This window comes from Capricornis sumatraensis, chromosome 19 (genome assembly GCF_032405125.1).
Source record: "Capricornis sumatraensis isolate serow.1 chromosome 19, serow.2, whole genome shotgun sequence".
Taxonomy (NCBI): Eukaryota; Metazoa; Chordata; class Mammalia; order Artiodactyla; family Bovidae; genus Capricornis; species Capricornis sumatraensis.
Window position 1 is genome coordinate 74,348,207 of NC_091087.1, and position 52,091 is coordinate 74,400,297.

General features: G+C 50.6%; 1 protein-coding gene across 1 annotated transcript; it reads left to right on the forward strand.

The window, feature by feature from the left end:
• Positions 1 to 1,449: 1,449 nt before the first annotated feature.
• Positions 1,450 to 50,566, forward strand: TRAF3 (TNF receptor associated factor 3). Its single transcript, XM_068991150.1, has 11 exons — positions 1,450 to 1,547; positions 24,164 to 24,409; positions 26,021 to 26,072; positions 29,027 to 29,131; positions 29,737 to 29,904; positions 34,571 to 34,651; positions 37,131 to 37,205; positions 38,941 to 39,033; positions 43,692 to 43,832; positions 49,146 to 49,320; positions 49,891 to 50,566. The coding sequence occupies exons 2-11, from the start codon at positions 24,165 to 24,167 to the stop codon at positions 50,460 to 50,462; spliced, it is 1,707 nt and encodes a 568-aa protein (XP_068847251.1). The 5' UTR covers positions 1,450 to 1,547; position 24,164; the 3' UTR covers positions 50,463 to 50,566.
• The last annotated feature ends 1,525 nt before the right edge of the window (positions 50,567 to 52,091 follow it).

A 52,091-nucleotide genomic window follows, 5' to 3' on the forward strand; every position in this document is an offset into this window, starting at 1 on the left:
CTCGGGCAGGGCAGGGTACAGCTGGGTCCGTCCCCTGGTGTCTTCCTCCTTATTTGCTCTGTCCTCAAAGAGCCTCTTGACGCCCATGTGCTCAAATTCAAGTTCTTCAGGAAAGAGGGAGAATCTCTGTAAGTCCCAGAGGAGGAAGGAAAGACTTGATTCATTTTGATTTGGGTTTTGTGTGCTCACAGAGATGAACGAGCTCTGACCAGGAATAGGATGCTCTTACTGGCCAGCCACACACACACACACACCCATACACACACACACACACCATCCCCTTGTGCCTGGGATTTGTAACCAGTGTCTCTGGAAGCTGGTGGACCAAGAGTGTGAGGTTTCAACTGGTCAGAAATTGGAGTGTGGTAACACCTGGAAAAGTGCACGAGTGTTTGGTTTCAAAATTCTCTCTCGCAGCAGCTGTCAGATGTAAAATCTCATGAGTTTTTCGTCAAAATAATTATAAAATTCTATACAATAAGAATTCTTAGGACCCCAGGACATAGCCATCCAGTTACCAAGAATGAACAAGTCTGACAAGTTCTGAAAACGTTGCGCAGTGGAAACTCTCCTCCCCTTCTTGCAGTCGTGTGAGTCACTACAGCTGCTGTGGGAAGAGTCTGTTTAGCTTTATGTAGTGGAGCTGAATATACGCTGACCTCACAGTCTAGCGGTCACTCTCGCATGTATATATGCACTAGGCGTATTTACCCCCAAATGCTTAAGAGATCTGTGCCAGAAAGATCTTAGGAGTGCTTGTGTTGGCTCCAAAGCAGAAGCCGAATGGTAAGTAGACGATGGTGTGTTGCACAGTGGAATAATATGCAGCAGTGAAGATAAACAGCAGGGCCAGCAACAACAAGGGGGCAAAACCAAAGCAAGACGAGGGAACATACACTGTGTGATCATGTCTGCGTAGGAGTCAGGAGCTGGCGAAAATAAACGACCAGAGCTACCAGCCTAGGGGTGAGCTAGAGAAAAGCAGAGGAAGGATCACAGGAAGTTAGGGTGGTTGGTACTTACAGGGGAAGGAAAGGGTTAGGGGTCAGAGGGAGGCACCCAGCCTTTTGAGGATCCCAGCAGTGCCCCGCTCTGTGGCCTGGGTGGTAGTTGGGGTTTTGTTTAATAACCTGATGAACCTGCACATACATGTTTCTTGTGCTTGACTATGTACATACATTTCATGATAAAAGTGATTTTTAAAAAAGTTATCTGAAGTTACCCAGCCTTTGTAATTTATGTTCACCTCAAAAAATGCAGAAAATCCAAAGCATACGTTTATATAGAATGATTAAAAATGTTTTCTCTCGAGCTTCTTACTTTATCATGTTTTAGAAATTTCCGTTTTTGAAATTCAGTTTTTTCAAAGCTTTAAAAAATTTTCCGCATGTGAGTTAACCACGTGTCATTCTTACTTCCTAGGTGAGGGACTCCACTACAGTATCTGAAGAAGGATAAAGTTGACTCTGCTTTGCTTCTTTCTTTATTGAAGTTTCTTCCTGCCTGGTCAAGCTCAGATAAATCCTCTTGCAGCATACAACATACAGGTATGTCACTAGAAATTTCCATTTGCGTAGGTTTTTCTCCAGCTGTTCCCAGTGTGTCTTTGCATGACAGTGAAGTAATTAAATTCAGAAACATCCTGAACTTACCCATTTTCGGCGTTAGCAGTCTCGTTCTGTAACAGGTGTATCTGAGTGTCTTCCGGATCTGCGGTAGCATATTTGGGTGTGTGTTTCTGACTTCTTTTCTCTCCTTTTAAACCAGCGTTAAACTCTGTGAGTAATAGACATTGCCCCTGAGGGCTTAGTGACAGTTAATGAGGTTGGAAACCCGAGTTGGCGGCGTGCTCCTGCCCGGGGAGGGCGCCGCCGCGGTAGAGGTGCCAGAGCTGCGCGTGGAGGCCTGCCCAGCCGAGGCTTGCATCTGATACAGGAACTGCTTACTCCTTCACTGTCTTTCTCTGGGAGTTTGAAAGGAAACAAAACACCCTGTGTTTTAATCTCTTAATTTGTGATTGAGTGGCATTTTATTCTTGAAATTAAGAACTCTTTCATATCTTAGAACATTAGCGTGAATATAAAATAGGTTTGAAATGTTTGCATCCAAAGTGAGATTTAATACACAGCTATTTTTGATAACATTCAGAAGCATCAAGAAAACTGGTATTTAATTTTATTCATAATCACAGTACCATTCAGTTTTCCCCAATAGTCTCAGTTTTTTTTAGTTTGAAACAGGGTCCAAACAGTTGCGTTTAGCTGCTCTGCCTCTGTCAGTCAGCTGATTGCTCCGCCCCGTCCCTTTTCTTCCTGGCATTTTCTGTGTCAGCTGTTCTGTGGTCAGGGGTGTCCCCATTTACATGGAACGCGTTCTTCTCTCCTTTTATTTCCTGGGAGATGGGAGGTGGATCTAGAGCTTCGAGCGGCTCAGCCTTTGAGCTCAGCGCTTGGAGGTGGCGGTACGTGCATCTGCTCTGGTCCTCGTGGCGCTCGGCACCTGGACCCATGGTCGTTAGGGATTGCAAATGATGATGGTGAAAGTCTCATCCTTTACTTTGCCTTGATTCACTGAAATCCTATTTGGTTACCCTAAGGAGATCAGTCCTGGGTGTTCATTGAAAGGACTGATGCTAAAGCTGAAACTCTAATATTTTGGCCACCTCATGCGAAAAGTTGACTCTGGAAAAGACTCTGATGCTGGGAGGGATTGGGGGCAGGAGGAGAAGGGGACGACCGAGGATGAGATGGCTGGATGGCATCGCCGACTCGATGGACATGAGTTTGAGTGAACTCCAGGAGTTGGTGATGGACAGGGAGGCCTGGTGTGCTGCGATTCATGGAGTCGCAAAGAGTCAGACACAACTGGGCGACTGAACTGAACTGAACTGAACTGAAGGGACAGTTCAGATGGAAGCAGTAGGATGAATGCCTGATTCTTTCTCTTTATGGATTCTCGAAACAATGAGACGGTCTCATAGCCGCTTCTCAAGTGACCAGGGAAGAAGTGTCAGTATAAACTCGTGAATTTAAACGTATGTGACGTGCTGTGAGACACGGCAGCTGTTGCTCCCGTAGATGGGAGGATTGCTCCACGTGTGCGGTGGTGCCTCTCTCCGTTGCCTCCTTGCCCTTCGCTCTCTAAAGTGGGGAGAGTCTGTAGATTCGTGTGTGCTGTTTCACCCCAGACCTGGAGCCGGCTGTTTCTCTAAGCAGCTCCGGGTCCCTCTTATAGAGCATGGTGTCTCGTGACCACAACCTGTACATCGTTGCTGCAGGGCCGGTTACTGTCCTGGACCTTTTTGGTGGACAGCCAAAGTATTTTCAGAAATCTAGCTCTCTTTTCTGATCTTTATAGCCTGTTTCTTCTCTCTTCCCCAGGTAACATTTTTAACGTTTTTTATTTTTCTACTGTAATATGGACTTCCCTTGTAGCTCAGTCAGTAAAGAATCTGCCTGTGCTGCAGGAGACCCAGGTTCGAGCCCTGGGTTGGGAATATCCCCTGGAGAAGGAAATGGTAATCCACTCTAGTATTCTTGCCTGGAAAATCTCACGTACAGAGGAGCCTGGTAGGCTGCAGTCCATGGGGTTGCAAAGAGTTGGGCACGACTAAGCGACTAACACTCACTTAATATAATATAAATACTTGTGTGTGTCTGTGCCCACAGCCCTCTTTCTTTAAAAATAGTAGTGTACAAGCTTTTCTCCATATTTTAAAACAGTTAACAACATATCATGAGCTTGCGGCATAGCCATATACAGGGATTCTCCTCATCCATTTTAACAGCTGTTTAGCGTTCCACAATGTTGGTTGTTACATTATAGAGGAAGACTAACTTAGAAATATGTTGGCATTATTCAGTATGTGTTTCTCCTGCATATAAAAGTCATCAATTTGTCCAGCTGCAGATTCCCTAGTAATTTTGGGACCTGGCAAGTACATTCCCAACCGTGGCCCGGTTTTCCTTATGGTTAAACTCAAAGACTTGGGCTAGAAACTCAGGGTGAGCTATGTTAGCTGAAAGAGACTGCAGATGAGGACACTGTACCTGAGAGCGTCTCCCTGGCCACGGAGTGAGCACCCTATAAGCAGGGTCGTGACGGTGCCATGGAATCGGCAGGTATTATTGAGTGATTGTGTGTCAGAATCAGGGAGACGAGGGCAGGTCTGCCGTGGGCAGCTAGCCGGGTGACAGCGTCATTCCCCGAGATGAGAGCGGGTCTCTGAGCAGGTCGAGGCCTGCCCAACAGCCATGGGAAGTGCCGAAGACAGCAGATTCCGTCTGGGCTGCACTGACCATGGGGCTCCCGTGCAGCTGAGGGGGAGCGGGTTGTCCAGGAGCTCCGCGAGCGTGGGGCTCGGAGCGGGGGCTCCTCTGTGCAGGTCGATTACCCAGCAGGACAGAGAAGGGGCCTGGATCAGCACCTGAACAGCTCCCGCATGTGCACCACCGGTGGCAGAGGGGAAGCTGGCGAAAGAGAGCGGTCAGGAGCTCAGAGCTCAGAGCCGCTGACTTTTGGCATCTCCTGCCTGTATTCTCCAAGTGATTTAAATGCTGTAATCCACTCCTGAATGGCGCCATGCTTCTTGCTTTCACTCTGATTTCCTAGTCAAGTCGGTGCTTCAGGAAAGCGCACCTTCTCACAGCCTGCAGCCCCAGAGCCTCCAGGCCAGGCTTGACTCAGGGCAGCCTCTCTGGGAAAGGTGCTGCCCGCCCTGAGTCGCTGTCAGGCGGACGGAGCCCTCAGCTCCTTCCTGTCCAGATGGCTGGGCTCTGGCCCTGGTCCAGGAGCAGCCAGAGTTGAATGAACCCTTGTTTAACATCCTAAGTCATTTGAACTGAGCAATATTGGCAGTGCTGGGTCTCAGGCAGCTATTGTTTTCCTGAAGAATTTGAGACCAAGTTTCATATCATGGTTTAATCAGGTTCCTTTCCAGCCGTCTGCCTGCGTCAGTCTCTCTCTCCCCCTCCCTCTCTCCTATGCGGGGCTTTTTCCTGTGCGATGAGGAGCGGCCTGTTTGTCTGGGTGAGAGTCCAGGCCCCTCTGTGCTTTCCCAGTGAGTTAGCCACAGGCGGCTCCCTGAGCAGAGCGTCTGGCATCAGGTGTCCTGAGCAGTCAGTGTGCTGAAATGTCTGCATAACTGTGGATTGCCAGAGCGCTTTCTTATCAACAGGGCACACCTGTCTGCCTGTGGCGTTCTCCTTTCCTTGGCCTCACATGGATGCTGTTTTAATCTCCCTCCTGGGCTTGACGTGGAGCTGGTTTTCCTGCATCTCTGTTGTTTAGCACTTTCTTGCTGGCAGGAGCCATTTTCTTTGTTTATCTGATGCTTCCCTTTTTTGGTTTTCCCCGGGCTTTCCAACCCTTGGAGCACCCTTCTGTCAGCAGATGTGCGTTTGTTTCCAGTTTCTAATCTCCAAGTGTGGCTCAACTTAAACCACCAAAGCAAGGGACATAAAATAAATCATCAGCGTAATGGAGATGCAGAGCAAAGTGAAGGGAACCCAGTCCGGCTCTTCACTGTGTTTCTGAGTCCAGGTACGCCTCAGCTTTGCCAGCAAAGGTCTGTCTAGTCAGAGCTATGGTTTTTCCAGTAGTCGTGTAAAGATGTGAGAGTTGGATCATAAGGGAAGCTGAGCACTGAAGAATTGATGCTTTTGAACTGTGGTGTTGGAGAAAACTCTTGAGAGTCCCTTGGACTGCAAGGAGATCAAACCAGTCCATCCTAAAGGAAATCAGTCCTGAATATTCATATGGAAGGACTGGTGCTGAAGGTGAAACTCCGATACTTTGGCCACCTAATGCCGAGAGCTGACTCACTGGAAAAGACCCTGATGCTGGGAAAGACTGAAGGCGGGAGGAGAAGAGGACGACAGAGAATGAGATGGTTGGATGGCATCATCGACCCAATGGACATGAGTTTGAGTAAGCTCCAGGAGTTGGTGATGGACAGGGAGGCCTGGTGTGCTGCAGTCAATGGGGTCGCAAAGAGTCAGACACGACTGAGCAGCTGAACTGACTGAGTGACTGATGCCTCAATTGAGTGAGAAGCTGGTTAGAAGCTAAAACTTTATGAAACCGATGTCTCAAATAAAGACTTTTTTTCATTTGGATAAAATGTGGCCTCAAAATACGTTAAATTCATACCTAGACACGTAGCAAGCAGTAAACACGTAGTAACAGAGCAGTAATCCTGCTCCGTTGGAAGCTGCAGCATCGGAGTTCTCGCCCTGTGAACGCCAGGCCCCGCCTTCCCTGCCCGCCTCCCCGCGGTGTGGGCCCGGCATGCCCGCCCAGGCCGCTGCTTCCTGGGGCTCCGGTCCCGCCTCCTGTCGGAGTCCTCCTAGCGCACCGACGTAGGGGGCCGTTCTCGAGCCCACACTTGCCCTTCACGGTCACTCCCTTTGTGCTGTCTCCACCTGGCGTGTCTGCCACTCCTGTTGGGCAGAACGTTTCTCTGTGTGTGGAAGCAGATATCCTCTTTCCAGACCTAATGCTGGGATGAGGCTGGGAAGGTGAAGCCATGACTGGGGCCAGGGTTCCCATCTCCGCATGACCCCGTGTGTTCACCGGAGCCATGTGCTTCCCGTCTGTGGGTGTTGCAACCCCTGAGCCTCTTCCCCAGATCAGGCTGTTCAGCACCAGTCTGCAGGTCCCTGAAAGCTGCCTCCACCATCTCCTTAAGGCCATTGACTGAATTTGCATCATTTTTCTTCATTAGCATAATCATTATTTTAAGCATAAGTTTTGTTAACCTGTAATTGCCACATCTAAACTTTAGGATTAAGGGAAATTTTAACTATTTTATACCCACATAAAAGTAAGTGAAATAAAGGTATTTATTTTAAATCAAGAAATCTAGTCAAAGGTTGCCACAAGTCCCCCATTTTAGAAGCTTCCAGAGATGGGACTTTGCTTACTCACCGATGCTTCGGGTGGTCAGCCTCCGCGAGGGGCACACGTGGGCTTCCTGGCCACCCCCAGGTGGGCGTGAATGAACAGATACACTTGTAGGTGAGAAATGACCATCACAGGTATTTTAGGTATCTGTTTGTTTTAGAGAATTGTAATGAGAACCAAGGAGCTTTTTTTCACCGGTGGCTTTTAGTTGGGGGTCTCTGAGCACAGTGTCAGTTCTTGCTGCTGCACTTACAGCAGGCATTGTTCCAGCCGAAGATCCAGCTGGGGTTCTGCTATTGTTTTGCCAGGGTTGGTGTGGAGTGGTTATCAAGCTCAGTGATGAAGAAAGAAATCAGAGTGTCTAAGCTCTGTAGACCCCACTGTTTTTATTAAAACTTTATTTATTTATTTTTTTTACAAAAAATGTCATTTAAACCATTCAAAATGTACAGTTCAGTGGGTTTTATTTCGTATATTCACAGTGTTGTATAGCCATCATTGCTGCCTATTTCTAGGACATTTTCATCCCAAGAAGAAACTCCGTTCAGTCTCTCTGTTAGTCTCCTCTCACCTGAGCCCCTGTCAACCACGACTCTGCGTTCCGTCTGCATGGATCTGCTTGTTCTGGACGTGACACAGAGATGGAGTCGTGCGACGCGCGGCCTTCTCTTTCTGGCTCCCGTTACTCTAGCGAAACGTTTTCACGGTTTTCCCATGTTGTACCGTGTGTCAGCGCTTTATTTTTTTATGGTTAATAACAGCACATTATATAGACACATGTAAGCGTTGTGTATCCAGCCCTCTCTTGACAGACCTCTGGGCTGAATGGCCCTGTCCTGAATATTGCTGCCATGAACATGCGTGTGCAAGTAACCGTGTAAACGCCTTTCTCCACTCCTTTTGGGTGTGTGCACAAGAGTAGGGGTGCTGGGCCACACGGTAACTCTGCTAACTGTTTTGAGGAACTGCCAAATTGTTTTCTACAGTGATGATGAACCATTTTATATTCAGCAATGTACGAGGGTTCCAATTTCTTCATATTCCTCACCAACACTTGAAGTTTTCCATCTTTTTAAATTACAGCCACCCTAATAGCTGTGAAGTAGTATCTTGTGATGGTTTATTTTTTTTAAAAGGTAGTTTTTTAAAATTGGCATGACAGAACATAAAATTAACCGTTTTAAAGTGAGCAATTCAGTGGTATATAGTACATTCACAGGTTGTAACCACACCCTCCCTCTGGTCCCAGACATTCTCATTACCTCAAAAGGAAACCCTGGACCCACGAAGCAGGTAACCATCGCTGTCCTTCTCCTCATCTCCTAGGCTACCACTCTGCTCTCTGCCTCTGGATTTGCCTGTTCTGTATGTTTCATATAGATGGAATCGTGCACTGTGTGGCCTTTTGTTCTTGGCGTCTTTCACTTAGCGTGGTATTTTCCAGGTTCGTCCATGTTGTGGCCTGTATCATCATCACTCCATTTCTTTTTATGCCTGAGTAATATTTACACCCCCCCCCATTTTGTTTATTCGTTTATCTGTTGATGCTCATTTGGGTTGTTTCTGCCTTTTGAGTACTGTGAGTGATGCTGCTATAAACCTGTCTGTACATAAGTTGATTTGAGTCCCTGTTTTCAGTTCTTTTGGGTATACACCTAAGAGCGCAATTGCTGGGTCGTATTGGTAATTCTGTGTTTAACTTTTTGAGAAACTGAAAATGTTTTCCACAAAAAACGAATCCATTTTGTTTCCACCAGCAATATATGAAGGTTTCAGTTTCTCTGCGTCGTCAACAATACTTGTTGTTTTACCTTGTTAAAAAAAAAAAAATCATAGCCATCCTGGTGGGTGTGAAGTGATAACTCACTGTGGTTTTGATTTGTAATTCCCTGGTGACTGATGGTGTTGAAGATCTTTTCATATGCTCATTGGCTGTTTCTGTGTTTTTCTTGGAGCAATGTTTATTCACCTCCTTTGCCCATTTTTTGGTTGAGTTGTTTGTCTTGTGGTTGAGCTGTAAGAGTCCTGTGTTGTTCTGGATGTTACACTCTTACCAGGTCACGGTTTGCAGATTTTGTTGTTGTTTGTTGTTTAGTCGCTAAGTCGTGTCTGACTGTTTGCAGCCCCACGGACTGCAGTCCCCCAGGCTTCCCTGTCCTTCACTGTCTCCCAGAGTTTGCTCAAACTCGTGTCCATTGAGTCAGTGATGCCATCCAACTATCTCATCCTCTGTCATCCCCTTCTCTTCCAGCCCGAAATCGTTCCCAGCATTAGCGTCCTTTTCAATGAGTTGGCTCTTTGCATCAGGTGGCCAAAGTGTTTGAGTTTCAACTTCAGCATCAGTCCTTCTGATGAATATTCAGGGTTGATTTCCTTTAGGATAGAGTGGTTTGCTCTCCTTACTGTCCAAGGGACTCTCATGAGTCTTCTCCAGCACTATAGTTTGGAAAGCGTCTGTACTTCTGTGCTCAGCCTTGCTTAAGGTCCAACTCTCACATCTGTACATGACTACTGGAAGAAACAGCTTTGACTATACGAATCTTTGTTGGCAAAGTGATGTCTCTGCTTTTTAATAACGCCATCTAGGTTTCCTAGTTTTCTTCCGAGGCGCAAGCCTCTTTAAATTTCATGGCTATAGTCCCCATCCTTAGAGATTTTGAAGCCCAAGAAAATAAATAGCTCTCCCATTTTTTTGTCTTTTCACATTCTTGATAGTGTCCTTTTATATACAAAAGTTTTCAAATTTTGTGAGACCAATTTCCCTTATTTTTCTTCGTTGCTTGTGCTTTTAGGGTCATATCTAAGAATCCTTTGCCAGATTCAGCAACATGAAAACCTGTCCCTGTGTTTTCTTCTAAACCTTATGGTGTTGCATGCATGCTGAGTCACTTCAGTCGTGTCCGACTCTTTGCGACCATATGGACTGTAGCCCAGGAGGCTACACTGTCCGTGGAATTCTCCAGGCAAGAATGCCAGAGTGGGTTCCATGACCTCCTCCAGTTGACCTTTCTGACCCAGGGATCAAACCTGCATCTCTTGCCTCTCCTGCATTGGCAGGTGGGTCTTTTGCACTGGCACCACCTGGGAAGCCCTTTATGGTGTGAGTTCTTATATTTTAGTTGCTCGTCCATTTAAGTCAGTTTGCGTGTATAGAGTGAGGCAGGGGTCTAAGTTCGTTCATCTCCCTGGATACCCAGTTGTTTCAGAGACTTCTTTTTTCCAACTAAATAGTATTGACATCCTTGTCAAAAATCGTTTGACTGTAGACGTATGAATTTGTTTCTGGACTCCCAGTTCTGTTTTCTACATGCCTGTCCTTAGGTTAGTATTTCATTATTTTGATTACTGTCATTTTGTAGGAAGGTTTGAAGTAGTAAGCTTGATAAGTCTTTCACCTTCCTTTTTCTTTTTCGATACTGTTTTGACTCTTGCAATTCCATGTGAATTTTTTAAATTTATTTTTTAATTGAAGGATAATTGCTTTACAGAATTTTAGAATCAGATTTCTCACTTCTGTAAAAGGCCACTGGAATTTTGATAGAGATTGCATTGAATCTGTAGATTGCTTCGGGTAGTATGTTTGTTATGGTTCTCTAGAGAAAGAGAACCAATAAGGTGTGTGTGTGTAAAGAGATAGTTATTCTAAGGAATTGGGGCTCACACAGCTATGGAGGCAGGACAGTCCCAAGATCTGCAGTGTAAGTTGGCAACTATAAGAGCCAGTGGCTTAGTTCCAGTCTAAGTCAAAAGGCCTGAAAATCAAGAGGGCTAATGGCGTAGTTCGGTTCAGTTCACACACTCAGTCATGTCTGACTCTTTGCAACCCCATGGACTGCAGCACACCAGGCTTCCCTGTCCATCACCAACTCCCAAAGCCTGCTCAAACTCATGTCCATCAAGTTGGTGATGCCATCCAACCATCTCATCCTCTGTCATCCCCTTCTTCTCCTGTCTTCAGTCTTTCCCAGAATCAGGGTCTTTTCCAATGAGTCAGTTCTTCCCATCTGATGGCCAGAGTCTTGGAGCTTCAGCTTCAGCATCAGTCCTTCCAGTGAGCATTCAGGACTGATTTCCTTTAGGATTGACTGTTTTGATCTTTTTGCAAAGATCAAGAGTCTTTTCCAACACCACAGTTCAAAAGCATCAATTCTTCAGCATTCAGCTTTCTTTATGGTCCAACTCTCACATCCATACATGACTACTGGAAAAACCAGTAGTTTGGGCTTTGACTAGACGGACCTTTACAGGCAAAGTAATATCTCTGCTTTTTAATACACTATCTAGGTTGGTCATAAGTTTTCTTCCATGGAGAAAGCATCTTTTAATTTCATGGTTGCAGTCACCATCTACATTGATTTTGGAGCCAAAAAAATAAAGTCTGTCACTATTTCTGTCGTTTCCCCATCTATTTCCCATGAAGTGATGGGACCGGATGCCATGATCTTAGTTTTCTGAATGTTGAGCTTTAAGCCAACTTTTTCACTCTCCTCTTTCACTTTCATCAAGAGGCTCTTCAGTTCCTCTTCGCTTTCTGCCATAAGGGTGGTGTCATCTGCATATCTGAGGTTATTGATATTTCTCCCAGCAATCTTGATTCCAGCTTGTGCTTCATTCAGCCTGGCATTTTGCATGATGTACTCTGCATTTAAGTTAAATAAGCAGGGTGACAATATACAGCCTTGATGTACTCCTTTCCTGATTTGGAACCAGTCCATTGTTCCATGTCCAGTTCTAACTGTTGCTTATTGTCCTGCATACAGACTTCTCAGGAGGCAGGTCAAGTGTCTCTTGAAGAATTTTCTGCACTGTGATCCACACAGTCAAAGGCTTTGGCATAATCAATAAAGCAGAAGTAGATGTTTTTCTGGAACTCTGTTGTTTTTCTGTGGTCCAGCAGATGTAGACAATCTGATCTCTGGTTCCTTTGCCTTTTCTAAGTCCAACTGGAACATCTGGAAGTCCACGGTTCATGTTCTGCTGAAGCCTGGCTTGGAGAATTTGAGCATTACTTTGCTAGCGTGTGAGATGAGTGCAGTTGTATGGTGGTTTGAACATTCTTTGGCATTGCCTTTCTTTGAGATTGGAATGAAAACTGATCTTTTCCAGTCCTGTTGCCACTGCTGAGTTTTCCAAATTTGCTGGCATATTGAGTGTAGCACTTTCACAGCATCATCTTAATTTAGGATTTGAAATGCTGAACTGGGATTCCATCACCTCCACTAGCTTTGTTCATAGTGATGCTTGCTAAGGGCCATTTGACTTTGCATTCCAGGATGTCTGGCTCTAGGTGAGTGATCTCAGCATCGTGGTTGTCTGGGTCATGAAGATCTTTTTTGTACAGTTCTTCTGTGTATTCTTGCCACCTCTTCTTAGTACCTTCTGCTTCTGTTAGGTCCATACTGTTTCTGCCTTTATTGTGCCCATCTTTGCATGAAACATTCCCTTTCATCAAGAGGGACAGGAAGGATGTGGTTTCTATCCAAAACCCAGGCTTCAGATCCAGGAAGAGCCAATATTTCTGTTTTAGTTTGAAGGCAGGAAAAAAAGCCAGTGTGTCATTTTGAAGACAGGCACAAAGACTCCTCCTTGCCTGGGGAAAGGGCAGACCTTTTTGTTCTGTTTAGGCATTTGACTGAGTGAGGCTCACCCACATTAGGGAGGGCGGTCTGCTTTATTCAGTCTACCTATTTAAATGTTAAACTCATCCAACACCCTCACAGGAACACCTAGAATAATGTTTGATCAGATATCTAGGCACCTTGTGACCCCAACAAGTTGACACATAAAATTAACCATCAGAAGTAGTATTGCCATCATAATATTGTCTTCCAGTCCATGTACATAGATTTGTTTTGGAGCACACAAATATCTTACTGTTCAATGATGTGTTCTTTCTTTCAGCGATTGTGAGCAGATCCTTCACGTATTGGTTAAATTTATTCCTGGGTAATTGATTCTTCTGGATGCTATTATAAATGGAGTTACTTTCTAATTCAGTTTGTTTGTTGCTGTTGTATAGAAACAGAAATGATGTTTCTTTGTCGGCATTTGTTTCCTGAAACTTTGGTGGATTCTTTTATTAGTTCTAGTTACTTTCTTCTGAAGTCTTTGAGGTTTTCTATACATAGGATGATATCATCTGTGAATAGAGCTGGTTTGATTTCTTTCTTTCTAATTTGGATGCCTTTCATTTCTTTTTCTTGCCTAATTGCTCTGGGTAGAATTTCCGTGTAATATTGAGTAACAGTGGTGAAAGCTTGCATCCTTCCCTTCTTCCTGATCTTTCACCATTAAATGTGGGTTTTTCACAAATACCTTTTATCCTTTATCATGTAAAGGAAAAGTGAAGATGAAAGTGTTGGTTGCTCAGTCATTTCCGACTCTTTGTGGCCCCATGAACTGTAGCCTTGGAGAAGGCAGTGGCACCCCACTCCAGCACTCTTGCTGGAAAATCCCATGGACGGAGGAGCCTGGTGGGCTGCAGTCCATGGGGTTGCTGAGGGTCGGGCACGACTGAGCGACTTCACTTTCACTTTTCACTTTCATGCATGGAGAAGGAAATGGCAACCCACTCCAGTGTTCTTGCCTGAGAATCCCAGGGATGGGGGAGCCTGGTGGGCTGCCGTCTATGGGGCCGCACAGAGTCGGACACGACTAAAGCGACTTAGCAGCAGCAGCAGCAGCAGCAGCAGCAGAACGTAGCCTGCCAGGCTCCTCTGTCCATGGAATTCTCTAGCCATTCCGTTCTCCAGGGTATCTTCCTGACTCAGGGATTGAAACCGGGTCTCCTGCATTGCAGGTGGATTCTTTTACCATCTGAGCCACCAGGGAAGCCCCATACCAAGGAAGTTCCCTCTTATTCCTAGTTTCTAAGGATCTTTTTAAAATGAAAGGGTGTTTAATTTTGTCCACTTGGTTTTCTGCACCAGTTGAGGTGACCATGTGTACTTCACCCTTGTGCTGTTACTGTGGTATATTACAGTGATTGATTTTCTTATGCTGAACCACTCTTACCTTCCTGGGACAAATTCCACTTGATCGTGGTGTAGAATATGTTTAATGTGCTTTAGGGCTTAGTTTTCTAGTATTTTGTCGAGTCTTCATTTTTGAAACATGGTATTTTTGCGGAGGGGGGCCAGGGACAGAGGATTCTTAGTTGATATTTTTTTCTTTCAGCCATTCAAAAATATTATCCCATTGTCTTCTGCCCTCCATTGTTTCTGATGAGAGGTCAACTGTTAATCTTATTGAGGAAATGCTTTTATGTAAGGAATCACTTCTCTTGCTGCTTTCGAAATTTTCCTTCTTTCCTCCAGCAGTTCAATGATAATGTGTATTAGTATAGATCTCTTTGAGTTTAACCCACATAGAGTTTGTTGTTTCCTGAATGTGCGAATTAATACTTTTCATCAAAAATAGGAAATTCTTGTCCATTATATTTTAAAATATTCTTTTCACCTTTTTTTCTCCCTCCTCTTCTTTCTAGGACTCCCAGGATAATGTATATGTTGGTATGACTGATAGTGTCCCATAGGTCTCTAAGCTCTTTGCATTTTTCTTTATTATTTTTTCCTTCTGTTACTTAGACTGGATAAGCTCAATTGTCTTATCTTCAAATCTCAATTGACCTATCTTCAAGTTCTCTAATTCTTTCTTCTGTCTATTCAGCTCTCCTGTTGAGCCCCTTTATTGAATTTTTCTTTTCCATTATTGTGCTTTTTAACTCCAGGATCTCCATTTGGTTCCTTTTAAACTTTATTGATTTTTATTGATATTTTCTATTTCATGAGACATTGTTCAGATGGTTTCTTTCACTTTTTTGGACACAGTTCCCTTTATCTCTTTGAACTCATGGACAGTTGTAAGTGTAATGTCTGGGTTTCCTCCTAGACAGTTTCTATTACTTGCTTTTTTTTTCTTCCTGTATATGGGCCATGCTTCCTTATTTCTTGCCTGACTTACAATTTTTTGTTGAAAATGGACATTTTGAATATTATAATATGGCAAAGATGGAAACGAGATTCTTGAACCCCAGTATTTCTTGCTGCTTGTTTTAGTTAACTGTTTACATAATGAGTTTTTTGAGCTGATTTTGTAAAGTCCACATGCTTTATCATGCGTAGTCACTGAAGTCTCTGTTCCACCAGTGTAGTAGTCAGCTAAGAATCAGAAGAGATTTTCTGTAAGTGCCTGGAACCAAAATTATCTCCAGATCTCTTCCCACAGGGTGTATGTGTGCATCAGGGTGTGTTTTCAGCACCCCGCCAGGCAGTTGACAGGTTTGCCTTAGCATCACTTCCTGCTTGTACAGAACCTGAAGGTCAGCCGGAGGTGAGAGTTCAGGGTCTTGCATCTCTCCTGAGCGTGCACACAGCCCTGAGCATGTGCGTGGCCTTCTGGGGTCCTGGTAGCACGTTGGAGCTCTTCAGAGCCCTCGTTTCCCAGTATTTCCTGTCAACCTTTTGGTTTGTCTCTCGTCGTCTTCTACCGTTACTGGTTGGCCCAGGCAGCAGCGACTCATCTGTTTGCCTCTGAGTGTTTTTAGGACAGCCCGCCAGCCCCCGTGGCTGCCTCAGCGCTGGGAGAGTCCTGGGTCTGATGGGGCCAAGCCGTTTTGAGCAGGCCTTCCGGGGAGCCACCAGATAGGCCGTAACTCCGCCCGAAACTCTTTGCACATGAGTGTGTCCCGCTCCACCGGCCCCCAGCCTCCAGCCAGTCTCCGTGCTGGGATTACAGGCTTCTGTCTTCCAGGCCACTGCCTCCTGGGGAGGGGCCGGGGCTCGGGAAAGCGCCGCGGAGCTCACTGTCCTCACTGAGGTGCAGCAGGTTTCTGTTGATTAAGCATCCCTCTGATTGCTGTAAGCTTTCTGTTTAGTTTTTAGAGTTCCACACAGGTTGTTTCTGACAGATCTTGCCATCTTTTTTCTTGCTTTTTTTGAAGGATGAACCTTTGGAGTTACATACTCAGCTGTCTTCACTGCCATCGCTCACGTCTGTTCTTAACCTGGCGACCAATTTTGAATTTGCCTCATTTATGTCCACCCCACCTGATTTCAGAAAGGAGTTAAGTTGGCTTACAGTGGTGAACAGTATGAGAGATAAATTAATCTTCGTGTCCTCCCTTGTTGCTTTTGAAAACTTTGGTCTTGCAGATAGACATTTTATTTCCTTTGATGATCTTGAGGTTTTCACCCTCCCTGCCATGCAGATGGGCGGGCACCTGAAGCAGGTTCACTCTGGCGGTTCTCCTGCCTAACCTTGTGTGTGGTCTTAGGACACACCCACCGGTGGCCAGCTTTAGCAGCGCTCACTCTCACTACCGTCTGCCTCTGGGCTGGTTGTGGAAAATTCGCCTCCAGTGATGGTCTTCCTAAATCCAAAACTTCCTTTTCTTCAGGACACAGTCAGTGGATAATTGTCTTAAGACTTAAAGATATCATCGAATTGTCTTAGTTGTTTTAGGGGGTGATTAGGTGACTTGTATGCTTTCAATTAGAACTGGCTTCTTACAGTGACCTTGATCGTCAGTGGAGTCTGGGATCATGGGTAAACCTGAGCGAATTCATTCATCCACCTGTCCGGGCACCAGGAGGACTGTGGGCCAGCTGAGGCCCACATCCACTGTCTCACCAACAGAGCAGGGCGGCTTGCACCCTGGGCCCTGCTCGGGGTCCATGTAATTTCTTTCTTAAGCTCTTGTTTAGGTAGAATATTTCCCTTGAGTAATGTGAGTCTATTTGACATAGTTGGTGGCTCATTACCTGAGCAGAACATCCTTCTTTTGGAAATGATTCTGTGATAGAGATAGAACTGCCTTCAGTTTGGTTCCCTGTATATTAGGTTGTCCTTTTTCATCAGCATCACCCATAAGCTAATCTGAATCTTTTTAAAAGGCCAAGAGGTACAGATAAAGATATCCTTTAAAAGGATACATTTGACTACATTAAAATTAAGAACTTCACTTCATTAAAATACAGAAAGGTAAAGTGAAGCCACAGCCTAAGGGGAAAACATATACATATAACTAACAAGAGATTAGCAGTCAGGACATATGAATCACCTCTACAAATCAATATTTTAAAAGACCAATAACCCAATTAAAAAATTCAGACACAGGCATTTCAACAGAAGGAAAAGCACAAATGGCCAGTGAGCATATGAAAATATGCTAAACCTATTTAATTATCAGAGTAAAGAAGAAAAGGGACCCTCGTGCCTGCTAGATTGGTGGAAATTAAGCTGTCTAATGGTGCCCAGCATTGGTGAGAGGGTAGGGTTAGCAAAGCTTGTGAGCTGGCCACGCCTACACCCTGCAAACCAGCCGTTCCTGTGAACTCTAGATGTGGAGTTCAGGGCAGGAGTTGGCAAATTCTTCTCTAAAGGGCGAAGTGGTAAATATTCCAGGCTTTGTGGGTAATGTATACGGTCTTGTCACATAGTTGCCTTTGTTTCGTTTGTTTGTTTGACTCTTTAAAAATGTAAAAAGCGTTTTAAGCTTGAGAGCCTAACAGAAACAGGCGACTGACCACATATGACCGCAGGTCACAGTTTAACACTAGTCCCGTAATCTAGAGTGTGTGCCCTAGAGAAAGCTCCCCAGGACAGATGCCCCAGAATGTTCAGAACAGAGTGTCCATGCCAGCAGAAAATGGAAGCAGTGCGATAAAAAGATAGGTGGGTGCACTGACCAGTATTTTGCTGAGTAAAAAGTGAATGAGGCCTGTCAGCTGCACACAGCACACGTGGCGTAACATTGGCATAACAACACTGATGGCAGAGGGCTGCGTGTGGTATATCATTTTTATGAGGTTAAAAAGAGACAAAAATGTTTTAAGAAGAAAAATGTGTAACAGTACGAGAACTGTAAGTGCAAAGTTGAGGCTGACGCTGACTTGGAGCGAGGCAGGGGGCTGCTGAGGTGGGGCGCACGGGGCGACGGTGACTGTCACGTGGGTGCCGGGTGCTGGGGTTTTGTTGTTGCTGTATTCTTACTCTCACCTTCCATGGACATCGCCCAGAATCGTTTTTATGTGTCTGGAAAAGGCAGAGGAACCAGAGATCAAATTGCCAACATCCACTGGATCATCGAAAAAGCAAGGGAGTTTCAGAAAAACATCTATTTCTGCTTTATTGACTATGCCAAAGCCTTTGACTGTGTGGATCACAGTAAACTGTGGAAAATTCTGAAAGAGATGGAAATACCAGACCACCTGACCTGCCTCTTGAGAAACCTATATGCAGGTCAGGAAGCAACAGTTTAGAACTGGACATGGAACAACAGACTGGTTCCAAATAGAAAAAGGAGAACATCAAGGCTGTATATTGTCACCCTGCTTATTTAACTTACGTGCAGAGTACATCATGAGAAACGCTGGACTGGAAGAAGCACAAGCTGGAATCAAGATTGCCAGGAGAAATATCAATAACCTCAGATATGCAGATGATACCACCCTTATGGGAGAAAGTGAAGAGGAACTAAAAAGCCTCTTGATGAAAGTGAAAGACGAGAGTGAGAAAGTTGGCTTAAAGCTCAACGTTCAGAAAACGAAGATCATGGCATCGGATCCCATTACTTCATGGGAAATAGATGGGGAAACAGTGGAAACAGTGTCTGACTTTCTTTTTTTGGGCTCCAAAATCACTGCAGATGGTGACTGCAGCCATGAAATGAAAAGACGCTTACTCCTTGGAAGGAAAGTTATGACCAACCTAGATAGCATATTGAAAAACAGAGACGTTACTTTGCCAACAAAGGTCCGTCTAGTCAAGGCTATGGTTTTTCCTGTGGTCATGTATGGATGTGAGAGTTGGACTGTGAAGAAGGCTGAGCCCCAAAGAATTGATGCTTTTGAACTGTGGTGTTGGAGAAGACTCTTGAGAGTCCCTTGGACTGCAAGGAGATCCAACCAGTCCATTCTGAAGGAGATCAGTCCTGAATATTCATTGGAAGGACTGATGCTAAAGCTAAAACTCCAATACTTTGGCCACCTCATGCAAAGAGTTGACTCATTGGAAAAGACCCTGATGCTGGGAGGGATTGCGGGCAGGAGGAGAAGGGGACGACAGAGGACGAGATGGCTGGATGGCATCACCGACTCGATGGACGTGAGTTTGAGTGAACTCCGGGAGCTGGTGATGGACAGGGAGGCCTGGCATGCTGCGGTTCATGGGGTTGCAAAGAGTCGGACATGACTGAGCAACTGAACTGACTGAACTGAACTGAACACACAGTACATTTTCTTGAAAGGCAGAGGATATCAGCCAGGGAGGACTTAGAGCCCACCCCGCTATTCTCCGTGAAGTGCACTTTCTGTACTAGAGTTGAACTGAGTTGCCCACCTGGGAATGAGGATGCAGGTATCCCGCAGGTGTTGGACGGTGGCTGCCAGCACGACCTACTGGAGCCGTGAAGACACGCGCGGGGCACAGCCCGCTCCGCTCTGTGGCGGCCGTGAGCTGGCCGGCCCGAGCACACCCTGCCCCTTCCCCAGCGACAGGCTCTGTGCCCTTGTTGGAAACCAGCTGGCCATAAACGTGAGCGTTTCTGTCTGTACTCTTGGTTCTGCTTCATTGACTGTCTGTCTGTCCTTCTTACCAGTAATACAGTGTCCTGATTCATCTGTAGTAAGTTTTGATATAAGGAAGTGTGAGTCTTCCGACTTTGTTCTTCTTTTTCAGGATTTTTTGTTTATTCTGAGTCCCTCATATTTCAATGTGAATTTTAGGTTCAGCTTATTAATCTCTGCAAGAAAAAAACCCCAGCTAGGATTCAGGTCTGGGTGTAGATGGGTCTGTAGGTCAGGCTGAGTAGCGGTGCCACCTCAGCAATGCTAAGCATTCCCGTCTGTGAGCACGGGGTAGCTTTCCACCTAGCATAAAAAACAATGTTTTATCATTTTCAGAATATATTTTATTCTTTTTGATACTCATAATTGGATTGCTTTCTCAATTTTATTTCTGAATTGTTCACTGCTAGTTTATAGAAATGCAGCTGGACTTTATATGTTGATATCAAGCTCCGGGAGATGGTGATGGACAGGGAGGCCTGGCGTGCTGCAGGCCGTGGGGGTCTCAAAGAGTCAGACACGACTGACTGACTGAACTATTATATCCTGCAGCTTTACTGAACAAGTTTATTAGTTCAGCTTGTTTTTAGTTGATTCGTGAGTATGTTCTATGCACAAGATTATGTCATCTGAAAATGGAAATCGTTTTACTTCTTCTTTCCAGTCTGGAAGCTGTTTATTTCTTATTTCTCTTGCCTAATTGCTGAGCAAGGGCTTTTTGACAAGGCTGTAAGCTGTCCAGAGTGGGGAAGCAGCTGACCCCCGTGGACTTCCCGACCCAGCGGGAGGAGAGTGTCTTCTGGGTGTAGTGCTGCGGTTTGCAGAGGGACCCTGCATGTAATGCCTCAGTGATCCCCGAAAACACAAGAGTCAGGGGCGCCATCTGCTTTCCATGGGAGAAGAAGAACTGAGGATAGAAGCTGTGCCCGAGGACTTGCCTCAGGGCAGGAGCGCCAGGCCTGTCTTCCCACCCAGGCCACTTGCAGCCGGACGCCAGGCCTGTCTGACCCGCCCCCCCCCCCCCCGGGGCCCCCAGGACCTGGCCACCTGCCCCACCCACCCAGCCGTGCTGCGTCTGTGTGTGTCTGCCTTGCCCTCCACTAGAGCTGGGATCATTCTGCTCCAAGTCCCCCTTGGGAAGCCCCGTCTCCCCAGCATGGGGTGCAAGCCTCCCAGTCTGAGGACCTGCAGCCTCTGCAAGTTCTCACGGGGTGCTTCCCGCTCCTGCTGCCATTACCCCTGCTGACCCTGGAGTGCCCCCCTTTCTCACGACTCCCGCAGAGCTCCCGAGGGGCGGGGACAGTCTCTCTCACCTCCTTTCCCTGACAAGCAAGGCACAGTGCCATGTGTGCTGGAGGTACCTGGCTACCTGCTGAAATGGAATGTGAATGGTTCGGCAACCCCTGCAGAGCCACTCACCTGAGAAGGCCTCTCCCGCCTGGTGGGAGGCCAGTGGGTGTGCCCTCCCACATTGCACAGCCGTGCTGACCGGCGGCTCTTCAGGAGATGAGAACCCACGGGAGAACTTGAGACTTGCTCACGCATGGCCAGCAGTGCCCTCCAGAAAACACGGCTGAGGCCAAAACAAAGTCAGAGCTTCAGCATTGGAGCAAAACTGGCTATTGTCCTTTAAAGCAATGTTTAACAGTTTACTAACCATTGGAGGAAGTATGCAATGGACAGGCCTTTTAGAAAGATACTGGGCAGTGATTCTGTATGGACATGAGTCTGAGCAAACTCAGGGAGATGGTGAAGGACAGGGAAGCCTGGCGTGCTGCAGTTCATGGGGTCGCAAAGAGTCGGACACGACTTGGCTACTGAATAACAGTATATTTTAAAACGGACGTGATCTTTGACCCAGCAGCCATGTTGCTGTGTGCTTGCCTAAGTGTGCAGAGATGTGTTCGGGAGTGTTCTCTGCGGGTCGTTTATATCATCAGCTGAAGCCAGCCTCACTGTCCGTGAGCAGAACAGATGAAGCCCGCGTGGAGTGCCGTGTGGCCCTTCCCCACGATACGGGGCGAGCTTACAGGGCACTGTGGAGAGACGCCGTCCACGTGGAGTGCCGTGTGGCCCTTCCCCACGATACGGGGCGTGCCTACAGGGCGCTGTGGAGAGAGGCCCGGGGTGCAGTTGGTGAGGCCAGGAGAGCCGTGGTTGGTGTGCATGTGTTGCACACCCAGCGTGGTTTGTGCGGAGGAAGGGGGAGCTGCGTTCCCTCCACGTGCGTGTGCTGATCCTGGGTGTCTGCACACTCGCGCTGGCACCAGCAGAGCGTCCGCCTCTGGGCCTCATTGTCTTCTCTGCCAGCGTGTACTCTGACAGAGAAATCTTCCTGAGGCCCCCCAGCATAGGGCACAGCCACTTCGATTCTAGTCTTACATTTAAAGTGTATGACGCTATGTATAAACGTCACAAATTAACCAAACCTAAATGGAACTGGCTTAAACAGGTACTTTGAAATACTCTTTGTTTAGATTTTACATTGAAGTATCGTTCACATACCATAGAGTCCACCCCCTTTAAAGCGTACGGCTCACTGGTTTTTAGTCTCTTCACAGAGTGTGCAGTCACCCTTGTGCCCAGTTCCAAAACCCTTGGGTCACCCAGGAAGCCCCATTCCCTAGTAGGCATGCCCACTCCCCCCACCCCTGCTGATGGAGCGCCTGCTCCGGGGCTCTGGGATTTGCCTGGCCTGGATGCGTTGTATTCAGGTCGTCTTCTCTGACCTCACTTGCGAGTATGTAAGGAGGGCTGATGCTTTTCCTGTCTCTCCTGCCCAGGTGCTTTCCTTCCCTCCATCCCTGGAAGCTCATTATCCAGCCAGCAGCCCAGCTCAGGAATGGACCATGCGTGGGGCGGGACGGGGGCCCTGGGCGGGCTTTCGAGGCGCCCTTGGGGTGTGTGGCACAGGTGCCCGGTCAGCACCCCACATTCCAGGGGAGTCCTGACAGGCCTGGGCTCTGCCTTCAGGACAGCCTGCAGGGAGGTTCTGCTCATGTGCTTGTGATTCTTGGCGCGTGCTCACTTGTCTTAAGCAGCCTGTAAAAACCAAGGATCCAAACCTGTGTTCTTCACTTGTCTGTTCAGAGGACATGTGACCTATACCTAGTTATAGGTAAACAAACAGTTAGGGTTTGTCATTAGCTTCATCCTGAGTTGTCTCTTATATTTGAAATAGGAATTCACAACCAAAGAATCAAACACGTCTCACTGAAAACTGTGTACTTATGGAGCACACGTTCCTCACGCATTATAGGATAGAATACTAAACCACAGTCGCAAGTAGCGTCTGATCTAAGCACAGGTTTTCAAGGCATGAAGCTATGAGATCAGTTCTGAAGACTGAAGTTTTTCTTTTTTCTGGCTTCACAGAAACACAGTTTGCTGTGAGTGGCTCAGACCTCACCTTTCCCTCTGTTAACTCAGCAGATGTGTAATGAGAATCTTTTACCTCAGGCCCTAGTGATTCCGGGTGCCCAGGATCTGTTCAACAAAGCAGATCCAAACCCACGCCCTGCCTCAGGGAGTGAGGCAGTAAATAAGCTGTAAGCAGCAGTTTTGGGAGCATGGACTGTGGGGCAGGCCTTGAGTGGGCCGACCAGGGTGGGCTCCGTGAGAAGGCGGGAGGGGTGGGGGGAGGAGGCGGCGGAGCTGGGGTCAGCATTTGCAGGAGGACGGGCAGGCAGTCCCGTGGCAGCAGGCCGACTCCTGGTTGACCCGTTTCCCGGACAGGCACCTTCCTACTTAGTGTCTTGACAAATAGGATTCTAATCAGTGTTGGGGAGCAAAGGATCGCTGGCCTTTTGGGGTCACTTTGAAATCTTTTTTTTTTTGACGTCACAGGAGGCTCCTGCGCTTTGCACAGTAGTGTGCTTTTTGTTAAAAGTAACCCCCGTGTGGCTGGAACACGGGTCATCTTCCTGTCACAGGCACTGCCTCCTGAGTGGTTCCTGCACGTCCTGGCCACAGGCGTGCCTCCCTTTGGCCCTGTCCAGGGGCGGGAAGAGGCAGCGTGAGGAGTGAGCCTTGGGCAGCGCGGCCTCTGCCCCCGGCCCGCCAGCTGCTCTGGGGCCGGGTGTGCAGCATGCCCCGTTCCCGCAGAACCCGAGTCCGGCCCGACCTGGCTGGTGGGGAGCCTCGGGCTGAGGGAAGTGGAGAGGTGGGTGGACGCCCAGCACCTCATAAGGAAAAGGCATTTGGCCCTTATTTGTGTCAGTAGCAGAAATAGATGGATTGAGCAGGGGCACAGCTGATCTTGAGAGACCTGGTAAGTTTTGAAAGGAGCTCCGTTGTGTCTCCAGGCACCTCCTACTTTGCTGGGACAGGGCCTTGCAGGTGGGGACCAGCCACGTGTCACCGTGCGGTTGGCCAGGCCCAGCGTCCCCATCGGCGTCCAGTCCTGGGCACCAGGTCCTGCACACCCAGGGTGGGTCCGAGGCTGCGGGGCCGGCTCGAGAAGGGGGCCGGGCAGCCCGCCCAAGGGAGGTGGTCGCTGGGTGACAGGAGCCGCGGTCCGTAGAAGGCGAAATGACGCAGAGCAGCATCTGCATTTTGAATTGAAGAGCCTTACTAATGTGGTCTGTGCATCGCAGCAGCAGGTCCCGGGGGGCAGGGGCCTGGGTGCTGGAGGCTGGAAGCCCACGGGGAGCCCCCCCCCCAGGTCCCCGCTCTGATGGACCCCCTTCTCCTAGGATGGAGCCCAGTAAGAAGCTGGACGCGGCCAGCACCCTGCCTGCCAACCCCCCGCTGAAGCTGCACCCTGAGCGTGGAGCCGGGCCGGCCGTGCTGGTCCCCGAGCAGGGCGGCTACAAGGAGCGCTTCGTCAAGGCCGTGGAGGACAAGTACAAGTGCGAGAAGTGCCGCCTGGTGCTCTGCAGCCCCAAGCAGACGGAGTGCGGGCACCGCTTCTGCGAGACCTGCATGGGCGCCCTGCTCAGGTGCGTCTGGCTGGAGGGCCTGGGTCCCGCCGCAGACTCGGGGCAGCCCTTCCCAACTCCCCCTGCGAGGTCTCTCCCCTGGGGCCCCTGTCCCCTGTCTGCGGGGCCCAGTTTTGCTGGAGGCGCTCACGTTCTGGGGAGGAGCCTCCCCGTCCACCAACGATGGTGGGGCCCTTCGGGGCGATCCCCTAGGATAGGGGATGTGCAACACGTTCGGGATGTGGGGGGCAGGTCCTCGGTAAGGAGAGGACGCCCTGGAGCTGAGTGTCAGGGAGCCCGCAGCAGCCCTCGCGGGCATGTCGTTGTGAATTAACGCCATTCAGAGCCCCCAGCGTCAGGGAGGCTGGAGTTGTACAGCGGAGCGTGCTGGTTCATCCCACAGGATTCGCCCGGCAGGATGCTGAGCACTGTGCTCAGCTTGGGCCCCCGCCGGCGGGCGGAAGCCGGGAAGGCTGCCCTGGCGCGTCCAGCCCTCCGCTGGGGGCAGCCTCCCTCCCCAGGGTCCCCTCTGGGGATTTGCTGCTGAGCTCTTGTCCTCTCCCCCGAGACTGAGGACTCAGCTCTGGAACGGAGTTTAGTGACTGCGGCGGTGCAGCCCCAGGGCGCCGCTTTCTCTTCGTGGGCTTGGGGGGCCCCGTGGGTCGGGTGGGCCGGGGGGCGGGGTCTCTTCCAGTCTCGACCCTCCTCTGTTCCTGGCGCTCCTCCTGCTCCGCCTTCGGCAGGTGTCAGGGGATTCCCCCCCAGGCGCCCTGGGCTCTAAGGCTGCTCAGAGAATCCCATGATTAAAACAGGTGAGCACAGGCTCCGTGCTGGTGAAGTCTGGATGAGCGAGCTATCATTTTAAAGCCTGTTAATCTCCCGAGCCTTCCCCAGGGCCCCCCTGCCCACCTGCCTGCTGTTCCAGGATCTCCTACTGTGCCCCCTGGCCTGGATGCCAGGTGCCCTCAGGCTGTCGAGGGCAGGGGCCCTGGAAGGAAGGAGCACTCAAAATTAGTTTTTTATTTTTAATCTCTCGGAGGTGGTTTCCAGCACAGGATGGGGGTGAGACTCAAGTCCAAAAAAGGGCAGCTAGGGAGCAGTGGCTCGAGTCCTGAGTTTGGGGACAAGAATGATGTAGGAGACTCATGGTCTCTGTAGACAGGCTCAGCTTTCCATTCCCGTGGGACTCAAGTCCTGGCACTCCCATCAGCCTTTCTGCAGCTGTGAAGAGACAGCCTGCGGATCCGGCACTCTGTGCTGCTAAGGCAGCACTGCTCAGAGGCCCTCCGGGGAGCTGGGGACACTCAGGCCACAGAGCCCCTCCGCGGGGAGCTGCTTTTGGTTTCTGAAATGAAATTTCACTTTTAATTGAAAGGGACTTTCCAAGAGGGACTGATCTCAGCTGCTCTGCTGAATAACTTCCTTATGAAAAATCACTACTAAAAAAGAATCTTAACCCTTTTCTCCTGTTTAAACCATATTTAAACCAAACTTACCCTGGCATCCTGAAGCCCTGTTTCTCCGAGCTCTGCACAGCAGACACGACCCCTAAGGGAATGGCTCAGGGTTCCCAGTGGGTTCAGATGAGAAGGTGCTCGCCCTCTAACACGTTTACTGTGTCTCTCCCCTCAGCTCCTCCAGCCCAAAATGTACTGCTTGTCAAGAAGTCATCATCAAAGACAAGGTATTCCTGGTTTTTTAATAAGCTGTTTGGTCCCCGTGTTGCGCTGGGTGGTGCCTTCTGCAAGGCTTGCATCTCGCACGCTGGCTCTGAGTTTCCCTGGCTCTGACGGCTGGCGGAGCAGGGTCGAGGCACCCCGACACACTGGGCGGATATGCTGGGCAGGTGCTTCAGCCCCCGAGCCTGCCTCCTCCCCTGGGTCAGTCATGGTTTCACCTTCCAAGACCCCAGGTGGGGGATGTGCGCTGTTATCTCGGGTCCGCCTCCCAGATGGCTGCGTTCAGCCTTCAGACGGTGCTGGTCTGCGGGCCCCACTGAATGTGCTCTCTCTCGCCCCACGCAGTGTCTGGAAGTCATTAGACACGTGCACTTTCAGCTCTCCCGTCCCCTGCGTGGCCGAGGGTGCCTCAGAGCTCGTAAGGGTCCCGCAGCCCAGCACCCAGGGGCCCGGGCCCTTCTCACCCACCATGTGGTCGTCTGCACCCTGCCAAGCCCTCCCGGGCACCCTTCTCGTTTGAAACCACTCGTTCTTGAAGTACTTAAAAGATCAATAAAAATATGTGGTTCTGATATTTAGATTAATGAACCTAACCATTTTTTAAGTGTAGGCCATTAAATTGTACAGTGAAGTTCTCACTCGGGTTTTCCCGCGGCCTTGCTGTTCGGCTTGTGGCTTGCTCACTCAGCTCTACCCGTTGTCTTGACTTGGCAACCTGTTAGCGATTATCGAACCAATGTAACGAGCTTCCCTAGTGGCTCAGTGGTAAAAAACCCACCTGCCAATACAGGAGACACGGGTTCCATCCTTGGGTCAGGAAGATCCCCTGGAGGAGGAAGTGGCAGCCCCCCCCAGTATTCTTGCCTGGGAAATGCCCATGGATAGAGGAACCTGGTGGGCTACAGTCCATGAGGTCACAAAGAGTCAGACACTGAGCGACTAAATAACAAACCAGTGTGACTGAGAGAGGAGGTTGAAACAGTGGCTGAGGCAAACTTTTTAGTGCCTCATTTCATTAGTCAGAGTTGTTATCCCTATTTTTCAATGGCATTGATAGCTGAAGAACGATTATGGAATTTGATGTAGACTCGTAAATGAGACTGAATAAGCAAGGGATCCTCATGGGGAAATGTAGGTCTGGTTGGGCCCCAGGAGACTGACCTCAGCCACTGGGCAGGTCACTGAGGATGGCACCGCCCCAGGGCCTCTGCTTCCCCATCTGTAAAATGGGATGGTTGCAGAAATGATATGAGCTCTTTCTCAGCCCTGAAGTTCTGTACTTTTATCGTTCTTATGTTTTCAATCTATGTTTTTTTCTCCCTAAGTTACGAAGTTATGTACCCTTGCCTGGAAAATCCCACGGACAGAGGAGCCTGGTGGGCTGCAGTCCATGGGGTCGCTGAGAGTTGGACACGACTCAATGACTTCACTTTCACTTTTCACTTTCATGCATGGAGAAGGAAATGGCAACCCACTCCAGTGTTCTTGCCTGGAGAATCCCAGGGACGGCGGAGCCTGGTGGGCTGCTGTCTATGGGGTCGCACAGAGTCGGACACGACTGAAGCAACTTAGCAGCCTAGCAGCAGTCACTCAGATGTGTCAGACTCTTTGTGACCCCATGATCTGCTGCCCACCAGGCTTCTCTGTCTGTGGAATTCTTCAGGCGAGAATACTGGAGTGGATTGCCACTCCCTTCTCCAGGGGATCTTCCCAACCCAGAGATTAAACTTGGGTCTTCTGCATTGCAGGCAGATTCTTTACCATTTGAGCCACTAGGGAACCAAAGTTAAACTCAAGTGATTTAAGAAACTTAGGGAATTACCTGGTGATCCAGCGGTTAAGACTCTGTGCTTCTGCTGACGTGGACCTGGGTTCAGTCCCTGGTCAGAGAACTAAGATCCCACAAGCCAGGAGGGGCAGCCCAAAGAAAAGAAAAGAAACTTAGTGGCACAGAAGGATCATTTTCTGTGATCACATTATTTCTTACTGGTTAAAAATACCTGCTCTGTTGACTTTCAACATCTTAAATTATGACCTTTTTTAAAAAAGTCATGTTTACCTAAGATTAGATTTGCCTCCAAACTAATTTATTTTTAACTCTTAGCAGCTGTTGATTCTATTTCTTTACTTGTGGAGTCAAGAAAAGCCTGTTGAGCTCTCTGATTTTCTGCTGTTACAGAGCATTAGTGCATGGGGGTTTCTTAGAAGTGCCTGAGTACTAGGGTGGTGTAGCTTGTGATGTTAGAAGGAGTGAGAGTACTTGTTTTCTAAGGGAAAAAGAAAATTAAAGGAGGGTTTTCATTTTCAAAGGGGGACATTTTCATTGTTGGATTAACTATATCTTTGCAACATGTTTTTTAAAGTTTCTTAAATAGCAAGCTAATGCCTTCCGTTTGGTGAAAAATGAGTTAGTTACAAGTGATACACCTTCAGAGCAGGGACCAAGGTAAATGTTGTACAAACCATCTGCCGCTTGTTGGCTTTTATGGTGGTTTCTCTGCTCCTCCAGCGAGGATCTAGCAAGGCCTCACGCTGTAGCGCCCCCTCCCACCGTCCCGTTCCTCCATGGGAGGTTCCACTCCCAGCAAGGCTGGGGCCTGGAAGTGTCCAGGATCCAAGTGTGAACTCCGTCCTGGTGTGGGCTCATCCTGAGAATGTCAGAGTCCATCTAAAACGTTTGGATGCTCCAAAGTGATCTTCAGTTGTTCAGTACAACTTGCTTACTTTGGGTTTATCCATAAAAGCTGGTAGTTAAGGTTGTATCATGTAAACTGTTTCTCTTAGTGGGGATGGCTCCTTCATTCTACTCACTTAGACATTAAAACGGTCCTTAGTGCTTTGTGAGCCCTCTTCAGGGATGTGCTCATGACTTTTTAGAGTGGTTTTGCCTTGTCTAAGGTAGCAGCACGTGGAGATTAAGAAATCTTAATCCTCTAAAATAGCTATCTTTCAATTTCAGGTGTTTAAGGATAATTGCTGCAAGAGGGAGATTCTGGCCCTTCAGATATTCTGTCGGAACGAGGGCCGGGGCTGTGCGGAGCAGCTGGCCCTGGGGCACCTGCTGGTGAGTGTGGTGAGACATCCAGAAACACCAGTCCCCGGTCAGCACCATGGAGCCCCTAAGACCATGTCTGCATCCGTCTTTCAGACACAACCAAATAGGAGAGCAGGCAGAGCCACTTGGGTGTCAAGTGTTGTTTTTATGACATCACAGGCAGAAATGTCAATTGGTTTTTGAGCACCCTGCCCTATTTAGAATAGAAAGAAATCTGAATTGACTGTTAATTATAGAAGGCCCATTTACACTTCCTCCTTTTTATAACCATAAAATTCCATGTAACTTCTTATTTTTTTTAATTACTATCACATATATTTAATCCTGGAAGGATATTTGAATTAGAATAAAATGAAGTCCTTAGCGGATAATCATTTATTTATCCAGGAAGAAAGGTTAATTGACTTAGTTCTTCAAAAGCATATAGTTTGAGTAATCACTAAATGGAATATGAAATTCAGTATCTCTTGATACGTTGGTCACTCTTCTCTGTGAGAAAATGGTCTAGCAGCAGATAGGAGACGCTTGCATAGGATTTGACTGCATAGAGGCTAGAATTGGTATTTCAGACTGGAGGTCTGCCAGTTAAGAACTCCGAATGGTCTGCCTTCCAGGTGCATTTGAAGAATGACTGCCAGTTTGAGGAGCTTCCATGTGTCCGTGCCGACTGCAAAGAGAGAGTGCTGAGGAAGGACCTGCGTGACCACGTGGAGAAGGCCTGTAAATACCGCGAGGCCACGTGCAGCCACTGCAAGAGCCAGGTCCCGATGGTCACGTTGCAGGTGCAGTGTTCTCTCGCTTCCCCACCTTGGCTCCATCCAGATGCCGTTTGTCCACAGAGTAGCTTGTCAAATGACTGTTCTCTCAGAAATAAAGAGAAAAGATAGGTGTAACTAGCAATTTTCATCTGACTTTATTTCAGAGCTGAGCTGTATTTGTTTTGCCCGTTTTGATTTATGCAATTAGCATTTTCCATTGCCTTGATCGACTGTCATTTGGGGTGCCAAAAAAAAAAAAGAAATGAAGACTGATTATTCAAAAAAAGGTAGAATTTTCCACTTGTCCCAGGGAATAGGCTCAGAATCTTGTCGGATCGCTTAACCATTCTACGGCTCCAGGACACTGAGACAGAACCATCACTTCAGCAGGGTGACTGATCCCACAGCGTTGAAGTACAGCTGTCTCTTGGAGAGAGAGGAGAAGTTAACGTTTTTTCATGCCTCCCTTGTTTCCGCAGTTTTATATTGTGCGCATGTTAGAATCAGATCACTTACGTGTAAATTAAAGAGAAACAGATGTTGGGATGGAGGACAAGCTTCCAAAAGAGTCAGCGGTGTGGACACTGTTGAACATTTGCTTGTTGAGTACATATTTACTGCATGCCGACTGTGTGCTGGGCGCTGTTCTAGGGGCTAGGGGTTCCGGGTGACCTCATCTTCCAGTGGGAAGAGGTCGTAAGTACAACAAAGATGGGAGCAGGGGTGGTGAGGGCGGGCCCCTCCGAGGCCGTCGGGGCGACGCGGGAAGAGCATCGGGGCCGGGGGAGTGGCCACGGGCAGCTCTGGCTCCGAGATGGGGCCGACTCAGCAGGTGGATTTCAGGGGCTGCCTTGCACAGGGCAGGGGTGAGGTGGGAAGTTGATGGGAGCAGACTAGCGGTGGGCGTCGGGGCGGCCCTGAGCAAGGGGCAGATGTGGTTGGTCAGCATTACGCAGAGCCAGTGGGACTAGCCGGTGGCTTGAGCACGGAGTGTGAGTTGAGCGGATGCCCAGTGCTTGTAACTAGAGCAGCGGGTGAACCAGAGTGCCCTGCCCAGGTGTGGCTCAGAGGGAGAGAGCGGGCTCTGGGGAGGAGGGAGTGGTCTGTGCCACAGGGTATGTTAATAGGTGGTCCTGGCAGCCCAGGGCCTGGAGCGAGTAGAGAGAAGGGCCAGTCAAGGCCTGAGGCCTGGGTGCACAGTGCTTACAGCCTGCAAAGCATGGGGGGGTCATCCAGTGGAGGGGCGGCCAGCCCGGGAGGGCCCTGAGGGGGACGTCCCAGAGGGAGATAGGCCGGGGCGGGGGTCGGAGCCGGAGCTGGGTGGGGCTTCTGAACCCACCAGGCCAGTGACTGGTGGGTCAGCAGACAGAGGGTCCCTGGACAGGCAGCCAGGCCTGAGGACCACCGGCTGGTTCCTGGCAGATGTTCGGGAGTACATACTGACCCCCATTTAGAAACGGCCGTCTTAGTTTTTCTGTATGAAGTGAGAGTAATCCCTGTAACCTCCACTTTACTTTCTTTGTTTAACTTTTCTGTGCCTGTGACTTTCCTCCCTCGTGAAGTCCGCTCGATTGTTGTTTCTGGTTATTAATAACCTTTAAGTGCCCTCCCCTTTGGAAAATAGACATAGTATTTTTCATAATTGAATAACTTCTTTAGTAATTAAATTTGAATGAAGGCAACATGTACCCAATGAGGAATCCTGCCGACCTTACACATATTACCATGTTGCTATCAAAGTTATACTTTGCTTCTTGCAAAAATCAATTACCTCTATTTGCAGAATAGAATTCAGAAATTAATTTTCATTTGAGAAAGAATTGTAAAGCATGTGAGTGAAATAGCTTGTCAGTAACCCACTCTAAGCTTCAGTCAAGCCTGCGAAGAGGTGGGTTTTGGAATAGCAGCATCGCTCGTGGTGGCTTGAAACGCTGGAGCAGCAGACCCCAAGCCAGTTGCCCAGGACACACAAGAGAACAAATCACAGTCTCTCCCCTTCACTCCACCGTCTGGTTGGGGAGACGGCCAGTCATACAACTGTGTGAATGCCGCTGTAGGAAGGGCCGGTTCACCTGGCCGGACCGGGTCCGTGAGGGCTGTTGAGAGGAAGTGGCATCTAGCCTGACGGGGCCTTAAACGTGTTGCCTGTGGAGAGGAGGCAGGCGCAGAAGCACAGAGCGGTAGCTGCGAGCTTGGGGCCTGAGTTGCACCAGGAGGCCTTCCTCCTAAATCTTCCTACCTTTCAGTGGTGGAGACGGCCTGGCGTGTCCTCAGGGTGCTGGCCCTGCAGTGCGTTTTGGGGCAGATCTTACTTTCTGTCCGCCTGTGATCACTGTGGGGAACACGCCTGCTTGGGGGTCACGCTGGTGCAGCCCCTCTGGGCCCCGGGGCCCCAGCGCCAGCAGGCAGCCACACCCGTACTTCCCCCCCAGCCAGGAAAGGGCCCTGGTAGTGGCGGAATTCGACTCCCAGGTTTTGTTCTTCAACTCTCATACAGCCTCATCCTCTCAGGCCTTAAGTCTGTTTTTTAAAAGCACAGTTTAACTTAGGCCCAAAGCCCCAGGTCATCCTGACTTTCCTCCTTGTCCTGTGTTCTGTGGTGTAGACTGATACAGCACAGAGACCCACAAGGTCTTATGAGCAGTTCTTTTCTATCTTTGAACTATAGTATTGGCGTGTCAGGTATTTTTGAGTTTGTTTTTTTAATCTGTTAGCATAAAGCATCAGAAAAAAAACTCTTCCATTTAGCCCAGAGATTATAGAGTATCATTCTCTTTGAACAGTTCTGTTAATTTGCGAAAAGTCAAAGAGTTGTAAAGGGTGGCCAAGGGTCACCTCTTAACTCATTACATCTGCAGAGACCCTCTTTCCAAGAGGGTCACATTCTGAGGTCTGGGAGGGAGATATTTCAGGGGTCACTGTTCAACCCACTGAAGTGGGCAAGCTATAAATGGCAAGTCACAGGAAATAGAAATGCGTAAGATAAAGAGTGTGCTGATAGCTACACGTTAAAGAATTGCAAGTCATCGCTGTTGGAGATGGGAAGGTTTGACAGAACTGGCAAAACCCCCCAAATCCCATGTGAGATGCTTACCCTCCGATAGCCAGAAAAGCCTGTTTTGATCATCCTTGCACAGGTCTGCAGGGCACACGTGAAGCTCCTGACTGGCCTGGCGTGCAGGCCCCAGCCTCTCCTCCCACTGCCCCCTGCCTGCCCTCCCCAGTGCACGGCCCCTCCCCTGAGTCGTCTCAGCGCTCCCCCCACAACCCCACCCCCAGGCGCTCTCCCCGCACCCTTGCCGCGGGGTGATTGTCCATCCGTGCTCCTCACTGTCCTGGGCCAGGCTGATCCAAGGCCAAGGCAGGCCCGGCCGGGTGAATGGGAGCTTTGGGAGGGGGGCGTGGTATCTGGAGCACTGGCCACACCCATTCCCCAGGCCCGGCACGGAGTCCATCCTTACCGCTGCCCTCCGAGGGAGATCTGATCACTCCCCGCCTACAGGTGACGCCATCTGGCCGAGACGTCCCACCGAAAGACGCAGGACACCTTGACTTGGCGCTGGGGAACTCGTAGGGATTCTCAGCAGTACCCGGGGGTCCCCTTGTGGGAGGTGCTGGTCAGGCTCAGTCCAGCCAAGAGCCTTCCGATGAGCTCCAGACAGCCATGGGCTTGCCCGCTGCAGGCCCTGGGGCCTCTGTGGGCCTCCAGGACCACGCTCGGGAGCAGAGGGATCCTCTCCACACTGCCCACCTGCCAGGCTGATCCAGACCAGGGAGTGCAGGTGGCAGGATGACTGACCTCGCAGGCCAGAGAAGTGTCCTTGGCGGGCACCGTTGTCCCTGGCCCACACACCTCCTGGTCAGACAGCGCGTGGCTAGTGCTGCCCTGGTGCAGCCTGGCTGGAGGCCCTGCTGGCAAAACCGGCGTGTCCTAGGCCTGAGGGGAGCCCGCCGTCTCTCCTCCTGCCGAGTGCTGCCCTCTGAAGCCTGGCCCCACAGCTGTGTTTCATGGCGGGTCTAGGGTCTCCCTTTGTGGCCTCCGTCACGTGTCTGGAGGTGCTGTCTCCAGGCCCGCTTGGGCTTGCTGGCCTGCGGGAGCTCTGGCCCGTGCTTTGCTGGTGGCAGGTGTACTGGACAGGTGCCACCAGGTGCCCGTGGCACAGAGTTCGGCAGTGGCCAGCACCCAGGCTCTGTGTTGAAATCTGTGCCATTAGAGAACGGCCACACTGGCACATACCTACATTGCCTTTTCATTAAAGGAAATCCAGGCACACTCTCAGGACAGTCATTGAAATTCCTGGGGATCACACTGTTTTTAGGCTCTTGAGAAGCATCGTTTCCAGACTCCAAGCTGAGAAGCCAGAGGGCAAGTGTCTGCCCCAGCCAGTAGAGGCTGGGCCCTGGTGTCCACCCCCATGTGAGCGAGCTTGCCAGGCACAGGTGGTGGGGCGGCGTCGGCCTGGGGGACACGGCCAGAGGGCACGAAGGTGGGCTGGGGCGGGGCTGTCCTAGAGTGACCCCCCCTCTTGAGTTGCTCCAACCAGTCAGGTCTGGGTAGCTCTGGTGAGGGCCCGCCTTGTCAGCACTCACACTTCTGTAACACAGCGGCCCATGCAGGTGTGATGGGGGCCTCTGAAGGAAGGCAGGTCGTGTGTTTCAGAGTTGGCAACGGTCTCTCTCTCTCCTCCAGAAACACGAAGATACGGAGTGTCCCTGCGTGGCGGTGCCCTGCCCGCACAAGTGCGGCGTCCAGACCCTTCTGAGGAGCGAGGTGAGGGCTGCAGCTGGGCCCCTGCAGGGGCTGGGCATCTTGTGGTCCCCGCTTCCCCCTTGATGCCGAGGCCCGAGGTCGTCAGACTACGGTGGTGATAGAGCAGAGCAATGCAAAGCCTCATGCTGTTCTTGGAAATCAGATATTTCAGAAACAAGCAGTTAGAAGCTACAGAGTGGTGGATTCAGAGCAAAAATACCACTGAGAACTGAGAAAACGGGAATGTGTACGGTGCAGGAAGGGGCAACGGGTTTTAGGTTTAAATCTGTAGAAGAGAAATTACTCTACCGCTGTCTCAGGAAGGTCAGTTGACTGAGAGATACTCGAGCCATTTCGGCCACACAGGCCTTGCAGGGTCTGCCCTGGGGTGAGAGGGTGGCAGGCGGCAGGGGAGGCGCCTGGACAGCGGCCCTCAGGTCCACTGTCCCTGAGGCAGGTAGATCCTGCGGTCGCCTTGTCTGACCAGAGTATATCCAGGTGGAACAGTTCCAAGGCTTCTCGGTGCTTCTTCACCTTGTCCTGGCCCGGGTCCCCTTCGCTGCTGTTCTGGGAGCCGTTGGGGCGGCCATGGGCTTCAGGGTGCCTGCAGCCCTGGTCCCCACGCCCAGCACCCTCGGGCCTGGGCACTCTGACCCGAGGAGCCTGCTTACCTCAGCCCTTTTCAGCCGCCTGGGATTTGACACCTGGATACTGCAGGAGTGGGGGAGGTCGGTCTCTCCCGTCCCTGAAGCTGGGGACACGGGTGCAGCAGGACCCCGGAGCCCCTCTCACCGAGGTGCCCATCCCGGGACGTCCCTGCTGGGCAGGGGCAAGTCTCGCTGGGTGTGATGGTGGTCCCTGGGCCCCTGGCCATGCCTCAGAGAACAGCTAGGGCACTGTCTCCATGGCTGGGAAGCCCCTCCGTTCAAGTGAACATACGAAGAGGCTGCTGTGGAAATAACTTCCAGGGTTCCATATACTTTCCTTAGTGTTGACTCACGCAGGGCTATCTATATTAGGAACAAAATAGTCTCCATTTGCCTTTAAGTTAGCTTTATTTTTAAAAACGTTTAAACCTGCATTGATCTCGGGTTTCTGGTGAAAGGTGCCCTTTTACAGATGGTTCTCGCTCTAGTCCCGAGCTCCCCTAAATTCTGTAGGGCTCTGAGAGTAACGATGATGAAGCCCTGAGTTTATAGTTGTAGAAAATAGTGCTAAACTCGGTATGTCCCCAATTTAACATTACAAGTGTTAGCTGGTTGGATTTACGACTGTACCGATGGCAGTGAAAGAAAACGTTTCATGATTTTCAAACTGACGTCACTGCACACATGGCCGCCTGTTGAGTTTCTGTACCTGTCGCCCGCCACATGCCTCCTGGGTGCTTTTTCCAGGTGCGGCCACCACCACCCTGCCCAGGCCTGGACCTTCCACCGGGTTGGCCTTGGCAGTGGGCAGCCGGGTCCCTCGGGCCTGTCCTGTAACTGGCACGGCCGGCAGGAAGGCGGTATTGTGAGCCTCTCCCTCTCATCCTGAGCATGGACCTGGCGGGAGGGGACTTTGTCCCAGGGAACAGAGGAAAAGGCATTGCGGCCACCTGCACCCACCAGAGCAGTGTCCTTCAAGTGCTGGCTCCCGGGAGAACGCGCTCCCAGGGCCCCCTGTGCTGCGCTCACACGCTGCTCTACTAATTCAGGGTCTAATCATTTTCTCTGAAGAAGATCTGTCCCTTGAGTTTCCAATAAAGAAAGAGATTTTCTTTAAGATTGTGTTAGCCTAATGCCAAAACCCCATGTCTATAAAATGCAGATGTTTCCACTCCCTCCTCCCTTGCGGGGCACCCTGAGCGGTGTGTGTTTGGCCATTTGCCGACGTTGAAGCAGAGCTCCTCCTAGTTGTCCTCCGCAAAGTGGAGGGGAGCACGTTCAGATCCGTGCCGTTAGGATGACGCGGGTCTCTGAAAAGCCGCATGAATTTCTGGGCAAGCTGAGGGAGGGAGTCTTTTCAGGAGAGTCCCCTCTGCAGTTGTGAGCGTGGGGGGTGGGGGCGCCTGTGTGCGTTTCCCTGGGAAGACACCTACTTCTGTCTACTGTATACAGGTGTGTGGCCCAGCTGCATCGAAATGCTTTATATTTTTTGTGTTTCATGCAATTTTTTTGTTTATGGTCTTTAAATGTGCTTTTCAGTTTATGTTTTTTTTTTCCCTTTCTTTTTAAAATTCTGCAGACAGCGTGTCACAAAACAAGTTGTTCTTTAAAAAGCCGCAAGTGTAAGAAATGTTACAGTAAATGTATTTCTGTATATTGGTGTATATATGTGTATACACGTGATGATACTGTATACTTACTGGGTAGAAGTCTAGGAAGCCGGTGGTGTAAACACACCTGCCGATAAACCCTGTTCATAATAGTAGAACCCAGATGCTACCTGTGCCCTTGATATGTTTGAACATTTTCATGCAAACGTTTGTGCCACAACTCACGTCTCTTTCCCGTTGCAGTTGAGTGCACACTTGTCAGAGTGTGTCAATGCCCCCAGCACCTGTAGTTTTAAGCGCTATGGCTGCGTTTTTCAGGTCAGTATCCGACATTCGTCCTTCCCAGTCACTGACATTACGCCATGAGAGAAAGTTAACTCTGTCGACATTTAACATGCAAGCTCTGAGCTTTCCGTTTTGTTATGGCACCGAGTCACCAGCTACACACGGGTGACGAAGCCGCGTGCAGCAGCCGTTGGGGGCCCACTTTTCAGGCCGGGGGTGTCGAGAGACTTCAGGTGGACGCCTGAGCTGAGGGGGAGTTAATGCCGTAGCAGAAGGATCACTTTGAAACCAGCAGGACGGACGCGGGGTGGGGTTTCTAGGTGGACTGTGGCGCCCAAACATGGCTTCGGCAGCGTGTGCTCCAGTGCACAGCCGTGAGGGTTGCACACGAGTGTGTTCTTAGCGTGTCCCATGCACATGCCACACCTCCTGGATTGCCGGGCGGAGAGGAGTCTCCTCCACTGCCATGCCTATGCCCTGAGAAACCTGTTCCTGGTTTTTTTGTTTTTTTAACACACCTGAGATTGCTAGTGAATTTGAACTAGTTTTCATTTAAATGTATATCTTGATTTTAGAACTATCAAAGGGAAGTATATGCTTCAATTAAAGTGTTTTATATTTGATTTTTATGTATAATCAATACGTTATTGTGAAGTCAGTGCAGGGATATTAGCATCTCAACATTTTCTTAGAAAGTGATTTTTTTTAATACACCTAAGATTGCTGTGAATTTGAACTAGTTTTCATTTAAATGTATATCTTGATTTTAGAACTATCAAAGGGCAGTATATACTTCAGTTAAAGCATTTTATATTTGATTTTTATGTATAATCAATACATTATTGTGAAATCAGTGCAGAGATGTTGGCATCTCAGCATTTTCTTCGAAAGCAAAAAGCCTGAGAGTGAGGACGAGTGTAGCTTTCCCTCCGCTTGTCTCTTAAGGAGACTGAGCCCTCACCGCTGTTATGTTGTATGTACTTATATGCCATTCATTCTGTGTATGTATATATATATATGTTGATATTTAGCAATACTTGTATGAACATATATATATGAATATTCTATGTACAGAGTATATGTTTTGGAGATCATCAAAATGCTTTCCATGGCTTTTAAATTTTCCAGTATCAAAAACAAATTACATTCTTACACCACTTGTTTTCTGAGATACATGAAGTACTGTTTCACGTGCTCATTGTTGGCTCTGAGATGGTCTGCATCTGATGTACTCTGTAGATCGTTTATGCTCTGTACGTAACTTTCTGAGTATGCTTAGAATAGTTAGGGACAGTGCATTTTATGATACTAGTATTTATTTCACTAGTAAGTTGATGTCTTAATAGATGACTTAGAATCCTACTTGGATTACACATTCTCTAGATTATTGTAGCAGCATCTAGTTGCAGATGTCTCAATGTTTTCCATTTATATTTTAGTGCAGAAAACTTACTAAGGAACAAAAGGGCTATGTCTGAAATTTAATTTCTTCATGTTGGAGTCTGAAGCGTAGGTAAAGGAGGGGTGAGTGGAGCACACGGCCTCGAGGCAGTGGGCGTGGAATCACAGCGCCGCGTCCTTGAGCTGCTCGGCCCCTCTCAGTGCGGCCCCCTTGCCTGCACGCAGTAGCTTCCGAGGCTGGAGAGGCTCTGTGAGCCTTCCCCGGTTCAGTCCCCGCCTTCGTGTGTGGTGCTGGCTTGAGGTCGTCTGAGGGTCTGAGCCTCTGACCGAGGGAGGCTGGCTGACCGCGTCTCCTCTTCGTTCTCAGGGGACAAACCAGCAGATCAAGGCCCATGAGGCCAGCTCCGCGGTGCAGCACGTCAACCTGCTCAAGGAGTGGAGCAACTCCCTGGAGAAGAAGGTACGCCCTGCCGTTCCCGGCTTCTGCCGGCTTCTAATAATTTCTTCGTATTGTGTGAAGAGGAAAACCTGCTTTTTACTTAATAAGGGGTTTTGGATAAAAGAAGCAGCATGAAGTGTCAAAAAAGTAAAAATCTTTTCAAGCAATCTTGAGTTTATAAATGAAGGTGTATGGTTTTGTTAGGTTGCTAGCTTGCTCTTTGTTTTTCAATTGCCAAGTGTGTATAAAGTGCTTTTTAAAAACTCACATGGTGATTTTCTTAGTATTGACTAAGAACAGGGATTGTCACTTCCAGTCTGCACCCCCAACCCCCGTCTTTTTGTAAATAAAGCTTTGTTGAAACGCGGCCACACACACTCACTTCAGTACGGTCCGCGGCTGCTTCCACACTGGGATGGCAGTGTCGACACGGAGACCGTGTGGCCCGCACAGGCCCCAAACACCGCTCTCTGGCTGTGACAGAAAGTCCGCCAGCCGCAATCCGGAAGGGCACCGGGGCCACGTGCGTGGCCTTCCTCTAAGAGGCAGGAGGAAAGGCCGCCTCCACGTCAGCAGGGTCACTGTTCTGCTCCGTTTTTGTTTGTGGACCGTGCCGGGTCTTCACTGCACTGCACGGGCTTAGCTGCCCTGCAGCACGTGGGATCCCAGGGTTACAGTTGATTGTGGAAGTTTGGGGGGTGCCACACAGCCCCTCCCCAGACACACCTGCCCTCCTGGGCGTCTCCTCGAAGCCCCGCTGTGGGGTCTGCACTCTGTCGCAGGCGCCTGCTCACAGAACACGCTTTTCTGGGGACGTTTGTTCTGTGGTGCTCAGCTCGCCAGGTCTGCTTTCCCAAAGAAAGGATGAAAACCTCCAAGGCTTGACAGAAAAAGGTTATAGATCTCCCACTGTGGCTTGTGGCTTGTATACAAAAATAAGAACTTAATTTGATATTCAGCAAACGTGTGTTGAGAAGGGAGGGCGTGTGATGGGGGGGCGCTGGGATGAGTTACAGCAGCCCCGGGAGTGGATGTTTGCTTTCTAAAGGTTTGTAAAGATTTGAATATCTTGTTTTGAGTGTTAAACCCAAGCAATTTAAAATGTAAATGTGCTTGAAGGAATGTAAAGTTTTAAATCAAAAGATGTTTATTAAATATGACATTAAATATTTTTTTAGTATAAATGCTTAAGCTGGAGATGAGAAGCTGTGAAAGGCTTTGTGTGCTGTGTTTACACACGCGTGGGACAGGAGGAGCCTTCTGTTTGACCGTGAAACAGAATCTGTGTCACATGAATGATTTATAACTTTCTCATGAGCACATATTTGCTCTGAGTTCAGCAACGGTTTACCTATGAATCCCTTTTTCTCCTCTTTTTGAAGAATGCGTTGTTTCTGGGTTTTCAAACTATAGGCGTAGATCTCAGGGCTTTTGGTTTCTCACAGATACGGCTTCTCATTTATCTGAAAGGTTCTTCCTTTCCTGTGAAGTGAATTGGTCTTGTTCCAGCTCTGCTGGTTATGTAACCATGGCGCGGGGCTGGGGGATGTGTCCGCCCCTCAGTTGTAGGCGGGGCTGCCACCAGGAGGGCTCCCAGAGGTGCAGGAGTGGGAGACAGGGGTCATCCCGTCCTACGCCCTCCTGCCCTGCCACCCCAGCACCCTGAGAGCATCCTCTTTGCACTGTTGGAAACCCCAGGACCCGGCTGCCCGGCCCACACGCCCTCCCCAGCCGTCCTCCCCCTTGCACACACCACACACCAGCCAGAGAGGGGCAGATTTGAAACATCTGTTCCTGTGACTTTGCTCAGGGGTGAGCCCCTCCCTGAGGCCCACCCCCCCACCCCCGACTCAGGACAGCCAGCCATGCCCTGCACATCCTTCCCTGTGTCCATGAGAAGCTGGCATCTCTTCTCTGGGCCCAAGAGCCAACCCGGATGACAGAGGGAGATGTTGGTGTTTTCTTAAAGTGGGAATTTGCTTCTCATCGTGGAATTGTTCAGTTGGATCTTGAGTTATTTTGTTCATCTAGGGTGGAAAATAGAATATTTGAGTTGATTCAGAAAGACCAATTACTGCATTCACAGTCAAACTTTTAAAAAAAAAAAAAAAGAACAACAAAACTGTTTTATAAAATCCAGACCTGAAAACACCCATCTTATATTTTAGGAAAGCTTAAGTCACAAGGAAGTCTTAGAGTGCCCCTAGACAGGCGGGGGTGGAGGGTGTGCTCAGGGAGGAGGGTCTCGGGCCGGGGGACCCTGCTCCATCTGCTGCATGGATTCTGGGAAACACACCTGCCAGTGGGCTTCCCTGTGCCTGCGGCGTCTACCTGGTGGGCAGGTGAAAGCGGGGGTCTGCTGGCACCCAGGGGCTGGGATCCTTGATTAAAATATGTAAAGAAAACTGAGTTTAAGGACAATCCCTCCATAAAGACATTAAGAGTTTGCTGTGGCGGACTCCCCCTGGGGCGCAGTGGGTAGGAATCTGCCGGTCAGTGCAGGGGAAACAGGGTTTAATCCCTGGCTCGGGAAGATCGCACATGCTGTGAAACAGCTCAGCCTGCGTGCCCTGGAGCCCGTGCTCAGCAGCAAGAGAGCCACTTGCCTCCGGTGGGGGGCCGGAGCCCCACGCCGCAGAGCAGCCCCACTCAGTCAGTGCAGGCACCCAGTCGTGTCCGACTCTTTGCGACCCCGTGGACTGCAGCACACCAGGCCTCCCTGTCCATCACCAACTCCCGGAGCCTCCTGAAACTCTTGTCCATGGAGTCGGTGATGCCATCCAACCATCTCGTCCTCTGTTGCCCCCCTCTCCTGCCTTCAATCTTTCCCAGCATCAGGGTCTTTTCCAGTGAGCCAGCTCTTCGTATCAGGTGGCCAGAGAGTAGCCCCAGGTCACTGCAGAGAGAGAAAGCCCGTGGCAGCAGCACAGGCCCAGCACCACCAGAGATAAAGTTAAATAAATAGATAACAATTTTTAAATGAGAGAGTTCGGTGTGGCAGGATGTGTGATGGTCAGTGTAGGTCAGGTAGCCTGATTCACAGCACAGGAAGTTGCCGTTGGTTTGGGGAATATCATCGAGAGTCGTATGAAAGCGGCCAGCCTGTGTGCAAATTGCTCTTTTTGGGGGTGTGAGACTGCGGGGCCCAGGAACTGTGTCCATCTTCAGCAGATGGGAATAACGGAGTTGTAAGTTTAGAAGAAGCAAAACACCGCTGCCAGCCATCCATGCCCCAGGCTGGATGCTGCAAGCTGGTCCTGTGCGGGAAGCTGAGGACCGGTGAGGTGCCCTGTTTTAGGAAGGAGAGTCCGTTTGTGCTGCGTGAAACCCTAGGGGAGTTGAACTATCTATTGCAGGTTTTGTATTCTTTTGTAAATACGTTTGTTATAAATAAAACAGTGAGACAGCACCGGAAAGGCACTGCCTCCAAGCAGGACTCTGACTTGGGGCTAGTGGTTCCTCAAAGGACGAGGTCAGGAACCCAGATGCCACCTGAGACGCCCGTGAGCTGTCATGTGGCCAGGTGGTCCTCAGGTGCTGGCAGTATTAGAGGGCACCTCCGAGTGGAGCCGCGATGGAACGCACTGTCTTCCGGGCGGGGGGAGGGAGGTTGGGGGAGGGGTGCCCAGCACTTGTGGGCAGAGAAGGCCATTGGTAGAGGGAGCCTTTCCGACGGTTGAAGTGCCCTTGAGTTTCCTGCATTGGCAGGTGGATTCTTTAACCACTGAGCCACCAGGGCCGTCCAGATTGCCTCTTGTGGAAACATTGTGAAAAGACACCTTGTAGAGTTGTCCTTGAATTCCTCACCGCAGGGCTTTTAAGTCCTGTGTAAATTGGTTCTTGGGAGCTGATTATTTTTCAGAAAGGAACTTTGAAAATGTCAAAAGTGGGCTTGGGACTGCCCCCAGCAGGCCCTTCCTGGACCGCCGTGGTCTCCCAGCCATCCCATCCCCTGGTGCCTCGCCCATCCCCCCAACACCGCCATCCCCTGGCGCCCCCAGTTCCCCCAACACCCCCACCCCCGGGACCCCCTTCCGCCATCTGCGCCTCCTCTCTGTGGGGTGGCGGGCTGCCCCGAGGACTCCCTGTGGCACGTGTGAGACCCTCCCCTTCCTGCTCCCTCATTCTGCTGAGAGCTTCTCATAGGGCGGCAAGTGGCCCACTGGTAGCTGTGAAATAATTTAGTGGGTTGCAGCTAGCATTTTTTAAAGTAAAATGGAATAGAAAGTGCCAGGTACGTTACAATTGATTAGGACAGGTTTGGTTTCGTGATCCTGTTTTTAGGAATAGGCACCTGTGTTCAAGGTATGTAGCGAGAAGCTGAGCGGCAGGGAGGTGTTTCCTGCTGTGTTTCCTCATCAGAGTTTGAAAGCCACTCTGATAAAAGATTTATTTGTTTTCAGCAAAATCTTTAGAAAGCTTGTCTTTAGTCCTGTTGTTCTGAAAGGCACTTGGCTCATCTTACTTGACTCCTAGGAAAGGTTCTGAGAACCACAGTTCGGGTCCCTGTTGAACGGCCAGGACCCCCCTTTCCTGTGGGGAGGGGTTTGTTCCTGGAACTCCTTCCAGTGAGTGGACAGAAGGCCCGTGCTGTCAACGCTTCATTGCTCGTGTTAGAATTGTTGTGAATTCACGGTAAGACTGTGTTGCTCGCTTAATTGGAGACTCTCTCTTTTCAGGTTTCCTTGCTGCAGAATGAAAGTGTAGAAAAAAACAAGAGCATACAGAGTCTGCACAACCAGATATGTAGCTTCGAAATTGAAATTGAGAGACAGAAGGAAATGCTTCGAAATAATGAATCCAAAATCCTCCATTTACAGGTAAGAGGTGTAAGACTATGGCTGGGGCGGAGGGAATATGTCTGTCTTCTCCGCCAGGACTTTCTCAGGGAGACATCTGAGCCAAAGCCCCGACCTTTGTCCACAGCTTGTTTCTCTTGCTGAAGTGAAACTCGGGAAAGTGGCCTGGGTTCACGGGTGACCTGGGTTTGCGGCTGGCCTGGGTTCACGGGATGGCACGAGTTCGTGGGGCGCCCTGGGTTTGTGGCTGGCTTGGGTTCGTGGGGCGCCCTGGGTTTGTGGCTGGCTTGGGTTCGCGGGTGGCCTGGGTTTGTGGCTGGCTTGGGTTTGAGGGTAATCTAGGTTCACGGGGCGGCCTGGGTTCGTGGGGCGCCTGGGTCTGCAACTGGCCTGGAAGGTTGCAGGCGCCCCCGCCTGTTCCTGGAGGCCCGGCCCCATCCCCCGTCCCCTGTGCCTCTGATTCATTGTTGGTGAAATAAGGCTGAAGCCTAGGCTTTTAAAATTAGCCGCTTTCATGACTATCATCTAAGACTTCATGTTGGTCCTGAGTAGCTGTGTGTAAAGTTTCACTTCCTAAAGTGAACTGAAGCCAAGCTGCTCTGTTCTGAGTCTTCCAGCGACGCAGGTGCTCACATCACTCTATCTCGCCCTAGTGACCCAAAGGCACCTCCATCCCAAACACGCAGGCCCTCGCTGCTCTGAGAAGGGTGGTGCCTAAACACGCCTGATGAGGCTGTGACTCCTGGTTTCTGTAACCCACTTGGGCTTCCACCAGGCGCTTGTTGCAGGTTATTCTTCCAGACGCTGTCCTCACAGTGGCCGACTCGGGTGCCTTCAGGGTGGTAGCTCCTGTGTGTGCCACACTCTCAGGCGAGAGTCACTCCTGTGTGGCCAGAGTGGTCCTCCTGTGCCTGCGCCCAGTCTTCCCTAAATCACCTGGAAGGTAAAATTTTTCTAATAGCTCAGAGTCACAGCATTTTTGAGATCGTCTTGCCTCCTGTCTTATGGTTGAGGTTAGTTATAATGCTTTGAATTGCATAGGGATTTATTAAATTAATTTCATTTATATTAAACCTGGTAGTTGTCCAGAGACAATGAAAAACACAATGAAACATTAGGTTATAGTTGAAAAGGTGCCAGTCACAGGTATTGAATCAAGCCAGGAAAGCACGGTGCCGCTTGAAAGAGCGGCAGGGCTGCTGCGGGCCCGGAGGTGGCGGTCAGCACGCCGGGACCGAGGCCTGCGCTGCCGTCCCGTGAGCAGGGCCCGCGTGCTCAGGCTGGCAGCGGCGCCCGGCCCAGGGCCTGGAGGTGCGTGCGCCGGAGGGCCCAGGAAGTGACGCTGTGTTTGAAATCGCTTATGAAGCATGTCAGCGACTGAAGGAAGAATGAATAGGTAGGGGTCTGTTTTTTTTTTAAATTTACTTCTTATTTTATGTAATGGTTTCCAAACGTTTTTTTATTGAAGTGTAGTTGATTTACAGTGTTGTGTTAACTACTGCTGCACAGCAGAGTGCCTCAGTTACACACATGTGTGTTGTTTTGTTCAGCCGCTCAGTCGTGTCCGACTCTTTGCGACCCCATCGACTGCAGCTCCTTGGGCCTCCCTGTCCTTCACCATCTCCCGGAGCTTGCTCAAACTCATGTCCATTGAGTCCGTGATGCCATCCAACCATCTCATCCTCTGTCACCCCCTTCTCCTGCGTTCAATCTTTCTCAGCATCAGGGTCTTTTCCAATGAGTCGGCTCTTCGCATCAGGTGGCCATAGTGTTGGAGCTTCAGCTTAAGCATCAGCTCTTCCAGTGAATGTTGAGGCTTGATTTCCTTTAGGATTGACTGGTTTGATCTCCTTGCAGTCCAAGGGACTCTCAAGAGTCTTTTCCAGCACCACATGGGAAAGCATAAATTCTTTAGCACTCAGCCTTTTTTCTGGTCCAACTCTCACATCCGTCCGTATGTGACTATTGTAAAAACCATAGCTTTGACTAGATGCTTTGGTCAGTAAAGTGATGTATATACATTTTGCCTTTGTCCAGCTTTTTATTTTGTATTGGGGTATAGCCAGTTAGCAGTGTTGCCACAGATCCAGGTGAGCGGTGAAGGGACATAGGTTAGCATTCTTTCCTGTTACGGTTTTTCACAGGGTGTCACACATAGTTCCCTGTGCTGTGCAGCAGGACCCTGTGTATCCGGTCTACGTATGATAGTTTTCGTCTGCTGACCCCCAACCCCCACTCCATCCCTCCCTCAAACCCCTCTCCCTTGGCAGCCACCAGTCTGTCTCTATGTCGGACTGTCTCTGTTTTGTGGAAGAGTTCATTTGTGTCCGATTTTGGATTCCACATGTAAGTGATATCATATGGTATTTGTCTCTTTCTGACTTCACCTGATAATAATCTCTACTTTCATCCCTGTTACTGCCACCTGGCATTATTTCACTCTCCTTATGGCTGCGTAGTATCCCATTGTATGTATGAAGAAGTAGGTTCATTTGTAACCAAAAGAAAAAAAAGAGAGAGTCCATACTGAGGTCATGGGTGCCCTCCGCCACCGTTTCCACAGAGCCTGGCTCAGCCCTGCACCTCAGTCGCCCCCGCAGAGCCTTCCGGCCGCCGGGGGAGGGCTCACTGGCTGGACCGCGGCTGGGGACGCCGCCTGCCTGGCCACTGTTGCGCGTGTCCGCCTCACCACTCTCTCTGCGGCGGGCAGGGCCTTCTCCCCACCTCCTGTCCCGACTCTGGCTCCTCCTGGGACACCTCAGATGGCAGGGTAGACGCCACCTCCTCCAGGAGGCCTTTCCTCAGCCTGTGCCTCGGACCACCTACTGGTAACAGGCCTGTAGCTCTCTGCGTGGTGTCCTCCCTGTCTGAACCGTGAGGGCAGGCTTGGAAGGAGTCCACACAGCGCAGCCTGACAGCCCCGGGCAGGGCAGGCAGAGGGACTTAAAGAAGTGGAACCAAAGAGTGTGTTTGGTTCTCCATCCCTGGGAGGGTAGTTTGCTAATACTTTACTTGTGAAGAACGTTTCTGTTTTGTCTCTTGCGGTGCCTCTCGGCACGTGGGGTCTTGGCTCCCTGATAGGAGTGGGACCTGCGCTGCAGCACTGGAGGTGCCCGGGCTTGGCCGCTGGACCGCCAGCGAAGCCCCTTTCTCCTTGAACAGTTGGATGCCGAGGTGGTCCCCCAGTCAGTGAGTCCCACCCTGTCCCCAGGCCCTTTGCTGAGCCCGGAACCCACCCACGTTGGCCAAGTGACAGACGGGGATGTGAGCCCCAAGGGGCCCGAGCGCGAGACAGAGAGGCTGGCGCCCTGTGAGCAGGTCTCCTGACTGGGGTGTACTTAGGTTCTGAACGGTCTGTGCCACGCAGCTCAGCTCCTGAGCCCTCCGTTTTTTCTAATAAAACCCTCACCTGCATTTAAGGTCTGTGTTTACAGAGACACTGTGGCGGCTGGGCGGAGATGACTCGTCAACCATGAGGTCGTGTTCGCTGCATCCTGCAGGGAAGGGTGGGCGGGTCTGCACGCCGCCCTCACCCACAGCCTCCACCCAGCCAAGGGCTGCTCCACGGCTGCAGGGTCCCCTGGTGTGGGAGGAGCGCCTCCTAGGTAGTGGGTGTGTGTGTGTGTGTGTTCACATTCCCCTTGCTGTGAGAGGAGCGCTTCTAGGCAGTGGGTGGGCCTTGTTTATGTGTGTGTGTGTGCACACCTGCAGTCCCATGTCCCCTCCTGCCCGGCCGTGTGTGTGTGTGTGTGTGTGCGTGCGTGCTCCTTCGGTCCCGTGTCCCCTCCTGCCCGGCCGTGTGTGTGTGTGTGTGTGTGTGTGCGCGTGTGTGTCCCCTCCTGCCCGGCCATGTGTGTGTGTGTGTGTGTGTGTGTGTGTGTGCGCGCGTGTGTGTGTGTGTGCGCGCGCCTGGGGTCCTGTGTCCCCTCCTGCCCGGCCCCGCCTGCTGACTCTTCGCCCCTGGTGTGTAGTGGGGGTGTCACAGTTGCTTCTGTCCCCAGAGTGCCTCGTGGCCTCCGGCCGCTGTCCCGTGCGGTCCCCGCTGGGGGGCTCGGAAGTGAGGAGCAGCTGGCCTCGGCCGCCCCGCCCCGCACTTACCCCAGGCTCAGCAGCCCTGCAGGCCCCCTTGGAGCCGTGCTGACAGTCTAGACTTCCGTCAGCGCCCTCCATCCTCATGAGCACCCACATCAGCCTGGGTGGTCGCTTTGTCTCTTGAGCGGGTCGAGGACGGTCAGACATTCATGGTGGCTGCCAGCGTTCACGCCTATCAACAGCACTGGCCCCAGAAAACGGACTTTGTGAGCCAACCATGCCTCTCATCATGTGTGTTTGAAAGTGAAGTGCTCCCAGTGTGGAAAGAAGTGTTCTCTAGAGAAGTCATCTTTACTTTTTAGATGTTAGCTGATACCAGGGTTTCTTGGAAAGATGAGGAAGATTAACGCTGTAATTTTTACCCCGAAAAGTAACACATGCTTACACGTTTGTTCCTTCACGGTTATTAAGAGCCAGCAAAGGCGCTGAAACCTCGAGGTTTAAAAATAGGCCCCAAAAGGAGAAGTGATCTTGGCAGGCCCCTGGGGCTCCCCCTGCTTGGCCCGCAGCCTTGGGGGTGGCCCCCTTGCCCCACAGCTCCAGGCGCTAAGCCGCCCCCCTTCAGGTGCTCTATTTCAAAAATGCAGATTGTTTTTAGAGGTGAAAACCCTTCAGGTCCCTGGCTTCATCTACAAGTGGGCAGGCCAGACCTGCCAACTGGACCTCCAGTTCAGCCCCAGGCCCCCTCCAGTGATGGTTACAGGTGTGCTGTGGTCATGTGCTTCTGGAAAAGGGGGTTTCTGAGTGATTTGAATCAAGCCTCTCTGTCGACAGCCACGTGTTTGAGAGCAGAGCTCTTCTGCCACGGGAGCACAGGGCACTGGGCGCCGAGTGCATCGAGGGAGAGACCCCCCATAGGCACTGGCCTCTTGGCTTCACCGGGGGCCTGTCCTGCTGGGGGGGGGGTTCTCTCTGCAGCAGGGGAAGTGCGGGGACCCAGGGGTTCTGGCGCTCCCGGCAGCTGCAGAGACAGCGGCCCCTCTGGCCCTGGAGGTTCACAGTTCCACGCCTGCTGGTCACTTGACCTTTTATGGGACAGAGGCCTTCACAGGTCCAGCTGAGACGCTGGGAGAGAGGGACGTGGGGGCTGCATGCCCTGCAGTTGGATCTAGGGCCGGGGTCCCTGAGGGCCCATGGGCCCAAGCGGAGGCGCCCTGTGGGGGCCGGCGGGGGTCTGCAGAGGCACGGCTCTCACAGCAGGTCCTAACCGTGTTCTGCCTTTCTGACACTTTGATTTGGAAGCGAGTCATCGACAGCCAAGCAGAGAAACTGAAGGAGCTCGACAAGGAGATCCGGCCCTTCCGGCAGAACTGGGAGGAGGCAGACAGCATGAAGAGCAGCGTGGAGTCCCTCCAGAACCGGGTGACCGAGCTGGAGAGCGTGGACAAGAGCGCAGGGCAGGCGGCGCGCAACACAGGTGAGCCCGCGCGACCCAGGCCGGTGCTGGGGTCGGCTGTGCGGGAGAGCAGGCACAGACGTGGGCCTGCGGGGTGACCGGCTCCCCGGCTTCCTGCGCCAGGCGCAGAGGGCAGGGCGGATGCTGGCGGGGCGGGCCTGCGGGCGGAGGTGCGGGGCTGCTCAGGAAGGCCAGGGGACAGAAGGCGGCCAGCAGGCGGCAGGGGACCCGGCCAGCCCGGCAACGTGGCTGATGCCTAGAAGCCGCCTGGCCGTTGGGGAGGGGAGAGGGGTTGCTGAGCGAGCATCCTAAAACCTCCTGAGCAGGATTAAGCTGGGGGAGCGCGATTACGGGGATGCACGTGGGGCCGGCTTAAACCGGCCAAGGACACTGTACGGATTGCGGAGCCAAGCAGCTTTGATTCCGGGGGGAATCGCCCCGAGCTGGGGAGCCGGGGGCGGCAGGCCGGTGCTCTGGGATGTCCCCGCCCCGCAGGTTGAGGCTGGGGGTCCGGGGCGTGCGTCTCCAGCCCGCCGCGGGCCGGCCTCCGTGGGTCATGTGCGCGCGCGCGCCCGCCGTGTCTCCCGCCAGGCTTGCTGGAGTCGCAGCTGAGCCGGCACGACCAGATGCTGAGCGTGCACGACATCCGCCTGGCCGACATGGACCTGCGCTTCCAGGTCCTGGAGACCGCCAGCTACAACGGCGTGCTCATCTGGAAGATCCGCGACTACAAGCGGCGGAAGCAGGAGGCGGTGATGGGCAAGACGCTGTCGCTGTACAGCCAGCCCTTCTACACCGGCTACTTCGGCTACAAGATGTGCGCCAGGGTCTACCTGAACGGGGACGGCATGGGCAAGGGCACGCACCTATCGCTCTTCTTCGTCATCATGCGCGGCGAGTACGACGCGCTGCTGCCCTGGCCCTTCAAGCAGAAAGTGACGCTCATGCTGATGGACCAGGGGTCCTCGCGGCGGCACCTGGGGGATGCGTTCAAGCCGGACCCCAACAGCAGCAGCTTCAAGAAGCCCACTGGGGAGATGAACATCGCCTCCGGGTGCCCTGTCTTCGTGGCCCAGACTGTGCTGGAGAACGGGACGTACATCAAAGACGACACCATTTTTATCAAAGTCATAGTGGATACTTCGGACCTGCCGGACCCCTGACGCGTCCCCGGGGCGGCGGATCGAGCAGAAGGCAACTCCTCCGGGGGGTTTGAACCGGCCGTCTCCAGCAAGGTCCTCGCGCTGAGAAAAGGACCTTGGGGGACGGAGGAAGCGGCAGAAGGCGGCCACGGGCCGGCGGGAGGAGCCACGCGTGAGGACTCGCCCAACACGTTTTGTAATAGACTAGCGCACTTCACTCTGGAGAATTATTTATCCTTCGACGAGATAAATACTGCTGTCAGAGAAGGTTTTCATTTTCATTTTTAAAGATCTAGTTAATTAAGGTGGAAAACATATATGCTAAAGAAAAGAACCATGAATTTTTTTTCTTCCTTAAACTTGAACACCAAAAAAAAAGAACATACACACACCACACACACACACACACACACACACACACACACACACCTGGGGATAGCTGGACATGTCAGCATGTTAAGAATTTATGAAATAACGCAATTCTGATCTATTCATTCTAAAATTCAAGAGTGCAGTCTTGTTCCAAATATAGTATATTGACTATTTTTAAGGCCTCATCTGGTCTCTGTTTTAATAATTTGTTTGTCAGAAGACCCTGAAGTACACCTAGGTCTTTTTTGAAAGTCTCTAAATTCAGAATCATTTTTTAATTTAAAGTTCTAAGATAATTGTTACTGCAAACATTTTATTTTAAAACGTTGATAGACTGATATTTCTTGGAAGAAAATGTAAAATATCAAACACTGGTTATCACTTGTGATAGGAAAGAGAATATTCAATCTGTTGTTATTTCTCGTTAGAAATGTAAACCTTCAATATCTGTCGTAGTTAATGACACTACTTCAAAATTACTATGAAAGGAAAATTGCTCATGGATGCTGTGCATCATTTTCAGATTTATAATTGTTTTCACCCTAAAATAGGGCATTAGTTGAACTTTGGAGTTCTAAACAAAATCCTGTAGGTTTTTAAAATTCTGCCCCATGTGTTCAGACACGCTCTCTCTTGCTGACAACACCGACTTCCGTGTCCAGTGTTGGGGGTGGGCAGGCGACTTCGCGCTGACGGCGGCCACAGCAAATACCGCGTTCCCCATCCAGTCATAACTGCTGCATTCGCTCCAGCCTTTGCGTAGAGATGGTGGCATCCTGTACACGTGCCTTAGATGTGACTTGCTGCTTCTCAACCCCAGCTTTGTGTTCCCCGTGATTCCAGAAGGCGATGGTTCAGCCAGACTCTATCTTGACCACTAACTAGACCTTAGCCTGCTCGGGGGGCCTCCCACAGCCCCGACCGCCGGCCCCTCCCCCCCCCACCCACGGAGCCTCCGCTGGTTCGTCATCCCAGATTCCAAATCTCTCGGGCCCACGGGCGCAGGCAGGGCCGGGCAGGAGCTGCGCCTCCGTGTCCCGGGCGCGGGCGCCCAGACGCCCGGCGCGGGGCCCTCTGAGCATTCCAGAGACCGCCACCCCGGGCCGCGGGGCTGGGCCACAGGCGTCCCGGGCCGCCCTCTCACGGGGAGGGCGGCCCCGGGGCCCGTCGTCCGGCCCGCGCCCGCCCGGGGCGCCTCTCTCCCGTTCCCCTTCTCTCAATGGTCCAACTGTGAAGAGCGGGCCTGCCCTGTGCCCCTGCTATGCACCCCGCTCCATG

Bases quoted from the DNA above. Each gene is read 5' to 3' on its own strand.
- TRAF3 (XM_068991150.1), top strand. From the start codon at position 24,165: ATGGAGCCCAGTAAGAAGCTGGACGCGGCCAGCACCCTGCCTGCCAAC. The intron at 26,073-29,026 runs GTATTCCTGGTT...TTTCAATTTCAG, and splicing joins AAGTCATCATCAAAGACAAG to GTGTTTAAGGATAATTGCTG. The intron at 43,833-49,145 runs GTAAGAGGTGTA...TTGATTTGGAAG, and splicing joins CCAAAATCCTCCATTTACAG to CGAGTCATCGACAGCCAAGC.